Source organism: Cuculus canorus, chromosome 1, assembly GCF_017976375.1.
Source record: "Cuculus canorus isolate bCucCan1 chromosome 1, bCucCan1.pri, whole genome shotgun sequence".
NCBI classification, from domain to species: domain Eukaryota; kingdom Metazoa; phylum Chordata; class Aves; order Cuculiformes; family Cuculidae; genus Cuculus; species Cuculus canorus.
Window position 1 is genome coordinate 65,472,942 of NC_071401.1, and position 72,089 is coordinate 65,545,030.

Consider the following 72,089-nt stretch of genomic DNA (forward strand, 5'->3'; position numbering starts at 1 on the left):
TCTCAGTAGTCACACATGAGCTCTGGAAAGGAGCAGAAACTCAACAATTCCCCATGTCTGAACTCGGCACCATGAGAACTTCTTAATTGCAATGTTATTCTGAATTGTTCCAGTCTTTATTGCTATGACTTCCTTAAGGCATAATTGTAGCATGGTTATCAAATTAGGTCAAGAAATTTTTTTTTAATTAGAAAGAATAAACTGTCTTCCCCAGTTCTAATATATAAAATATGTGTGCATAATAGCAGAATGCATGCACACGCGCGCGCGCGCGCGTGTGTGTGTGTGTGTGTATGCATATAGTACACTGATGAAATACTGCTTTATTATTAAGTAGTAACGTCTGGTTGATCAGAATCTGTTTCCTACTTTTACTATGGCTAAAAGAAACTGATACTCTTGGGCAATGTAATATTTCACCAGTTATGTGAAATTAAAAGCTAAGGGAAAAAAAAAAAGCTATTCAGAATAGGGAAGAAAACTGTATATTGTAGAGATTGTGCACCTGTTTTTGTCTAGTCAGTGGCTGAAGGAATTCAATTAAAAATGTTTCAAGAAAAAAATACATTTTTAAATGCTTACCTACTAGGTGCACTTTGACCCTTTTTCTTTTTAAATATTTAAAAAGATACACTGAGATATAACAGACCAACACCGAGCACTATGTGCAATCATTATTCCTGTATCACAGCTCTGTCAAATCCCCATTAAGGAGGCTCTTGTTTTCCTGTGAATACAGCTCCTCCTTAGACACTGGCACCCTTCTCCTATCCCCCTAAAAAGAAAGATTATGTGCTTTTATAATCTCTCCGAGAGTCACTTCCATAGACTAATACCAGATCCAGTGTCCAGCACCAGTTTAAAGTAACCTTCGCTTTAAGACCATGGCACTGAGGCTTCTCCCTACTTAGAAGTGTTCTGTCACCTGGGGGAACACCCGTAGGGATCCAATGAGGGACCTTCAAAAGGCATGGCAAAGCTTGTAGCTCTCTCAAGGCATTAATTAATGTCACACCAAAAGGCGTAGTCACAGCTCCAAAGGTTTTGCCAGCTCTAGGATCCTCACCAGATCTTTTGGTGATAAACGTCAGAGAGTGGAAGAACCTCCTGATTTGGGACATTTCTATATCATAGGAGGAACAGGGATAAAGGAGGAACCTCCACCCTGTTCATTCTTCCCTGGACTGGCAGACCTGAAGAAGCCATGGGAAAAGCTCAACCTATAAACTGCACTGTGTCATATGCATCAGTGGGATTTCATAAAGAATAAAGGTCAGATCTTAAATCCTTAAAAAAACCTAAGGGCCTTAAGTACGGGACCACGAAGTCCATATGATTTCCACTGACTTTAGATCAGATCCTGGGTATATCACACAGCAGGACATTATCCTTGGGCAAGACCAGGACAAATGTCAGCTGGAAGAGTCAGGCTGTGGAAAGAGACACTTGCTTGATTTGAGCTGTGAAGTACAGTCGAAGATCCAACCTGCATCCTTTCTCGGTAGATAGGAGATAGAACATATTCAATCATATCCTTCAAAGCATTTCCCTAACTATTCAGCTTTGCAGTGACCTTTTCTCATGCGATGCTGATTACCCCTACCATTTCCATGACCATCTATTATAAATAATGGCCACGCACAGCACTGTGTAGGTGAAGCACATTAATGTCGGCAGCACTCCGCAATGTGGGCATGGTAAGCTGCTTCCATGGGAAGGTCCCTCCCCCCTCTTATTTTGATTTTTCTGCTGCTGTAGTTGATGACTAGCAATAAAAATGGGTAAACAGAGATCCAAGGGAAATGAAACTACATCTGCAGAACATTCAGAGCCAAAATACACAAGGTGGATAATTTGCATGCTGCATGTAAAAAGTAGTTATGCAGCTTTCTTCCTACTCTTTACATCTCCATAAAACATAATAATGGATTTCTAATTATACATCCAAATAATAGGCAAGCTGCAAGATGTTGGGAGAAAATTGGAAAGGGGGAAAGAAACTAACCAAAGGTACAGATGTAACGAGGGTAGTGACATTTCTATAAAGATGCTTTAATGATTGTTAAGTAGTCATTTTGAAACAGAATTTTTTTAAGTGTCCTAATAGGAGTTTTCATTTTCAGATAATTTGCTACGCAGTTAAGTGATGTCAGACTACAAGCTGTAATCTACCACAATGACCGAAGAGGAGCTGTTTTCACGCCCATTAGAATACATAATTGATTCCTAAATTGGCGTTCTACAAAAGAAACCAATCAGTTTTATGCCAAATTCAGGCAGCGGATGAAGTCTTGACTTTTGATGATAAATGTTTGATAAACTTTATGCTAAAGTAAAGTATTATATTTGTAAATTATAAACTCCTTAAGGTAAAAACAAATTCACAGTGGATTCTGAAACACTGACAGTGTCCCCTTCTGATTGGTAACTGACAGAATCTGAATTTGCTGTATGGAAGTGGCACCTCCTCCACCCACGCAAAGTGTGAAAGCAGTGGCCAAGGCTTCCTTCTTCCCTCAGCAAAGCCCTTCCCAGCTCTGTGCTGCCTTCCCGAGGACAGCCCAGGAGCCTACCTCCTACTCACTCGCTAGCAGGGCTGTTGGTGGGGGAGGATCTGGGACCTCAGTCCTCATGAATGAAGGGTGATATCCCAAATGATTGAAGTGCTAGTAACCATCACTGCAGTAGTTGGTGCCACGACTTCCACACTGAGCAGTGATTAACTGCCTGAGTTGGCTTCTCTCCTAGGACCTTCACAGCCTTCAGCAGCCAACAGGGTTGGCTTGGTGCTCTGGCAAGTTCACTTGCCCTTGATGCTCTGCTTGTGCTCTGAGCTGCTGTCTCCTAGTCTTTGTTTTATACCCTGGGATGCCCTTATGGGGCAACCATTTTGCACATTCCTCGCCCGAGGTATCTTATGAGTCTTCCAGAGGGTAACGTGTACGCTTTGCGTGCTCAGCCCATCAATACCAGTTCCATCAGCATACCTGATGCAATCAGCTATCCTAGATGAGTTAAGGCAGAGATTACCAAGTAATCTTTCTGTTATAGAAACAAAGAAGCAAATGTTTTTCTAATGAAATGCTCTAAACACCATTTTCCTTTTTCATTTTGCTTTAGTCAAACAAAATCATTAAGTGTTCTTCACAACTTGAGTATAAATGAGTCCTTCAGCCCTGGAAGCATGCACTTGGAGGAGAAAATAATCTGCCTGTTTGCTTAAACTTTGAAATTAAGTAGAGTTCAGAGGTAATGTTGGGGCTGATTTAGAATAGGTCTCAAAGTGACTTTTTCACAGATCAAAAAACTCTATGAAGGAAGCTGACTGTTAAACCTGTGTCTTATCAGTTCTCTTATCAGAAACAAAGCCACCAGAGAGCTGTTTTAGGTGAAAGATAGAGGAGGGACCCTTGTGGCCTTGGCTCGTGTCAAGGTCTCAGTGAAGAACAAGTTAAATTCTTAGGAATTTAATTGCAGCTGCGTGAGGAGAAAAATAAATTCTTCTCTACCTTGAAGGTGATATAATCTTTGGGTGAATTTATACTAATTAACGGGGGCAATAATTTGTGGGTGAATTTATACTGATTAACAGGGGCAAATAACGAGGGGTAGCCTTTGCTTTAGCACCTCTGGGTTCCATCCTTAAGAACGCCACAGCTTCAGGGAGTTCTTTCCAAGTCTCATTCCTCTCTTGCAGCAAACACAGCCAGCCTACACGCCAGCACCAAGCCTGGCACTGCAATGCCAGCAGTTGCTGGTGGCGATTTCCTCAGCTGTCCCAAAGCTGCTTACTGAGATGGAGGTGTTCAACTCAGGTCGAGCGTTGGAAGTTAGAAGATCCTGACAATCCAGCAGCCCTACGATTTTGTATGTGAGCTGAGCAGGAAGGATATCGTGTAACTGTGTGGTTGCATTCTCCCTTTTACAATGAAGTTGAATGATGTAGATGTTTTGCCTCACACACCACCTTCAGCAAGTATATCGTAGCCTTCTCAGGCATTGGTGTACCTGCGTAAGAGCCCTCAGTGGGGATTTTGCTGGCCAACTCCACACTTGCAGAGAAAGGTATATGGTGCTGAGCCAAAGTGTGAAAACATTATATAGGAGAAAGTCATAAGCAATGCCCTCTTCTTCCTCTGTTACGCAGTGTATAACAATATTACCTTTTTAGTGTTGACAGTGAATAATCTACACTGCTCTTGCTTTACACAATATTTTCCTCAAAGCCTCTGTTACATTATATGAACACAAGTTTATACAACAAAGAAATCCTGTTGATACCTGCACCAGCTAAAAAGCAACTGCTATTGCCTATATGTGATCAAGCACCCAAGATGTAACGTTTACGAGGTCAAAGTTCAAGAGGTGCCCACTGTCTGGTGAAAATCCTTTAACAGCACTCAGTCAGCGAGGATCGGATGCGAGAACACTCAGTTGTGTAGCCCAGCGCTATACTGAGGCGGACAAGAAGTCCTCAGAGCAAGGGAAGCCCCAGGAAGAACAGGGTAGGGGATTCCTGGATCTGGGAACCGGCAGTTCTCCCAAGAGTGGCTGACGCGGTGGGGGCATTTGCAGAAGCATCCACAAGAGTTATCCGTGGCCCTAGGGAGCACAGGCAAGCAGGAGCACAGCAGACAGGATGGGCAAACAGGGAATGGCACAGCAGTTTTGCATGGCCACAGGGAGGGCACGCAGGCAGGGTGCGGTGTCCTCCTGGCTCTAGGGAGTGACTTAACTCGTGGCCACCGCCCTCCCAGAAAAGGACTCGGCTATGGTTTCCGCTCACCCAAAATCCATCGTTAGAAAGAACGTGGTGACCCAGATGGAGCTCCCATGCAAACATGCAACCTTCCAGTACCTGAAAGGGGCCTACAACAAAGCTGGAGAGGGACTATTCATAAAGGCTTGTGGTGATAGGACAAGGGGGAATGGGTATAAACTGGAGAGGGGCAGATTTAGACTAGACATAAGGAAGAACTTCTTCACATTGAGAGTGGCGAGGCACTGGCACAGGCTGCCCAGGGAAGCTGTAGAAGCCCCATCCCTGGAGGTGTTCAAGGTCAGGTTGGATGGGGCCTTGGGCAGCCTGATCTGGTGGGAGGTCCCTGCCCATGGCAGGGGGGTTGGAACTGGATGATCTTTAAGGTTCCTTCCAACCCTAACTATTCTATGATTCTATGATTCGGGGCATGGCAGAGGGATGGCCTTTTCCTGACCTCAGAGGCAAAAGGGCACTTTCAGAAGGAAAGGTAGTGCATCATCTTCTACCTCATGCTAATCACCTGTTAGTCTGAAGTGGTTCCATGCTGTATTACTTCTGCTCAGGAGCTGTGGCCAGCACTACTATTCTGCTTACATCATTTGTTATGTCAGTGTGGTCAGCATCTGAATATGACATTTCTTCAAATGACGAAGAAATGGTCAGCAGTCATCTGGAATGCCTTAAAGATTTAGCAGGTTAAAATACAGATTTCCCCTGTGGAGCCTCTAGGCTTTTTTCTTTCAAAACAAGCAAGTTCCCAGCCCAACAGAGCAGCACCCATTACTGCTGACATGGCTGCTAGTTAGGAGAGAAATGGCAGGTGGGATTGGAATTGCCCACCAGAAAGATTTCAATATTCAGTTATTTAATACTGAAAGCTAACAATGAAGACGATTGTTGACATAGTGATTGAAGGTGGATGTGAAACAACGTAAGGTCTAAAACCATCACTGCCCATTCGTTTGTGTGTTTTGTTCTTGTCTCACACCGTTCTGTTTATGTGGGTGGGTACACAGGCAGTGACTTGTGTCCACGTGTCTTTGCAGGACATTCAGTAAGCTACTACAACTGACGCCCACTGGGTGTTAGCAGAGCATAAATAATACATCTGCTTCCAATTCCAGGCCATGAATCTTTATCTATATAAAGAATCACAAAATATGGTGAAAATTAATTTCTACATGCACAAGGATTTTACAAAACTATACAGAATAAAATCCAGTTTCAATAACAAATCCTCCTCCTCTCAGATGAAACCAATTTCTGGTATTTGGTCTAAGTACTTATAGTTACTAGTTATGTATATGATTAGTATAAGATTGCAAAGAGTAGGGTTAAGTTAGTCATAGGGCAGAAATCTTTTACTGTGAGGGTGCTGAGACACTGGCACAAGTTGCCCAGGGAAGCTGTGGATGCCCCCTCCCTGTAAGTGTTCAAGGCCAGATTGGATGGGGCTTTGAGCAACCTGATGTATTGGTAGGTGTCCTGCCCATGGCGGGGGGCTTGCACTAGGTGGTCTTTGATGACACCAAGCCGAGCTGTGTGGACGACACGCCTAAAGGATGGGATGCCATTCTGAGGGACCTGGAAAAGCTAGAGAAGTGGACCCATGTGAACCTCAAGAGGTTCAACAAGGCCAAGTGCAAGGTCCTGCACCTGGGTCAGGGCAACCCCCAGTATCAATACAGGCTCGGGGACGAGAGGATCAAGAGCAGCCTCACTGAGAGGGATTTGGGAATACTCATAGATGAAAAGTTGGACATGAGCTGGCAATGTGCGCTTACAGTCCAGAAAGTCAACCATATCTTGGGCTCTATTGAAAGAAGTACAGCCAGCAAGTTAAAGGAAGTGATTCTCCCCTTCTATTCCTCTCTGGTGAGACCCAACTCGGAGTACTGCATCCAGCTCTGGAGTCCTTAGCACAAGAAAGACATGGACCTGTTGGAGTGGGTCTAGAGGAGGGCCATAAAAACTATTAAGAGGGATGGAACACTTCTGTGAGGAAAGGCTGAGGGAGTTTGGGTTGTTCAGCCTGGAGAAGGGTCAGGGAGACCTTATCATAGCCTTTCATAATTAAAGAGAGCCTATAAGAAAGATGGAGATAGATTTTTTAGCAGGGCCTGTTGCAACAGGACAAGGAGTAAGGGTTTTAAACTAAAAGAGATTTAGATTAGATATCAGAAAGATTTTTTTATAATGAGAGTGGTGAAACACTGGAACAGGTTGCCCAGAGAGGTGGTAGATGCCTCATCCCCAGAAACATTCAAGATCAGGTTGGCTGGTGCTGTGAGCAACCTGATCAAGTTGAAGATGTCTCTGCTCACTGAAGGGAGGTGGTAATGGATGACCTTTAAAGGTCCTTCCCAACCCAAATCATTCTGTTATTCTGTGATTTTAACTTTGTGATGACAGGCACAGTGTTACTGCACCACTTCCAAGTTTCACATGTTCTGGTAATTCTTAATATAACATCTGAAATATTAATTTGAAGGTATTAATTGTACATTAAAATTGGATTGCTGAAAACTAGCACCCAAAATTTATTATTTCTCACTAAAATTTGTTCAATTTATCAGGAGTAAAAAAATTCTGAAAGACAATCCAAATCCACCCTTTAGAAACCCAATACATTTATTTCCATATTAATCTGTTGTTATAAAATCAATATTTATAAGGAAGATTGAGCATAATGTCTTTCCTATCTACATATCCCTTCTGTAAACACCTCATTTCATTATACTGCAAACTGCTCCATCTTGTGGTAACACAGCAGCATTAATGAAAACCAGAAACATCCTTACAGCTTTACGTTCTGACTGGTTTCCACACTAAAGAAAACTGAACTTTACCAGAAATCAACGGCATAGACATATTCCCTTTGTCTTTGAGACAATTTTGGTATCTGAACTCAAAGCAAAATATCAATGTGATTCTATTTTTATTTTTTTTTTAATTGGAAAAAAAAAAGCCCAGGTTAATCACTACATACATGGAGTGGAAAGCACAGGCAGCTTCTTTTCACCCACATTCAGAAAACATTTTCATGCTGTAAGTACAAGCCTCTGTCACAATCAGAACACTTTTCTGAAACCTTGTTGGCACGCTAAGTTGGTTACTCCACACTCCAAGTGGTTCAAAGTTGAGACCCGAGAAGCCTGGCTTGGACAGTTAGTCAGTAGCAGTACCACTTTTTTCAATAACCTTGGCAATAACCTTATCTTATCACAGAATAGCTTGGGTTGGAAGGAATTTGAAACATCATCCAGTTCCAACCCTGCTGCCATGGGCAGGGACAACTCCTACCAGATCGGGCCGCTCTTGAACACCTCCAGGGACAGGTCATCCACAATTTCCCTCAGCAACCTGTGCCAGTGCCTCACCACCCCCATTATAAAGAATTCCTCCCTAATGTCTAATCTAAATCTTCCCCTAAAGCCATTCCCCTCATCCTACCACTCCATGCCCTTGTAAAAAGCTCCTCCCCAGCTCTCCTGTAATCCCGCTGCAGGTACTGGAAGGTCGCTATAAGGTCTCCTCAGAGCCTTCTCTTCTCCAGGCTGAATACCCTCAACTTTCTCAGCCCGTCCTCGTATGGGAGGTGCTCCTGCCCTCTGATCATCTTCGCAGCCCTCCTCTGGACCCCTTCCAACAGTTCCATATCCTTCTTATGTTGAGGATTCCAGAACTGGACACAATACTCCAGGTGAGGTCTCATGAGAGAGGAATTAAGGGGACAGAATCACCACCTTTGACCTGCTGGCTACACTTCTTTTGATGCAGCCCAGGATAGGGTTGGCCTTTTGGGCTGCGAGTGCACATTGCCGACTCACGTCAAGCTTCTCACCAACCAGGACCCCCAAGTCCTTTTCTGGAGGAACATGGACTTCTCACTGTACAATCTGAGAGCAACACACACCTTCTGAAGAGCTTCCATCTTCAACTAGTGAGTAATTATGACTTGGAAACCAGGCTTGTTGAACTTGTGTTGATAAGAATTTAATGTGCCTTTGGAATAACATCCTGCTTTCCAGGTGCTAGTTCTGTAAGCACAGCTTTTCTCCAAGAGGAGGGATGTGACACCATTCACTTAAATGAAAGAGCCCTGAAAACAGGTTTTGACTTGCCCATGTGCAGACCATTGTCTATGCATGGGACATACACTCACACATCTTCCCATGAAACTCTAAGTCACAACCTCTACTTGCACAAAGCAGTAGCACAACGTTCAATTAGAAGAGTTGGGATCAAAACAGCTGTAATCACATGCAGAAAACAGGCAACAAGTGTCATACACACCCATGTTGGGCAGTTTGAAATGTGAAATTTTTGTCTTAAGGCAAAACTCCTATTATTTAATCTCCTCCTGTATCTCATTCAGCTCGCACCTTCATTATGTACATACATGTTTTGGTATGTAAACACCTCAAAAGAATTCTTAAACATCTGTTCCACCACAGATATTTACTGAATGCTTTTATTACAAGTCACAGCTTTTACTGAAACGTGGTATAGAGTTATTTTGCTACACACAAACAATTCAGAGTGAAATTAGAAGAAATGCTAATTAAGCTATTTTGTATTTGCCTTAGTGTAAAATATCTCTCACATAACCGCCATTTGTTTTTCAAAGACTTAAGTGAATTGCCTCAGCTGTTGAATTCAACTTAACAAATAACAGAATCGGAATTGTTTAGGTTGGAAAAAACCTTTAAGATCATCAAGTCCTATCATTAACCCAGCACTGCCAAGTTCACTGCTAAACTGTGTCCCTAAGCATCACATCTACATGTCTTTTAAATACCTGCAGGGACGGTGACTCAACCACTTCCCTGGACAGCCTGTTCCAATACTTGACAACCCTTTCAGTGAAGAAATTTTTCCTAATATCCAACCTAAACTTTCCCTGGTGCAACTTGAGGTCATTTCCTCTCGTCCTATCATTTGTTACTTAGGAAAAAGAGACTGACATACATATCACTACAACCTCCTTTCAGGTAGTTCTAGAGTCAAGTATTTTGATTGCAACAAACTACATTAGCAATGAGAAATCTTGCCTAAGTTTACTTGAGCATTCTCGTGAAACAAGAGGTAAAAAGCAGCACAGAGTGGTTTGGGGGAGTACGGAATTAAAAACACATCAGGCATGGATGCATACTCAGCTTCTGACCTTCTTTGTTTTACTCAGTTGAAGAGATCTATTTACTTGCTGCCCCCTCTTGAATGGTGCTTGGGAAAATAATGACGCATGCAGATCACTCATAGCTGTTTATCACCTGCACTGACTTACTAGCACCTTTTGTTGCCTCTGAGGTGTAATATTTATGATGTAATTCACAGCAAACAAGAAGCAGGGCAAGTACTCTAGCACTTAAAAAATCTGGCTGGGGTGGAAGAATACCAAGTACCAAAATCTTACGAATTCAAATAGAGTTGGAAGATGCCCTGTTGTTAAAACTACTGAGTTGAATTTTTTTTCCCCGCTTTCTCCTGGTGAGCTGAACCTTATGATTTTGATTTTTTTGCTGTAGCCCAGTTCCTACATGAAACATGAAGAATATGCTCTTCCTTAGAAGCTCTATGCATTTGACCGCTGTCCCAGGAAGGAAGTTTGGCAATAAACCAAAACCTTGTACTTTTGGGTGACTGCTATAACCACTAATCTATTTTTGAAGGCTATAATTATAGACAGGAGGTGGGTAGCACTGTCATCACCTCCTGCTTCTGACTTTAGAAAAGTTACAACTGTATTTGGCAAAGAGTCCAAAGTTATCTTCGTGCAACAGCCATATTGGGGAACACGCCTCCTTGATCAGGTCTCTTGAGATTTAAGGGGCGGAGAAGAGCATTCTAAAACATTAACTTCAGCCTATTCCCTCCAGCTCTTTCTACATTTGGGGGAAGAGGAGAAAAACTAACGCCTTCAGAGGGTGATTCAGAGTAAGTACCTAAATTTAGGTGCTCTGAATCACTCCCTACTTAACCTGGAGGGGCATCCTTGAGACTCAGATTCCATGGGCAAAGGTTACCCTCTGTGACTGTTCCTCTCTCAATAACCCCCCAATTGTCAGTAACATTCTCACCAGTTTCTCAACTCCACTCTAGCTTAGGTGGGAGCTGTCACTTATCCTTCAATACCTGTGAGGTAAAAAGGGAGGCATATCAAAATCGTCCAAATACCTATTTAGGAGTTATCTAATTCCGGAATTTAGATAGTCAAGTCACTAAACAAACAGACTGATTTTTAATAGTTATAAGCCACAAACAGCTTCATAAATTGTTACTGAGTCCAGTGGAGCAAAGATGCAAATCTGGCACTCAGGCTACTATTTTAGATATAGCATTCTGGCAAACCACACCACAATTTCCCCAATTTTAAATACATTTAAATAAAGTTGTTTGATCCTTTTTAAACAAAGAAAACAGTGTTTATAATGGAAAAAATCTTTATTCCTAAATATATTTATACAATAGTTTTAAATCATAACTAAGTATGGTTTGAAATTCTGGCAGTATTCTGTGGCTCTTTAAATACTCAGACTTATCGCTTTTTCCAGGTGAATTTCCGTCTGGCTCCCTCTTGACCAGGCTTTTTTCGTTCCTTCACACGTGGGTCAGGTGTTAGCAGTCCAGCTATAAAACACAGAAAAATACCCTCTGATTACTCTTATAAGTTACTGCTACAGATACGCTACATATGGGGTATTCAAGGCAGCCAATACCTTTGTATATATGAATTGTAACAACCAGAAGGATAAGGATTTGGCAAAAAACACACTGAAAGGAATTTCAACAGATCTTCCAACATTAACTTTTCTTTAGCATTTCAACTGTGTTTGTGTTTTACTTTACAAACTACTAAAAAAAGCCATGCCATTTTATATCTATATTGCTCAAGCCTTTGGAGCAGTAGTCTCCAAACTGTTTATTGTGCACTCCTATTAGTAAAATGTCTTCGAGCATGCACTCCAAATAAATGTATATTTACTCCTTTATGAATTATATATAATACTGAAAATCTATGATTTTCTTCCCATTGCCCAGTGGATTATCTTGCATAACACCAGGGTGCACATACGCCACTCTGGAGAACACTGCTTTCAAGTACATGTAGTGTTTCCAAAGTACAATTGCCAATGCCCAAAACGTGTTCAGAATTATGCTGATTTCACTACAGATACTCGACTCATTACAATGTCAGTTTACAGGGGTATTCCTACAGGTCATACTTGTCAGCATCAAAAAGCTGTAATCAAAGAAAGTTGTTGAAAAGATACTATCATGAAGATAGCTTTACTTCCTTGGATGGCAATAGGTGAAAAAACTATAGCTGTTGTGCAAGTAGTACAGGCAGGTATTCTCCCTACTGGTCCAGAAAGAGCACAGTTAACAGCTCGTTGTTCATGATTCTGTACATGCTGAAACAGTATGGCATCTAATCCTTAAGCAGCATCAAATACTGAGTTGTTAGAATAAATTCTAACTCATCCTAGGTTACTTGTAAACTCTACTAAAGCAAGAGATAAAAGAAGTTTCTTTAGTCCAACTAGTTACATGTAGCATGTTTATGCTCATTACTATCCCTTCAAAGCTAACCCTCTATGAACAAGATGTGACTAACCAAATACAGTCGTAATACCTCACAGCTCAACAATGCCTGATCCAGATTAGTTAGTGAATAGACATTCATGTTTTGTGATTCTACGTTGAAGCCCTATAAGCTTAAAAGGTTAAAAGACCTAAAAGAGGTCATAAACAGATGGAAAAATGCTCAAGAAGTCATTCAAAATGTACACAAAAGATGCTAGGAAACAAGTGAAAACAATTTATAAATAAATGCAGAACCCCTTCATAAAATATACAAGGTTTCATTGGGATTATTTACTCAAATTTGCACTATCTGATCCTTTATGATCCTTGCATTAATTCCATTAATTACCAGAAACACATTAAGAAACATTGAAATAATTTAATTCCTACCTTGCCGCATGAATTCCACCTCCTTTTCTGTCACGAAACTCCTCAAGGCTTTTGCAGTAGCTAAACGTATTGCTCCAGCCTGTGCAGATCTTCCTCCACCAGAGACTGTGCACACCGTATCATGTTTTCCAACTCTATCAAGAAACTGGAAAGGGAACAACAACTGTTCTCTAAAAATTAAAAAAATCCAAACATAATTATAAAAATTAAATATATACATGTATATAAAATTACATGCTATGCACATTTCTTATCATAGTATATACAAAAACATAGTTAACTTTCAGGGATCCAAAAAACATTCATACTGCTAATTTTCTACTGATATCAACTAAATAAATAAAACTAGGTAGCAAGAAGCATACTCAAGCTGCCAATGCTAAGCATTTTAAGTTCCATTTTACAATTACTTTTGTTTTCACTAATTATCTATAGACCCCAAGATTCATCAGCTCTGGGTATTCAAACTGAGCAATCTCTCACTCAGTTCTTGAGCTCTAGAAATCTATAAAATAAATAGGGACAGAAACTTTCTTATGTCAGCCTTACGAGAGGCCTTCTCTATATCAGACTCCACACATCCTCCAAAATCTGAAGCTTTACATTATCTCATCTTGTTTGCTTCCATTATGTTACTGTACGACAGAGTAATTAACATGCATACAATTTGCAAATCTCTAAGCAAACACTTAAAGATACTGTTTATTATTTATTTATTTTTAAATAAACTGCAAGCCCTTTCCAAGGGGATCAAAATTTGAGCTATCCAAATAGGCCTTGCTCTTGGTTTTTGCATCCCTTCAGAAAGGGAGAAAAAAGAAACACAGAGCAAGGCTTTCCTATCAGTTCTTACAGTACTGACTCCTGAAATCTAGGAGGAAAAGCAAGACTAATTTTCATAAAATAGATAGTAACATAGAAACAAGAACATAGCATCAACTGTGTGGAACGCAGCACCAAAATATAATTACATCACATGACTTTTGGTGGAATTATTTAAGTACAGTAAGAATACAGCATGACAGTGTTCTCACCTGTCCTGCAGCACTGAGAAATAATGTAAAATGTCTATTCCATTCACTGTAATTTTTCCAGTCCCATTGCCATAAACTACTGCAGTAGCTTTTGCTGTTTTCCTTGTACCTTAAAGGAATTAAAACCAGTCTGTTATCAGTCTTCAATATCCTACAGAACTTCAAGTCCCCAAGAAGTTAAGCAAGTCTCAACACTTTCATACAGTACCAGCTGTTTATTCTTGGAGGCTGAGATAACAATAAAAATTGAGAACAAACAAATACAAACAATGAACAAATAGCTTTCAACATATTTTAATCAGTCCATTAAGGGCAGGAGGAAATGTGCTTTGAGGAGGTAGAGTAACACTGCCTCCCATAACTTCAGTACATAAGGACGCTTAACCTTGTGAAGTCACAGTATATGAAAATAAACAGTTTGTTGAACACCTATGCTTCCCATAAACGTAATTTCTAAAAACATTAAAATACTTTATAAAAATTATACCAAGGGAAGAGAAGGTTAAGAATATTCATATGGAAAAGAGTAACACTTTAATTATTCTGGTAAAAGCAATGCCTAAGCATCATTTAGCATAGTTTCCACAAAAATTACAATTAGTTCTCTCTAAGTGCATTAGCTTCAAGTTAAAACATGACAGTCTTTGTGTGTTAAAGCATAAGACCAGTTTTCTGTAGCACAGAGCAAACAATCATTCAGCTAAAGGAATTATGAAACAAATTAGACATTTCTCTTAATTAGGGGGGGTCATGGGACACAAACCAGAACTTGTAAAATCTGATGCCTGTTCTTCAATAACACGGGCTGCATGCTTATCAGACTTCAATACTGTTCCGAAGACACAACTGAAAACCAATGTGGATTAAATCCCAGTTTGGTGCTCTCATCTCCTTGTCATGTCATCTTGAAGCCAAAGCCCTAGAACAGAGCACTCTAGCCATTCTGTCCCTCAAATTTTCTGCAACCTTTGTTCTTATTATCTTCTGCTGCCTGCTGCTTAAGAATACACATCATCTCTCACCAATTCCTCCTAAATGTACAGCACAAAGTGTGCGTGCACATACGCTTTGTCCACAAAGTCATCGGAGTTCCCTACCCACCTCGTTCCTACTTTATTTTTACTATGCAACCACTTACATCACACACCATACCATTCTTCCACGATGTGTGCCTGCACTGAAAATATAAGCAGCCTGTGTTTAGAAGATACAGAGACCTTCATGGCTTTCTCTAACATTCCCTCTGTCTTGGTACCAATCACCGATTCCTGTCTCTGTCCCATAAGGCTAGCTGTGGTTTGCCCACTTTTTAAAAAAAATCTAAGAATTACCACTTGGCATTTCCCGACGCTGTTTCTAAATATCCAAATGCCTTGCCGTTTATTCTTCGCTTCTCCAAAATCCTCTTTTGCTGGACTGCCTAAGGAAGTAACCATAGAGGTTACTTAGCAGTCTAAGCATGCCACTTTTATACTAAGTAACAACACTGTTACATCCATGGAATTCTCCACAGGTGTCTCCCAGTCCCCTGCCCTTTGTCTTCAACAGTCAGTTCTTCCCAGCAATGAAAGCCCTCTTGTACCCTACAAGGTGCAGCACAATGGGGTCCTCTCTACAGAGGTACTGCTGTATAGAAACACTAATAAAAGCTAACAGCTGATAGACTGTGTCAAAAAATTCCACTTTTAGCCACATCACAACTTAGCATGCCATTTCATAATTAACAATTATACACATAATGTACACAGAAGCACATAAAGTAGTGACACATTCAGCAGTGTTGTACATACTACAGAGTGTGAAGAGGACCAAATGCTCCATCGTTACCAACCAACTTGAAATTATTACCTTCACCAGTGCTGAAGGCCACTCCTTGCTCATCATACTTCAAGGGCTCAATAACCACCTTTTGTAACTGTGCAGGAACTTCTTTGGAAAACTTTTGTATATACTTCTCCTCGATGTCACCACATGGCATCATCATCAATTTTTGTAAGAGTTGAATAAATCTTAAATACTGTAGACAACAAAACTTCATTAAAGGACGCAAGTGTAATTGCATTTGCTAAAACTTACTATTTTTATATAATTGATCTTTTCTCCTTCACTATTATTGATGATTTCTGACAAGATGACACTTTTGCACCTACATGCTGATTTAAGAACAGCATACAGATGCATCATTTTCTGTGTGACTAAAGATACCTTGTTCTTTCTCCAAGCAACAATGAAACTTCAGTTCAAAGCATAACCAACTCCTTTGTAATACAGGCTTATTGTATTAAAATGAAGTTCATCTCACGTTAAAAAGAAAACATTGAGGGGAGTCTTCATTCTTTCATTATTGCTTTATTAAAACAGCAAAAGGAAAAGCTTTTTACCTCATTTTCAGTATGTCAGCATGTTCATTGACTTGGAAATATTTTATTTCACTAAACTAAACCTCTTAAATGATTATATTTCATAATACATACAGGAAATACCTATCTATCTATCTACGGCTGTTCAAGCTGAGTTACTTTAATGTTTATTATTTCCTTTAAAACCTAACAATCAAGCTTCTTAAAAATTCAAGAGATACTTGACTTAAAGGGCAACCTCTTGAAATAAATGATGCTTTGCTACTGTGTGGTTCTCCTTCCCCCTTACACCTCCATCCAAAGTTCTTCAACATGTGATTAAAGAGTAAACATCACTGCGTTAACCCATTTGTGTGGCATGTCCTGTTATGAAGTGCTACTGACAGGAGCACTAGATAGCTGGTCACTGTATATAGCAGTACGCTATCATCTAAAATCGATTTTTCATATAGATAGCATAAACTTATTTCTTAAGTTTTCTTTACTTACAGGCTGTTATTAGAAGTATTTTTCCTATTCTCCGTTACCAGAGTCTTCTGCACAAAATTAATACTTCTCTTGTAACCTAGCAATAGCCCCCAGAAGTGTGACATCACTTGGAAAACTACCGTCTAATGATATGACACAGGTATGTGGCAAAGCTTCTGAACAGCAGAAATATAAAAATACAATGATTTAAAAATTATAGAGGCTATAAGTGAAGAAAGCTTCCAACAGTTTTCCCTTGCAGAGTGCAAAGGAAAAAAAATACCAATCACTAATAGTGTTTAATAATGCAAACAGCACAGAAAATTTTGCTGCAATGGTAGAATGTAAGAATTTGAGCAGGTAAGACTGGTCATGTATAGCAAGACATTTCAAATACATTTAAAAAATGTTTGTTCCTATAGGCTGAGGCTTTGTGGTTTTACATGCAAGAGGGCGGTATGTAAAAGGTTCGGGGTGTTGGTTTGGTTTTTCCGGAGGTTTTTGTGCAGTTTGGGCTTTTTTTTGTTTTTTGGTTTTGGTTTTTTTAATTTACTGCAGTCTCCTTCTACAGATGTAAAGGGTACAAAAAACAAGCAGTAAGTGACACCAAACCATCTGATTGTACCACTAGATCAGTTCCTGGCACTGTGAGAGGAAAAACAACCATCCTGAACACAAGAGTTACTGAAAACACTGAAGTCATAACTGCTCCTACTGCACACAAGACAGAGGAAGTCTCCTAGATATGACAGGACTGAGAAAGTACAATAGCAATTTCTAACCTATGCTTACGGACCACAATCTATTTGAGACCATTTCACATCACCCATAGACAAGGAAGCCATCACACATTACTCTTCTGGATGACTAGTGATCAAAGGGCATGTTTGCTGCTGCTGCTATGCTATTTTTGCAATGATGTTGTCTACAGGACAGAAGAGATTGAAGAACACGGTTTCCAGGTGAGAAAATACTTGGGATGCTAAAATAAATGGTGTTGTATTCTCTGGTACTATCATATTCAAGCTTAAATTTCCAAAAGAAAGAAAAAAGAAGCTGGCCACACAGATTCCATTTGCTGTTACAAAATCTAATGCTATTTAGTGGACTGCAGAAAAAAGCTCCAAGTAAGAAAAACATGTACAACTACCAGGATGAATAGTCTTATTCCCAGAAATACAAGTAAAGACTGACTTCAAATCTAGACAATGATACAGTTTGCAGATACTGCAGGAACTGCAGAATCCTCCTCTCTCCCACCATATTTATTTCAAGGAGAATATAACAAGAGAGATCTACGTAGCTTTGTATCATGTTTCTGATACTTGATTCTGTAGCCAGTCACTAAGAAAAAGGACCTCTTATTTTGGATCAGCCTTCTCTATGATTTTTCTATCATTATCATGTCTTTAAGATTAAACAATCAGAAACTCTGTGCAGGTCTATCATTACACAAATCCATTGTGGTTTTTTATTTTGAACATTTATTCCTTCTATACATTAAGCAACAGAGGTTCTAGTCCTGTCCATTTTTCATCTGTAACTGGAATAAATGACTATTTATTTCTATTATAAAGTGTGACTGCACTCCATTCCTGACCACATAGACAACAAGGAACAAGTGCTCTAGACCTTACAATACTACCAGGAGAAAAAATAAACTATTAGTAAAAATGGAAACCCCTTAATAGTTCTGTACTGTGCTGGACAAAAAAGCGACACAAGTCACTTTTCAACTCAACATGAATGTGATAGTACTGTGAGCATATTCTGACTTCATGAGAAGGAAGAAAATTCTTTTGAAGAGCACCTGCTTCTACTTAGTACCTTCTCAGTATCCAAAAATGCACCCAGATTCCGTATTTTTAAGACACAAGCCTCCTTAAGATTAGAAAGATTAATTACTTACATCATTATCTGACAGTTTTTCTAACAACATTTCTTCCAATTCAATCTTAGTCAGCCATCTGCTGCCAGCCAGGTTTCTGTTTAAAATATCGCATATTTTTTCCTTTTAATTAACCATGCAATTAGAGTTACATCACGAAGGACCACACATACAGTCAGTCTTCATTCAGAAATACATCTTCCATTATAAATGATTACAGATCACATTCCTACAGTAAACATGAGAAGGCCTACGTTGATTTTAAAAGATATTTTGAAAGGGATGGTAACTTCACATATTGAATTAACCACATGAAAGTTATCAGTTTTGCATTATTCATATTATTGAAGTCTAAGACTGAGCTAGAGTAATATTGTAATAGCAACCCATGTTCCCCACAACTTAGGACTAGTTTTAAAAGTCTGCTGCTAGGAAAAGTTTAGTTTACAAGCAGCAAAGCCCAAAATCAAAAGCAGAATGTTAAAACAGATTTCTGAAGTAACAGAATTTTGTCTCTGGTCTTTACTTTTCAGATTAATACAAAAAACTCCACTAGCAGTAAGTATGATCAAAGTACTAATGCAGCAACGACACACTGTATTTTTTCTGCTGCGAAATCTTGACCTGCTCAGCACAGAAACTGCACCGATGATAGCAAAAGGAGAAATTTCTAAGGAAACATACGGAGATGTTAACACAAACTAAAAAACAATGCTTGAAATAAACCTTTCTGAAATATGCATGATACAAAGCAACCAACAAAGCAGAATGCCACTATACATATACATGCCAACATTATCAGGTGAATTTAAGGCAAAGCTGTAACTAGTTTCTTACCTCTTCAGGATTTTTAGAAAGAATCTTAAGGAATATTTTCAGCAGCATTAAGGAAGCTGTGATTTAGAAAAGCACTCCTTCTGAAGGTGATTTTAAACACTATTTCTTCTTAACTATGTATATTAATGCTTTTCTGAGTCAGGGCACGAGAAATGTTTATTTAGAAACAACACTGGTTTTAACAGTAATTTTAAAAAGTTTCTGATTCTGACAGACTCAAATATATACTCGCACTTATGTATTACTACTTCCAGTGAAGTCAAAGAAATTTTTAACATGTGAAAAACTATAAACTTAATGCAGTACAAGATCAGGTCCTAACCCTGCAGTTAATAATATTACACAATACATCCACAATAGATTATTTTCTGGGGAAGAAAAAAAAAAAAGCCCTTCCCATCCACCCACTTTCTACCTACACTTTGGAGATAAATTATCCAGGCTAATCTCAGAGGAAGTACCATATCCAGTGTGGAAAATAAGTCTCAAAAATCCTTTAGATCGTCTGAGCTTTTACAAACCTAACAGGCACAAAAACCTTTCAGCTCTGACCAGCTTTAGGTCATTTTTCACATCAGTAAATCCACTGGCTGAGCTCTATAAGGAGTTGGGTTATTTTTCAGCTGCAAGCGCCAAGAAACTAAATTCATTTGCTCTCTTTTCTGCTTAGAAGCTAACATGAATCTATGATAAAATATTCTGTGGGTCATAAGACTCTATTTAAATCATGAAGAAACATGAACTTCTGTTATTTAAGAAATTGAAATAATCTCAGCAAATTAATCCTTTCTCTTCCTAACATAAATAACAAATGGCTGAAATTAAGAAATGACAAACCAACATGATGTGCAACTGGAAGAGCACATAAATCTGACTAGAAAATACACAGAGAGAACAAAGATAAAAAACAACTTAGTGAAACAGAAAAGCAGTAAGTGCCAAAATGAAAATTTCCTAGCAGTATCAATTTCTGTAAAAGGATTTGCTTATTTTAGTATTCTAATATATAATAAAATCCTTGGGGGCGGGGGGTTAGTAATCTCAAAATAGAAAATCACAAATTCAGCCTAAGAGAAGCAAAGAGTTCTTAAAGCACATAAGCATTTTACAGACAATTCTGATCCTGTGTACTAACAAACAAAATATTTCCAATAGCTTCTTTTGGTTGACATGTATCTTTTCTAAAATTACTGTTGTTTTTAATGATTTATCTGTTCAAAACCATTAGAAGAAAAATAGTGAAACTGCAAGAGAAATATTGGTAAGTAAAAATATTCAAGAATTGTAATTAATTAAAAACCATTAAAATGCTCAGCTTTAGGCTATAGGATTTTCCAAAAGATAAGCAACTCATTCAGTATTTTAAAAAGCTTTGTTTACACCCTTTTTTAAAACCCTTTAAAAACCCTTAATAAAGAAATAAATAGAAAACTTCACATAAAGAAACACAGAATACTGGGTATTTTCTACTTATTTTCAAATCACACTTTAGAATTTTTATATAGGAGAGAATAATCTCTCCTTGCTCTTTTCAATAAAGAGCAAGAGAAATAGGTGGGATTTTCCTATTTTAGCAGAAAGAAATGAGCACTGCACACATATAAAGTAAGAATTTCCAGCCTGAAATTACCATACAAGTATAAGACAAGGAATTGGGAATAGGTTCAGAAAGTGTGTGGAATAAAAGGCAGGTAGGGTGGGAAACCAGAAGTGCCAAAACAACATACTGAAGCACTTTAAGAAAGCAAGTATCAATATTCATTCAAATTGGAAGCTTACCTTTTTTCCTTCTGAGGAAGGAGGTCTTGAGCTGTCAGTTGGTCTTGATGTTTCTGAACATTTAGCAATTTTTCATATGTTTCCTAAAATGCATATTGAAAAAGTATTTAAATGCATTTTCCAATAAATATTTAAATTTTGTTATTTAAAATATAAGTTTGTGTGAATTTATCTCCACTTAAAATTCAGAAGAGGACAGAAAAAAGCAGAGCTCTAACAATTTTTAGAAAAGTGTAGGAAGTTAAATCTAACCTAAACATTTAGATAGTATATATAATATTTTCACATGCAGTTCAAAGTAATTAATTTTGAATTCTGCTATTTTTCTTCAACAGTGTTTGTTGCCTTCTAACATATGCTTATTAAAAAATATCTTCTCAACTGTATACAGAAAAGCAACTACATTTGTGTAATGAATTTAAGTCCAAAACACACTGCACAACAATTCCACCAGTGCATCCACATTTTAATTTGACTTCCTCAATACAGTGACAAGGTTTAAGACTGTAAATGATTTTATTGAGTTAGAGCTTTGTACATTTAAAGCTTAAACTTTATTGGTGGTCGAATGGGTCAGAACTCCCTCTTAACCAGGCATGTCCATGGGGGGGACACATATAGTACATCTACCATTACCAGAATTTCTTTTCTTCTAAATGTTACAGATACCTTTATTCTGAATTTTCAGTATTTTTTTTTAAGTTTTCTTGAAATTCTTAGCTATGCTATGATTTTCAAACAATGCTGTGACAGTGATTCATCGCTTCAGAAAAACAGAAGGAAAAATACTCCAAAAAGTCACACTGAATATATTACAGAAGAAACACACCTTTAAATAAAAGTATTTTCAGTTCTTTTCAATCAAGAAACTTTCAGTTTCATTTGGTTCTAAAATATAACATCTAACACTGAATTACAACGGTGATTCAAATCACAAGTTAAACAGGAGTATTTGGATAATTATAAATGATACTGAAACAAAGTAATTGTATGCCAAATAATTTACCTCCATTAACAACTGAAAATAGAAAGCTTATAATGACTTTCATATACCTTATTAATATAATGAGTTTTAGGAGAAACTACAGTGTAAGCATTATGAGGACAAGGAACAATGGTTGAGGTTTTTTTCTTTGAATTACTTACAAAAAACAGTAAAAGAAGAACTGTGAGACAGCTCTGTATTGTCAGAAATTAACCAATTGAATACCAGTTCTTAACATAATACTGGGATTTGCAACAGGATGCAATGAAATTCCTGCAAGAGTTTACATTTTTAAAAGCCACAATAATCCCCCCTTGCTTAGTTATAAACATCTACTGTTCAAGCTGATTTATTTGCTACTATAAAAATACACCCACACATATACTAAAAATATTTGCACTTGAAAATGTATGAACTAAGAACAGATTGTTGTCCGAGCTGCATTCAAAGCATTTAAACAGGGACAATTCACTGAATTCTGATGCAGGTCATTGATGACATTCTTTGCAGCACAGTAGAAAAGTACTTTTGGAATAACTCTACAGTATAAAACCTTGAAGCATAAAATTTTTCGCTTTTCTTTGAGGCAGTATAAGAAATCATATATTACAGTAGAATACCTTTCAGAAATCCTTTATTTTTGATAGAGCTAACTGCATTAATTAGGAACTGGGAAAATTTTTCAACTTGAAAAAAGTCTATCTTCAAACACAGGAAACATTATATAAAAGAGCAAACAAATACTACTTTCAAGTATTTCCAAACCTCAGAAATAGATCTGTAGATCTCTAAGACAACACGATACAGTAGCACTACTTTGGGCAAGACTCAGGTCACAGCACTCTGATAATCGTAACAGCTCCATTCGCAAATGACTTATTAGACTGCAAAAATTGTTGACTATGCATTAGAAGCATAGACAAGATTTGAGTTAGAGGGCATGAGATGTGCCTGATACCAAGCAATTTTTACACATCTGTAGTTAGACATGAAAAACAGTCAGTGGAATCATGGAAGCTTCTGTTCTGGATTATAGAGGGAGAGAAGAGAAGGAGAAGGAGGGCTGTGGCTGTCACTCCTCCAGCTCTGCTGGAACAGGTTTGGAGAATCCTGTTCTCCAATCCATGAGCTCCTGCAGTTGGAAGAAGTGAAACTAGACATGAAGAAGTTATTTGGTCAGAAGAGCTACTGGGTTACTTATAAATGTATAAGGAGGTTTTCCACTTTACTGCTAGCCTCTTGGCTTCCCTCTTCTTCTCATAAGGCACAGGGTGCCACCTTCCTGCCTGGCAAAGGCAGTCTCCAACCTGCCTCCTCACAAATACCCATCACCTTCAACACACTCTGGCATAGAGATTTATCTTTCAAAGCGGTCAGCAAAAAGTACACAAGCCAGAAGCCCAACAAACCACAACTATACCATAGTCTTTAAAAAAATAAAAAAGGGGAGGGAGAGGGAACCCCAACCTTAGGACAGACTGACAACAGTCAGAATCGCTTTGAAATAGCAACTGAAATATTTTCAGGTAAAATGATACAAGTAAAAGATAGACTTGAGGATTTTGTCATATTCAGAAACTACTGATATACACAGGCAAATAAAATGAGATGCAGGCTGGCATGCAGTAATTTCTGGCGTCAGAAATTCATAACTACAACTACACAGAAAGCTTTACAACAGTTGAATGAAGACCCTCGCTAGCTACTCCCAAAGAACACCAATACTCAATAGCATATTTAAGTTCTAAGAACGTGTACTTCTAAGAATTAAAATGATCTCTTTAAACTGTTCTGGTTAAGTTACAGTAATCACGTCCATTTGTACAAAGAACCCTTTACACGGGAAATTAAGTCAAATGACATTAAAAAGCAGTATTTTCATTTCCAAGTGTAAAAGAAATGATAAATATAATTTCCTGCATATATCTGGCAACGAAAGTGGACTTGCATCTCTTATGAAATAAAATTTTGGTATTAAGTATTTTAAAAAAAAAAAATTAATGCATGTATTTAATCTCCATACAGAGATGAAGTCAACAGACTAAAAGAACCGCTCACGTGTGAAGTAAAGTACATGGATGAGCCTTTGGAAAAATCAGGGATCACATGTAATGCCCAATAATTTATCTGACAAATCTTCAATCCCCAAAGGCTAAAGAAAGCTTCTGAAGACAGACTTGCTTTTTCAAAGCTGGCAGGTGAAGATTTTACTAATCGCTTCAGAATTCAATAGTCCAACTCATGAATGTACACATCTGTGTGTCCTGTAAACTCAGCTATTACACAATCAAAATAGCTGCTTTTGCAAGATTGGCTACATACTGAAATGCTTCCATTTCCAACAGAGAGATCAAATTTCAGACCTCTACAAGGATGTTCTCTTTTAAAATAAAAATATAATATCTTCTTACTTTGCCCTCTATAAAAATTAGGTAAGAAATCAGCAAACGGAACCCTAAAATAAGATAATTGCTGTAAGAGCCCACATCATTTTACATCACACTTTGCATTTTTTGTTTCTTATGCAATTTCGATACAATACTACTCTGAAAAACTTTTAAGTTAAATGATAATAAAATATAGTATCAAACATTTGTGAAATGGTGTTTCATGCAGTAAACATTCTCTTGTTTATCAAAGAAAAATAAATTGTCCTTTTCCCTACAGCTGAACTTTATTCAACAGGCAGAACAAAGACAACAATGGAGTATAAAGCAAATATCCTTTATGAAAGTTCATTTAATATTCAAGCCATAACAACATACATATTGGCAGTTATAATACATGCAAATGCACACAATCTATTTTTAGCAAGGCGATAATATTCTTTATTAGCATTAAACAAACAAATAATGCCACAATGTTATATTACTAGCAATTAATAAAATTCAAGTTCCACAAGAATCCATGCAGTAATTAATGGCATAGAAGTATAAGCTAAATATTATGTTTATCCGATTTATTAGACTTAATGTAGCAAATTAAAGGACATCCTCAAATGGGATTGATTACTTACACTAGACTGTATTAACATATAACCCTTTGTTTTCCTAGCCAAATTAATTAGCTTTGAGACTTAAAAATACATTTTCTTAAACATACATTATTTTAATAAGAGGTTAAAACAAAGTTGGGAATTTCACGCAGATTTTGGCTTTCATTTGGCTGACTAAAAAAAATCCGCTAAACTGCACTTAAAGGATTTAGGCTTACAGAAGTCTATTGAATGAAAATATTTAGAAACAGGCAAAGAACACTCAAGTATCCTACACTGATGAAAAACGCATTTGTCAAACCAATTTGTTTGAAGGTGGTTGCCACACTGCTAGAAACAAGATTCACACTATTCTTTTAGAGATTTCCAAGGCAAGCTTGCATACTCTTTCTAACTGCTAGGAAGAGCTAAAAATAAACTGTGCTCCTTGTAAAATTTGTAATTTCTTCATTATGATGGAATGCAACAAAACATCTTGCCCTTGGGTTGCTCTGTTTCAGCCAAAACAAATGCAAATGGCTTGTCAGATGACAGCTGTTTGATAAGGCTCCTCTACAAGACCTGCATGCTTTACTTTTTTCCGTGAAACTTGGGATGAAAGGCAGAAGGCAGGAAGAGAATTAATGTAGCATACAGTCTAAAGGCAATGCTACAACCGTGATTAAGTAGAAAAGTTAAAAGGCACAGATTTTCCACAGCCTCGCTGCGTGCAACCCATCCGTGTAACAAGTTGACAGGCCTAGCGCGTCAGCTCCATCATCCTCTCCGACAGCTAAAACGCAGCATTGCATCCCTTTTCAGAGAAAATTTGCGTCTGCACCATGAAGCGTTGTACATTATTTCTTAGCACTGCAGGGGGCTCAAGTCCATATGGAACCTTCACAAATATTACCACAGATCAAACCAGCGGCGTTTCGAGGCAGATTTGACATACCTATTTAAATGAACAGCAGGGTTCCTCAGGCTGCCTCAGGCTGTGCAGGAGAAAACCTCTGTGGAAAGCCTATGCTGCAGCTCCATTACTCAGCAAAGACACACTCTACATTTATCATTCATTTCATTTCTGCCAGGGCAAGAAGCTCATTTGCCCAAGGTCAACAACAACAACAACAACAACAAAAAAATAGGGGGTCTGTTTTTTATTCTCCCAAAGAAATAAATGTACCTGACAAGTGGGGATTTTGTCCTTTGGGTAAGCAGAACACAAATAAATATCTGATAATTCCAATAAAATCACTACACTCAGTAAAGCTGTGCACTGAATTCAGTAACATAAAATTTATTTATTTGACAACAGACCAACCACAGAACTAACTTTTTAAGACTATCTAATGAGGAAAAGAAATCTGACATGATTGTCCAATTAAATATTTCCTGCATAAATTATTAATGGTTTTGCCTTCTATAAGTACACATCAGAAAAATGCACATATTTCTATAAACTCTTCTAAAGATGTAGATACTGCTTGTGCTGTTGATGGTCATGGATATGAAATGTCTGTTCATAATCCATGTTAAGATCTAGGGTCTTGTGATGCTGTATTAGATACAGCTTTTTTCATAAAGGTAAACAGATGCAGATCCTTTACTCCTGGAACCACACTAATCAAAAAAAGCCTTAAGTTTGCATGAATGGAACAGTCTTAGAAAAATCAATTAAGCAGTTTAAATGCAAATTTTCTTCTCACTAAATGTCAGCACAAATAACATTTCCTATAGCATCGCCCTTCAAGGGAAAAAAAAAAAGAAAAAACCCAGCTAATTTTTTATACTACAATGCATTTTCCTGTAACTACCCATTTTTGTTGTAAATGCATTCTACTACTAACCTTACACTACTAGCCAGATACAGCCTGCAAGAAAGTGCTTAGACTACTCAAACACAGTCCATAGCCAAAACTGCAGAAAAAACCAAAAATTAAAGCAAGAACCATTATGTAGTCTGTTCTCTTAAATGTGATATAAAAATACCCCTAATGGATATTGTGACATAAAAATATACATGGCATTTAGCTTCAGTGGTGATACTATGGCCTACTGTGAATACTCAGGAGCTCCTGATACACATCTGCAGAATAACATGTACTTGACCGGGAGCTAACATTATTTATTACAGATTATAACATACTTACATGCATTAATGAATAATACGACTGCTTGCCCGTATAAAAAAGAAAGTGAAATGGTCGGCCATCTTCTCCCCACTGGATTTCTAATGAAAAGCAAGATTAGACAAGAAAGCAATACACACTTACTGAAAAAAAAACCCACTTGTATTTAAATTGCAGTTATGAACTCTTTCATAATACTAATTACCTTTTTAAATATCAGAGAACAAAGACATTTTATGGGTTTTCAACCTGTCTGGAAATGTACTGATTTAAACTATCTTGTTAAAAAACAATCTCTGACTGCAATTATAACCAAATATCCAATATAATATTTCTAAATATATTTTAACACGAGAGAATTCCTCACATAGATCTTAAATACACTTTTAAAGACTGTATAGTTGGTATTATAGGTAGAAGAATCCACTTTAGAACAAGAAGTAGTACAAATTAAGAAATGCCTGAAATCTACATAATAATTGTGAAACATCAAAGATTAACAGCTCTGGAATACAGTGCTTTAAATCCAGAGCAAATTTTCTAATAGTATCATATGTCTAAACTAAACTAAGTATTTGTACAGTAGTTGTAAATATTGGTACAATTGTCTTTTGCAGGTAACACAGCTGTATTCAGAACTTGCGTGACTTTAGGACGTGGTTACATTGATGCCTTTAGGATACTTAAATACAAGACCTATGCTACAGTTTACATAATAAGTTCAGCAAGGAAACATACATTCTATATAATTCAGCACATCCGGTTTATTTTATTCATTAAAAAATATTATTTAAGGACAAATAAATTTCAACTTCAGAAAAAAGAAATATGAAAAAGGTCTTTTGCAAATAAAGAAGTGATAAAAATAAACACCTGAGAGGTTTTTACAAACTGAACTGTAGAAAAGCTCCCAGCCATTTTACAAAGTGAACTTCAAGTGTCGCTATCAACAAGCTAAAGAGAAAGATAAGACGCCAAGAACACCTTAGATAAGCATGATACTTAAGTGCATTGGAACATTAAGACATAATACAGTAGAAGTTGAAAGCAAAGGTACAAAACTTAAGTAGAACAAAACAACAAGGGTGGTCTTTCAACCACACATACTACTAGTGGAAACTATGAACTTCCATGAATGCAGCTGTGAAAGTGTATTCTGTTGAAATTACTGTTTAAGGAACGTTCTGAATTATAAATTTATATTTTTGTAATTTGAAGATATCAAAGACAATGCACAGAGAAGACAAAGCTGCCTTGAAAGACATCTAAAGTGTTATTTTTAGACGTAAATACAAAGATATGCATATATACTAGCTATTTTTCACACTCCTGAGGGAACAGATAGCATTTCAAAGAATTCTTTAGTTCTGAAAGCATACCGAATAGTAGCTCAGTTCTGCCACAGTATAGCGCTTCGATTTTAAAATTGCATAATGATTAACGTTCTCCTACCACCCTTTCCCTTGCTACTATTTACTTCACAATACTGTGAAGTTAGAAAATAATGCATCATACCATTTGAAAGTTGAAATTCCAAAGTTCCAGATAATTTAGACAGCTTTCTAAAAAGACACACAAAGTCCCAAAAACATAAGGAACAGGAAAAGGTAGGATGGAAAATGCTAAGATTTCACTCATAAATACCTTTAAATAATCTATGTAAAATCAGTTTGGTGATTTCAGTGACATTCTCACTGTGGCCACCTGATCAACACACTGGCATACCACTGATAACTAGGACTTCATACAGTATCTCATCAGCAAGACCAAAGAGAGCATGAACAGACTTTCAGGTCAAAACTGAGACATGACTGGGAAGTTTCCATTCTCCTTAATCTGGAGATTTCTGGTAATTTCAAAGCTGTAATTTCTGATCTTTTATAGCAATGAAGTTAGCAACAAAACTTTTGGTTAAAATTAATGAATATTTTAGGGGTATGACAGAGACCTCTAATGAAAAGCTACTGAATTCAACACAAGGTTTTCCTGTGACTTCAACAGATTCTGCACATCATCCTACCCACCATTTACTTTTTAATCACTGAGAAACATTTCTCTATAGTCAGTTGACAAGATGCCTAAAAAGACTGCTGGTATTCCAGAAGCCAGCAGTATTTTGTATCCGAAGAACTAGAACATAAGATCAGGCTTTTACTGTTCATCTCTTAGCAGTTATTTGAAAGATGAGGAAAGAAGTAAATCTCTGAAAATTAGGAATTCTACACATGAAAAAGTTCTAATACCTAGAAACAACAACAATAACAATAACTAAAACTACAAACACTTACTCCTCTGCTCTGGAAAAATCTCAGAAGGATGCTGTAAATAAACAAATAAACAACTATCAGCAAAAGGAAAAAGTTACTTAAAATATCTTGCTACAATTATACAGAAATACAATAACAACAACAAAAAAATCTTACCTTCATCATGGGCCTGGCTTGTTTGTCAAATAAGCCAGAGGGAAAGAGATAGGCAATAGCTTTCTGAAAACAAAAAGAGAAATCATATGTAATGTTTTCAATAAAAACATCATCAAGACATTTTTCACTTTCTTGCAGAGAAAAATAGCATGCTTTTGTACAGTAGGCAACCAAATCAGTAGGAAAGAGTGCCACATATGTGCTGTGCTGAAAACAAAGGCAGATTATTTCCTCAGGAATCATCAAGAAAAGTAAAACCTCATTCTGAAGGCTGTGCTCCATCTTAAAGAATGAACTTTCTTCTGCAAAGTTTAGTTTTTATGGTATGCATTTACCATAACTTACCAGAACTACTTAAGTGTCTAGACCACGTTTACACACAGTGACTTTCCCCTAAAATTTCAAGTGCTCTGTCTTCCAGAGGAAATCACAACATTTAATTTATCCTTCTGAAAATATCAGTCCTTGTTAACAATGCTTACTGCATAGAAATCTTATTTTAAGCAATTGGACAAAGCAAAGCTTTACACATTTAGGATGCCAGCTTCTACAGACACGGTTTCCTCAAGTCTAAAAGTAATGTTTGTTATGGCAGTAGAAGATATTTTACACACAGCCTAAATAAGCATTTCATTGAACACTTTATTTGGAAACAACTGTGAGTCACTACAATCTTTGCTGAACTTGAACTAATTGCTCAGAGAAGACAGACTCCTAAGTGCCATCTTTCTTCTCCTTGGATACTTATGACAGGGGTTTGATACTTACAGGTTTGCTAGAACAATCTAGAAAAATGTGACATTCAACACATACTCGTTCTTTTACTGCTATTTTCACTAAGTACAAGGTACATAATTTGTTCTTACTTAACCAATATGTATCACTATTCACCTAACATATGAATTTAGTATTATTTGCCCCAATAACTAAAAGTAGGTAAACCAACATTGCCAACGTTCTGGCAAAATGTAAGGCAAAGCACCTTACAAGGTTAAGCTCAATGACACACATTTCTATTCAATATCACTCTATTCTCCTCTTCAATGCATGTAATATAATTTAATAAAGTAAAAATATGGATTTACACTGTTTATTTCCATTTGTTTCTAAAAATAAATCAGAAAAATCTAGCCATCAAAACCCCACAGATGTAAGGGTCTGCCAAAAGTAGCCAATTTCAGACAGTGGGTAATAGAGCTTAAGATAAAAATCTTCTACCTATACAGTAACATGGACTAACTGAATAAACCCCTCTGGCATTGGTCTCATTTATATTTCCATCAGACAGAACAGAAAAGTAGATTTACAATAAAATCAGAGTTTAAAATCTTCTCTTAAGAAGAATGACTCTGTTAGCTAGGCTATCTTAGGGCTATTACTTGCTGATCATTTTTCCCATGGACATGGAGCGGTTTGTCAGTGCTTCAGCCGATTTAATATGCATGGAGTGTAGAAAGACCTAACCTATTACTTTCATTAATCCCCTACTGGCGTTCTGAACAGAAATTTTGAGAATTCTGAAGCAAACAAAAGGCTTAACTTGATTTTATGAAATGGTAATTTTGTTTCTCTTAGTGACTACTGTATTCCCATTTGTTAGTCAATGGGCATTTTATGCATACACACAGTAGGTGAACACCTATTTATGAACAAATGGGGATTAATTATGATGACAATAGAGAAATCTGCTGTGAGCCAAATGATGTTAAACAAACACTTTATATAATATATTAAAAGAATTTATTACAGGATACTGAGGCTGACTGTGTACTTAAGATGTAGTCTTTATACAAGCATTTCCAGAATCTCGGTCAAAGCAGTTACTGTAACTATGACACCTTAATAAATGCCAAATATAACAATTTAACCTTTATAATCAAGAGAGCGGTTGCCATCTGAGATGTTCTAGTTCCAGAAAGTTTATTTTATATTGCTTGAGTGTATATTCATGTCTTTCGTGCTAAACGATAAACAAGTCCCACACTAAGAAACCCTAACATCTACTTTCAGCTCTCCACAAAGCAGCTAGCCAAAGAATAATGGTTCATTTCGTAATTTTGTTTTTCTGTTGTTCCAAAACAGAAAGAAACAGTCTTCCTGCTTTCTCCCTTTTTATGGGAATGTAATCAAGGATGTTTGTCTTACATCCCCATAGGAACTATCCTGGAATGTGACCGGCTCCACTTCAGCTTTATTCAGAAGTTTCTTCTTAATTTTAAATAGCTGTGTCCTCAGACTGTACTTTTAGCAACTACATAGCAAGTCAGTCTGTCTCTTGTAAATTTAATTTATAGAAGCTGATTTTGTCTATGCAAAAGTTTCTGTTATGTAGAAATGGAATATTTTGGGAAAACTACTTACCACCACCCATGTGTACCAGCAATAGGTGGCTCAGCCTTAAAAATAACATCAGAATTAATCTCTCCAAACTGCAGCTGGAGCATATAAATAACCATAAAATATTTTCCTGAAATCTTTTGACAATGTTTTCAGATTTGGAACACAGGTCTCCTTTTAAGAAATTCTGTGTCTCAAGTGAAAATTCTGGAGAGAATTAACTGCAGATTCTGCATTTTTCTGAACATACAAATAGCAGGTGAACATCCCTCTTAAAACTTTATAATCAAAGTTTAAGTGCTAGCAGTAGAGTTCCCAAGAAATCTTTCAGATTTAACTGCATTTTTCCATTCCACAAGTGGTTTTCAGTTTAAGGGTCACAGACCATATTGTAGTGGTTAATTTGACTTGAACTTTAGATGAGAAAGGAAACGTGCTGAATATGACCAAGAACTACTTTCTTCAGGTGATCATTTCAGCTACACAAGATTCATTCACCCCACTCTAGCCTCCACAGGTTCTGGGCTGCCCTTTTACAGTTCTATTTGTTAAATCACACTGTTGCCATTGTCTTTGGAAATTACACACAACTTCCTAAAAAAAGAAACATCTATAATTACTTTAAGTAAAAAGAAAATTAAAAATCCTGATACGTAGAAACACAACCGTGTTTCAAAAACTCATTTCATGAACTACTGGAAAAAGGTTGAATGGTTTCAGCCTGCTTCTGTTATGAGTTACAAAAAAATTTAGCCATTTCCTTTCAGGATTTGAAAGTGTTTGCTTTTAAACTCTACTGATGAGCCATACAAGAAAAAAAAAAATCCAGCAGTCACACCTTTAAAAACCGCAGATCATAATGAATACATGTTAGTAACACTATGTTTCACATCAGATTTCTTAAGCTGCACCGGTAAACATAACATTCCTGTAACAAGCTGAAAGAAATCTTTTCACCCATCAGTTGACGAAGGACCAGATGTTTCCATACAGGACCACGATGTCTTTCACTTGCATTTGTAAGTTTGAATTCAGGTCAGTTGGGATAACAAGAAAAAGCTTCCATCCCTATAAAATAACTCTTTACTGTGCATGTTGCACATGCTGACTTCTGCTGCTCATTCCTATTTATCTACTAGCCAAAAAGTTTTGTTCGCTCACTTTCTTGAACATCAGAGACTAACTCTGAATCAAACAAGTTCAACTGGGCCAGTAAGGATTACTTTTTCTTTTATTTTTTTTTTCATGTCTTGAAAAATTAAGAATTCAATACTTGAATTCAAACAGAGTTGACTGAGTCATACTGGAATAAGGGGAAGGAGACTGAAGACAGGTCCTTAAAATAGCCCACCATAAGTAGGAGAAGTTTGGCAGGGCAAGCTGATCTTGCCCAAGTTTCTTCCCACAGCTGGAAGAAATCTTTGAATCTACAGCTCAAACACAAAACATTCCACTAGTTTTCATTGTTCGAATCACATGCAAAGATAGTTATCTAAGTAACATCCAGTGAGGAAAGGTATTTTATAGAAAACAAGCAAAGAAAAACAAAACAAAACAAAAAAAAAGAAAGAAAGAAAAAAAAAACCCTCCACCCTCGTTTCCCATGCAGCAGCTTCCTTTTCAGCAGAGGGCTCAAGAATCCAGCTCATTCATTTTCAAATATACATGAAACGTTAATCACCAAAACACCGAGGTGAGAAGTGACACTTTATGCCATAACGTTTTAGTAAAATGCCTGAGCGATGGCTGTTTAAGCTTCTTCTACTGCTCGACTTGATCACACCAGAGCCACTTTCCTTCTTAAACCTTGTCTCTCGAATTATTATTTTGCCTTTTGCCACCGTACTTCAGTATTTCTCAGACAAAGATGTTTGCTGGAACAGCTGTTTTTCCTTTCAACCACACCTGCAGAATTCTTTAAAAGTTTCCAGCATCAAAAATCCAGAATATTTGGGGTAGAACCAGGAATGAAACAAAAAAGGGCCATTAAATGTTAACTCTGAAATAACTTTTTTATTTAGCAAGACAGAAAAGGTTAACAAAAAAAAGTATCAGTGTCACAACTACATTTATCTTGTAAAACAAAATCCTTCTCTAACTACTAACTACTAATTTATTTAAAACACCACAATCATTTGTCACTGTTTACCTAAAGCTGAATTCTAGTTTGAACACAAAGAAATTTCAAGTTCACAGTGATATATCATTTTAAACCCACTTAGAAAAGCACAACCCACTAGCATTATATGAAAAAAAACCCCTTCTTTTAATATCACATTATTTTTATAGTAATCATTCTCAAAACAAAAAGTAATGTCTTTCCCAGAGCTTGCAGAAAAAAAAAAAGAAAAAGAAAAAAACTTGTTGAAAGAAACAGTCATTATTTCTACCTTCATTCTAACTTTTCAAAACACATCACAGAGTTAAGAAAAGTAAAAAAAAAAATAAATACAGCAGTCATCAGTTCGGATGGATTTTGATGCAGAAGTAACAAAATACTGATGCACAGTTTGGCACCACTAGAAAAACAAGTTGAAAAAAGTATTCTAGCTTCAACTATGTGAAAAAACAATACAAAATCCAATATTTCTTATAAGAAAAATGCTGGATAACATGTTCTTGCCGACTTCAGTTCAGAAAAATTTTGCTCTGAATAACATCTCACACATTTCACATATGCCAATATTCACTCATTCCTAATCCTTTGTGATGCTAAAATTTGAATGTTATTTAGAAATCAGATGTGCTGATTTTAAAAGGGCCGCTTTTAAAAGCAATTGAATACAACCTATTTTTTATTAAAGAAGTTTTACTTCATTGAAAGAAACTACTCTATGAGGAATTAAGTTTTCCCATGTTTAACATTTTCATGGTTAACAGTCTTACTGGTAGTTTTGCACAAATATATATCCTAGTGAAGATAAAACGTGTATTTTAGATTCAAATTATTCCATTCGCTTGACAACAAATTACTAGGTCATAAGGCAGACAACAAGAGAAAATTAACACAGATCTCTAGCTTTTGAGTTTTACTAACCCTAATGGGGAAAAAGTATAGCTTTATGATGAGCTCATGTCAAGGATAGCATTTAGTGACTGCATAAAAATGAATAATAAAAATACTGACATATAAATAGGTCATAAAGATTAAAACGCTTTCATTGTGTTAATCTTACTTAGATTTCTGTGCTTTAAAGTTGAATATCACAGAACTGACAGTGGAAAATAAAGGTGGGCTGTTTACTAGAACCACAAGATAAAGTTAAATCACAAAATAAAAGGATTACAGACTCAACCGGGGAAAAGTGCTAGGTCAGGACTGCAATCTCTATTAATTAGGTATCCCAGCTGGGCAGTGGGTATGCAGCTGTTAACTTGATCAATGACTTACCTAAATGTCATCTCTACTGATTCGCTTATAAATTACCAGCAAGTGAGACTAATGTACAGGTGCTAATTTATTTAAACTGTTCTCTGCAGTTCTACATAGCTTTATAAACTGCATCTGGCACCTAATGTTAGCTGTCAGTTGTACTTAGACATGCCTGTCCTAACGACTCTGTTCATTAGAAATGAGCACAAATTATGAAATATTGTGAAAAATGATACATCAAATGGAATGGGCAAAGCAAATCAATTAGAGAAACTTCATAGCACATATTCACACATAGGAGAATAAAACATCCTAGGTTCAGAGTGAGGTCTATAATACCAATTAAAAAGCAATTGGTAGACTTCTGCAGAGTTATATATCAATTTGCTGGATTTTTTTTTTCTCCTTCAGAAATATAGTCGTAATGCACAGCTTAACTTTTCATTCCTAAATAAAAGCATTAGTAAGAGGCAATTCTGCTTCCACAACATCCAGAAGGATTAGCAAGTAAGTCAATTTATTTTCCTGTTTAAAACTTCACAAGGTTTAGCTTTTATTAAACTATACCTAAAACTCCAGTGAAGTAACAGAATCCCATGATGTCTACTTTCAAAATACACTGCACAGACTGATTAACAGTAGAAGATATAGAGGTATATAAGCACTAATCAGGAAGAATTATTACTGTTCGAAATGTAAAGCTTGATAATTCTCCTGCCAGTGCTTAAGCAGCTTTTGTATTTTTATTACAGAAATTTAATTATGCATAGCAGACACTATTACACACTCAGTATTTTCCAACACCTGATGGAATAGGAAGAAATCAAACATATACCACATCTACTTCGTTTCACCAAACAAAACACTACTCTTTTGGCTCCAATTCTCCATCTTTTCAGAAATGGTCTGCAAAAGCAGTCCTGTACTTGTCACCTGCACTGGATTTGTAAAAGCTAATTTCCAGAATGAATCTGCTTTTACTAATGATGGAGCTCGGTTAATTTTGTGCAAACAATCATACTGCTGTGTATTTGTAAAGAAGAAACTACTACTTAGACAAGGTTATTTTCCATTTCTTGCAGTCTTGCTGTCTGCAAACCTTCCCCCTACACCCTATCAAGGCAGGGAGACAAATAGCAGATGAATGCATTTGCCTACCATTAACTTTTTGGGCAAACAAACACAACTATTAGCGTTGTCATCATACTATACTAACATGGTAGCTGTTCTGATGGCAGGTCCGTACACGACTACTTTACAAGAAAGTAACTGAAAGAGATAAAGGTCATTAAAGATAAGAAAAAATACCTGAAAAATACTGGAAAAGGAAATTCTATAGTCTGTACAGAAATAAGAAAGTCAATGTGAAGAAATAGGCTGCTATTCCTGCTGACCCACGTGCCTCAATGAATATTTTTAAAGTTGACAGGATCCACTTTACACTGAGACTGGAAAGGTCTCTCCATTGGCATTTGTCTGTAGAAGAAGAAAGTAATGTCTATGATTCTGAAAGAAAGTAGTCGCAGTATCAGTGCACAGCCTCGCACTCATAAAGTTTGATTTCCTACAGATTTGTAACTTCAAGTCAAGCTTCCCTTATGGATTTTCTGATAGGTGATAAGACTCAAGCCTCATTTCAGCCTTTTTCTCAGCAGGCCATTAACTGTGGTTCTCCTCTCTACTTTGCTGCCTATTTTCAGAGAAGTTTTCAGAACTTTATTTTGAAGCCGATCAAATGTGTTTGAAATCAGCCTGTATTACCACCTACGTATGTTGTTGTCTTTCTTGACATAAACACACTGTCAAGACCTCTTATGTGGACACAGAAATGTTGACAAAATTTTGCCCCTGAGAAAGGCAACAATCTTCTCCCTCTGAAAAAACTAAACCACACACGTCCCTCTTTCGGCACACAGCACATTACTACATCAACCCTAAGGGCTCTGCTGATATACTGTGCTGCCATGGCTATAGCGATAGTGTTGATGTGGCGCAGAGAAAGCTTCAGACATGAGACTTCACGCAGCTTCACCTAAGAGTGAATGTCACCAAATGACATTTCTTCTCCCTACCTCTGATCTGTGATAAAATAAGACAGAAATGACAGACGTGAAAACCAGGTGGGACATTAAAAAAAAAAAAAAAATCCATGCAAGGAACCATTTGTCTGAAAGGCAGCATATCTAATACAAGAGCCTAAATGACACAGTGGCAGAGAAGGCCACCCATCTGCTAGTTGTCAGAGGGAATGGCAATAAAATAGTATGTTTGGAGCTACCGATATGAGCTTAAATTCACATCTATATTAAAATCCCTAAGCTAAACCAGAGTGTTAGTTGCAAAACATCCTGTAAAATATAATTTGCATTACCAGCAACCACAGTATCACAGAAGAAAATCTAACCTAAATATACACAGCAGGTCAAATTGTAGGTAAACATTTCGAAGTGCTACATAAACCCTTACAGTGCCTCTTATAACCTCAGACCAAGGGGATTATCCATTAGGACTTTTTAAAAGAACCTACTATGCTTTATCAAGAGATGGTATACAGCTCTATACTGTGATGTCTGACCTCACACGGTAGCAGGGGTGGAATCTCTATTCACAGTCACAGTTGCAATGTTTGCAATGTATAGTAGCATTCTTTCTTATTCTGACAGTTTGATTAAAATTCACAGAGAGCTGAGGGGCTCATGCTGAACTAAAGTGCTTTCAATATCCAAAACTCTACAGTAAATTACTTCTCCAACAGAGCAACTGTACTTACATCAATATCCTCTTGGGTAAAAGTTTCTGGATCTTCTCCCATCATGTTGGCTAAATGTCTCTTTCCTAGGTTGAACTCTTCAATCTGTTTTTTAATAAATGCCTCCGTGTACTTTTCGGGTCCTGAGGCTCCTACATTTCTCCTCTGCACTGCTGTAGTGGTATAGATTAGCCTTAATGTCTTAAAAAAAAAAAGAAAAAAGAAAAGTGAGATTTATTTTATATTTTTGGCATAGTGAGGTCTAAACAAAATGAATATTATAACAAGCAATTCATAGCTATAACAAGATTCAACAAATTATTATAATAAGTTAGAAAAGGCAGAATTACTTCTGAAACCACCTTCTTCCAATTGTTTAATGCCCATAAACAGATAAACTCATTCTAAAAGTTGAATTTTTTATACATAATTAATTCAGAATTTTTTTCTGATAGAAAGAAATGTAGTAGTGCTTGTCAGGAACTTCCAGCAAAAACAAAACACAGCATTCATGAACAGACGCAGTCTTAAAGAAATTTAAAAAACCTATCAGCAAATAAGTAGGGTTTGCATTCTCCTAAGTGCATCCCATAATGAAGATAATGAAGTATGAGAAGAATCTGTGGGACAATCTCACTAATGGCTTTCAGAAGCATGTGGCTGCACAAACACTGCTAAAGGCTCTGAAGCACTCCTCCCTTGTTCACATTGCTGGAATGGTTCTTAAGCTATTTCACCATCTCAGGCAGAACAATTAGAAAACTTAGTAGGGAAGTTCTCATCAACAGATACTACTGAGCACTGTCCCAGCTCAGAACTCACAGCTCATAAAACAGTTATTGTTTGATGTTTGCAGGATACAGGTTTGGTTTTTCTTTCATCAAGACAATCAGTAGTTAAGATGACTAATTTCAGTCGAGCTCTCTGCCAGACTAACAGTAGCATGACTGACAGAGCAGTAGTGTCCCAGGTCTGGCCTACTGACAATATAATGCACTATTTTGTCCTTCCAGCATTAGTGTTAACAAAGTCCTCTGCAGCTTACTCATTCCACAGAATGAATGAGAACTGATTATTTGTATGGTCTTCTATGGGGAGGAGGAGGGACTCACAAGAAAAAGGGTATGTGGGACAGAAAAACAACGACAAATAATCACTTCTGAATCGGAAAAATGCCCAGTTCTGCTTTCCAGATAGTCCCCTGATACACTTGTCTCCAGCCTCTTCAATGTGCCACAGCTTGGTTTTATGAGCAGCCAGTGCAGTTTCACAACACAGAGCAAGTCCATCTCACAGTCCATCCATGGTAGCATTCTTTCCTTCACTTGCCTTGTGCTATCTCTGGCACCTGGGACTCTTCTGCAAGCCAGCTCAGCTCCCTAAATATTACATAACCCTAACACCTGCTTCCTCCCAACATGTGGGCAGTTCTCTCCTGAGCTGCCAAGTCCAAGAGATTCAGAGAATGACAGAATGGTTTGAGTTGGAAGGGACCTTAAAGATCATCTAATTCCAACCTCCCTGCCGTGGGCAGGGACACCACCCCTCTAGATCAGGCTGCCCAAGGCCCCATTCAACCTGGCCTTGAACACCGCCAGGCAGAGGGCATCCACAACTTCCCTAGGCAACCTGTGCCAGTGTCTCACCACTCTCACAGTGAAGAATTTCTTCCTTATGTCTAGTCAAAATCTGCCCCTCTCCAGTTTATACCCATTCCCCCTTGTCCTACCACTACAAGCCTTTGTAAACAGTCCCTCCCCAGCTTTCTTGTACGCCCCCTTCAGGTTCTGGAAGGTCACTATAAGGTCTTCTCAGAGCCTTATCTTCTACAGACTGAATAACCTCAACTCTCTCAGCCTGTCCTCGCAGCAGAGGTGCTCCAGCCCTCTGATCATCTTTGTATCCCTTCTCTGGACCTGTTCCAACGGCTCCATGTCCTTCTTACATTAAGGATTCCAGAACGAGACACAATACTCCAGGTGGGGTCTCACAAGAGCAGAGTAGGGGGGCAGAATCACCTCCCTGGACCTGCTGGCTACACTTCTCTTGATACAGCCCAGGATACGGTTGGCCTTCTGGGCTGTGAGTGCCAGCTCCTGTCGAGCTTCTCATCAATCAGCACTCCCAAGTCCTTCTCTGCGGGGCTGCTCTCAATCACATCACCCCCTATTATGTATTCAAACAGTGGATTGCCCCGACCCAAGTGTAGGACCTTGCACTTGGCCTTGTTGAACTTCATGAAGCTCACAGAGGCCCACTTCTCCAGCTTGTCCAGATCCCTCTGGATGATATCCTGTCCTTCTGGCATGCCAACTGTACCACTCAGCTTGGTGTCATCGGCAAACCTGCTGAAGTGCCCTCAATCTTGCTGTGTATATCACTGATGAAGATATTAAGCAGCACTGGTCCCTGTATGGACCCCTGAGGGATATAACTTGTCATACAAGACTCTGAAAAGAGACAAAGTCAACATGGGAAGGTGGCTGAACCATTCAACTGGGAGGAAGAAGGAAGAGGAGAAGTCACCTCTTTACCTTCATTTCTTTGAGCAAGTTATTAAATTGCCTCTGCTGTTCCTGAAGCTGCAGCCTCAGTTCAACTTTACCCCACCATTAAATCATAAAAACACACAACAGAGGGAACGAGTTAGGGTTCTTATTATGAGGAACAGAATAAAGCTAGTATTTGAAATCATTAAAAGTTTTGCGAGTCATGGGAATTGTCTCCTCCAGAACACAATTTAGACATGCTGAGTATTCTGATGGATTTTACCATTCTGAGTTAAGCTAATGTGAGTAGCATAAAATACTCACAATCATCCTGTAACTAATACAAAAGTAATCTTCAAACCCAGTTATGACCACAATGATAGAAACATACACATTTAATCAAAACAAGATTACATGGATATATTTGCAAGGCAAACACAAAAACGGATCGAATTTCCACTTTCTGTTATTAACATGAGTGAGGTTATACAAACTTCTCCTGTGACTAGAAGCTTTGTGTATTCTTTATCACAAGTTCAAGCCCTACATGAACAGGAAATGAAACACAGCTTTTCTATATACTTCACAAAGCCAGTTGATATTCTGGATGTCAGGCAGCCTAAGTTCAACTGGTCCAACACATCCAATTTTCTCCACATATGTAAAGCTGTTCACAATCAACTTATCCGTCCATAGCTGTCTCAGTCTTCAACATACAAAAATCTAACAACCCCACTTAAAATTTCCATTTGGAATAAAGACTACAATACCCTGGCTTAAACCTATGTACAACACACACATGGACATGAGAAGGCGGTTGAACCATTCAACTGGGAGCAAGAAAGGAGGAGTCACCTCTTTACCTTCATTTCTTTGAGCAAATTATTAAATTGCCCCTGCTGCTCCTGTGCTGTTTAATATCTCCACCAATGATACAGACAGCAAGAGCGAGTACACCCTTGGCAAGTCTGCATATGACACCATGCTGAGTGGTGCAGTTGGCATGCTGAAAGGACAGGATGCCATCCAGAAGTACCTGGACAAGCTGGAGAAGTGGGCCTGTGTGAACCTCATGATGTTCAACAAGGCCAAGTGCAAGGTCGTACACCTGGGTCAGGGCAATCCGCAGTTTGAATACATAATGGGGGATCATGTGAATGAGAGCTGCCCTGCAGAGAAGGTCTTGGGGGTGCTGGTTGATGAGAAGACGACATGAGCTGGCATGGGTCCAGAGAAGGGATACAAGGATGATCAGAGGGCTGGAGCACCTCTGCCACGAGGACAGGCTGAGAGTTGAACTTGTTCAGCCTGGAGAAGAGAAGGCTCAGAGGAGACCTCATAGTGACCTTCCAGTACCTGAAGGGGCTACAAGAAAGCTAGGGAGGGACTGTTTACAAAGGCTTGCAGTGATAGGACGAGGGGCAATGGATATAAATTGGAGAGGGGCAGATTTTGACTAGACATAAGGAAGAAATTCTTCACAATGAGCGTGGTGAGGCACTGGCACAAGTTGCCCAGGGAAGTTGTGGATGCCCCTTCCCTGGAGGTGTTTGAGGCCAGGTTGGATGGGACCTTAGGCAGCCTGATCTAGAAGGGAGGTGTCCCTGCTCACGGCGGGACGGGGTGGAACTATAGATAATCTTTGAGGCCCTCTTCCAACCCAACCCATTCTATGATTGAATACCAAAATTACATGACATAGAAAAAATGACCCCCTCTGCTCTTACAACCTGACACAGATAAAGATATGCCCCCGAAGGTTATGTACCTCAGAAAAGTAACCAATACCTCTGCCAGAAGAGGTTTAAAACAACGCCAAGGCAGAATTTGGTGCTGAAGAGCCTGTTGTTGCTTTGTTTTCTCCACAGTTTATATACATCACATGCAATGTTAGTGCTGTTTCCCCCCCATCCCTTTTTTTAGTGATGTTTTCTGTGAGGTTACACTAAAATATACAGAATTAAAAGAAAAAGTATCAAAATTTTAAATGTACACATTTTCCATGGGCAAGGCTCTGGTGATTTCCTCAGAAAGCATAAAGGAAAGCAGAGGTATCTCTGCATACTTCCTATTATTCTCTCCTAGTCGCTCCTTAGGAAGGAATTCAATTCATCTTCTGTTTTACTTGTATTAATAGTAACTAATTATTTGTAATTCTTGTTAATGAACATATGATTCCTTATTACTTGGCCCAAAATTGCTTTCTCTCTGCTATGTTTTAAACATGATACTTTAAAAAAGATTGCTCTCATCTTATTCCTGTCAATTTCTATTGTAATTTTCTCGTTTTCATCCTCCTTCCCTCAAGCTATTCACATTCTTCCCTAGTTTCAATTCGTCACTAATCAAAAGTCCCTGGACACACAAACTGTTCATAATTAGAAAACAGCCTCTTATGCAAATTAATATCTATTGTATTGGGTACCTCTTCTGGGATAAGAGTAGTATTTCACGGGTGGTACAGGCAAAAACTGCAAAGCGCAGCTAAATGCTTCTGGCATTTCAGTCAAACAAGAAAGCATGCTCCTCTACTTTTCAGAGGAAACCACAGCAGTTTGCATTCACTTCTTACACAGTTCATAAAGCATTACTGCAGACAGCAGCCTCACCATTTTTTAAATAATAATAATGGTTACTAACAGTACTTCTGAAATAAAAGACTCTTCCACTAGGACAGAAGAGAAGGGAAAGCTTTTACTTCTAGACACAGTTGCTGGGTATTAATCCTCCCTTCTCGAATCCTTCCCAATAAACCTAGCGTTAAAACAGTTCAACATCCTGATTTTCCAGGGAGATGGTAAATTTATAGAAAATCAGCTTATGTAAAAATTTTCCTTAGGAAAAAAAAAAGGCATTTTCAGACAACTTCAACTTCCTTGGCCTATTTTTTCCAAGAGAAATAACTAGGAGCTCTTTGTTTACTCTTGTCCCATTAATATTACTTCACTGGAGTTACATGCATATAAAATCAACATATCTCTAACATAAGAATCAGGCTTCCTGTACTTTTGGAACGGGAAGAAAGGGAAAGCAGAGACAGGCGGCTTGAATTAAAGAGAAAATATTGTCTATTTTACAATTTGATGACATAGTTGCAGAGGCAGAAGCAGATACTAAATGATGTGGCATACATGCAGTTGCACCACTTTCATGTCGCTTCCAGGCTTTAAGCTGGCAGACCTTAACCTCTTCCAAAATCACACAGCTCACAAAGAGAGTACTGAAAAGTTATCGTTGGGATACAACTTTACTAGCAGACTCGCAGCTGGAGCTGTAGAACCACATCAGCATGAGGGCTAAGGCTGCTCTGTGTCCATTGCTCCAACTGCTGGCATGGCAATTCAGTGCTCCTGAACCCAGAAAACATGCAAGATATCAAAGGCAGTCCTGTGGTCACCCATTGTACAAGAAAAAGCATATATCATATAGCGATTATGGACAATGTAAGTGCTCGGACCCATCCAGAGTTTCTAAAGAATAACTTTTTTTGTTCAATAGGTGAGTTCTAGCTTCCTAGTGTGCTGTTTTACAAAAATGTGTTTTAATTGATTTACTTTAATATTTACATACTCTGATTTCAGTTGGCCTAAGAACAATTTAGGTGAACCAGTATCAGGTTTATGTTTCAATAGCATTTTATAAAACACATCAAAGGTATCATAAGGTGTCAGCAAATACGCATAAGTGATTTTGTATTACCTTTTATACCTGATTTGACAAAACATTTAATCAGAAGAAACTTTTTCTCAAAATGAAGTTTTGTAACAGGGAACTGTAAAACTGCATCTCCCTCTCCCAGAAAATCTACGTTCTGAAGGTATTCAACCAAATCTACATATTAAGTTTTGCTTATACTGTATACTGTGGAAATAAAGGATAGCTCTAAATATATAGACCCATGGCCAGGTAAGTGCTTGATGTAAGAAATGGTTACAGCAAGTCATAGCAAGGGAACACCAACTTACTACCCTGTCCTGAACAACAGCCCATATCAGAGACACAAGCAGTGGACAAACATTGATAACTTTCCCAGGACAACCCCTCACTTTCCAGCAAACTGCACTTCAAAGACATACTGATATCTTGCTTTTAACAGTTCTCAGTAGAATTCCCTTCCAAGTTTCTTAACTTTCTGTATTCACGTAAACACTTAGTATCCTGAACATCCTCATCCAAAAGTTCCACAGATTAACCACATCTAGTGGAAAGAATACTCTCTTAAGTCTCCTGGGCCCTGTCTCCCATCAGTTTCCTTCAAACACTTTGGCTCACAGACAGTTAGAAACCGGATGATTAGTATATAGCTATAGGCTATCTTTAGGGGTGAGAGGAGTAGAAATGACCTCTCAAGGGCTCTACAAGCCCTACCTTCTACAGTGACCTCACCTTTGAGATCACTTCCTCATTTACAATACAAATAGTTTTCAGCTCAAGCAGGTTCCTGGCCAAGAAAACTAAGTTACTGTCATAATCCTTTGATATAGGATAACCAAAACAACACAAATTATTCTGAGAACTGTATCCAGTGTTAGAACATTTTCAGCCTTACTCTTTTTCTCATTCCTGGGGCAACTTATGCATGTGTATTTCTGACTGCTGTGTAAAGTTATTCTAGAAGTAATCAATATAAACAGTTCAAATTGCTCCTCCTAGTATTAACTTTCACTTCTCTACTGCATCCATCTTCTATTACCTCAAGGTTTGGTTTAGTTCAGTCACCAAACAGTTCTTCAGACCTTATTATCCTAAATTACTTTGTAACTCTGAAAATGTTACTAGCATGCCTTTTTATCCATTTGTTGGTCACTGATTATATATACACACAGAAAGCTGTCTCAAATATCACACAGTGGCAGTCCTCAACACTGACAGCAACTAAACTTTTTAATTAATCAGCAATCTGCTGGACAACAGCATCTCTCAAAACAAGCTGGTAATTCTGTATAATCAGAAGTTACCACACTGGTAGAGTGCACTTCCCTCACCCTTGCAGGAATCTGAAGACTTCATTACATCCTCAATTGCTGACCAAGCACAATTCAAGATGATGGACCTAAAAAATTGACACCTCAAAATACTTCCCTTCTGTGTTGTCTTTGGTTTATACATGGCTCTGTTAATCCTAGTGAACCATAGATTTGGAAAGAACCCACAAGGACCACAAAGTCCAACTTCTACCCCTCCATAGGACTACCCCAACATTCACATCATGCGTCCGTGGGCCTCATCCAAATGATTCTTGAATATTGTCAGGCTTCGTGCCATGACTGTCGCCTGGGTGGTGGGGGCTGTGCCAGTGCTCCACTGTCGTCTGGGTGAAGAATCTTTTCCTAATGTCCAACCTAAATCTCCCCTGGCACATCTTCCTGCCATTCCCTTGAGTACTATGATAGGTTGCCAGAGAGATCAGCAGTTGGTCATCCTCCTTCCCTTGTGAGAAAGCAGTAAACTGTGATGAGGTCCCCTCTCAATCTCCTCTTTTTCAGGCTGAGCAGACCAAGAGACTTTAGCTGCTCCTCATACAGCTTCCCCTCTAAAAGCTTCACCAACTTTGTGGCCTCTTCTGGAACAGGTCCAGAGGAAGGCTGGAAAGATGATCAGGGGGCTGGAGCACCTCTGCTTTGAGGACAGGCTGAGAGAACTGAGGTTGTTCAGCCTGGAAAAGACTCCACAGAGACCTTATAGTCGTCTTCCAGAACCTGAGGGAGACCTACAGGAAAGCTGGGGAGGAACTTTTTACAACAGCATGGTGCGACAGGATGAGGGCAATAGCCTTACATTGGAAGGGGGAAGATTTAAATTAGACATTAGGGAGGAATTCTTTATAATGGTGCTGGTGAGGTACTGGAACAGGTTGCCCAGGGAAGCTGTGGATGCCCCCTCCCTGGAAGTGGTCTGGTGTGAGGCATCAAAGAATGGTTTGGGTTGGAAGGGACCTTAAACATCACCTAATTCTAACCCCCTGCCACAGGCATGGACACGTTCAGCTGAAAGGGAGCTGGAACTGGATGATTTTCAAGTTCCTTTCCAACCCAGAATCATAGAATAGTTTGAGTTGGAAGGGACCTTAAAGATTATCTAGTTCCAACCTCCCTGCCATGGGCAGGGACATCCCACTAGATGAGGCTGCCCAAGGTTCTATCCAACCTGGCCTTGAACACTTCCAGGGAGGGGGCACCAACAGCTTCCCTGGGCAACCTGTACCAGTGCCTCACCATTCCCCTGGTGAAGAAATTTTTCCTTATATCTAGGCTAAATCTGCCCCTCTCCAGTTTCTACCCATTGCCCCTCGTCCTATCACCACAAGCCTTTGTAAACAGTCCCTCCCCAGCTTTCCTCTAGGCCCCCTGCAAGTACTGGGAGGTCGCTATAAGGTCTCCTCAGAGCCTTCTCTTCTCTAGTCTGAACAAGCCAACTCTCTCAGCCTGTCCTCGCAGGGAAGATGCTCCAGCCCTCTGATCATCTTTGTAGCCCTCCTCTGGACCTGTTCCAACAGCTCCATATCCTTTTTACGTTGAGGATTCCAGAACTGGACACAGTACTCCAGATAAGATCGCACAAAAGAGGAACAGAGGGGCAGAATCCCCTTCCTCGCCCTGCTGGCCACGCTTCTTTTGATGCGGCCCAGGACACGGTTGGCCGCCTGGGCTGAGAGAACCTGAACCATTCCACGATCACAGCAGCTCTGAATCCTTTTCACATCGGGGCGCCCAAACCCGCGCGGCTCTCCGGGGCTTTCACCACCCGCCACGGCATCATCCCCCCACACACATACCCACACCCCGCTCGCCCCCCCAGAGCCCGGCGGAGAAAGGGCCCGAACCGGCCCTGCGCTCACCTGGGCTCGCGGCCCCCCCAGCCGCAGAGCGCGCCCCACGGCCGCCGCCATGCTCCGCGCCGCCCGCCCTGCCCCCGCCCCGGACCGCCTGCAGAGGGCACAGCGCAGCGCGGCTTCTCCCCGGAGTCACCCATTGGCTGGGGCGGGAGGGGGCGGGGACAAGGCTGCGCATGCGCGCTGCGCCGCGCGTGGCCTAAGAGGCGGCGAATGCGGAATGGGGTGGGTGTTCTAAATGTATGTGGAATCATAGATTCGTTAGGTTGGAAGAGATCATTGAGATCATCAGCTCTAAACCTACCTGTCCACTGCTAAATCATATCCCCAAGCATCTCATCTACCCGCCTTTTAAATTCCTCCAGGGATGGGGACTCAGCCATCTCCCTGGGCAGCCTCTGCCAGTGCCTGAGAACCCTTTCCGTGAAAGAAATTTTAGTAATGTCCAATCTAAACTTCCCCTGACGCAGCTTGAGGCCATTCCCCCTTGTCCTGTCCTCTGTCACTTGGGAGAAGAGGCCAGCTGTCTCCTCTCTACAACCTCCTTTCAGGTAGTTGTAGAGAGCAATAAGGTCTCCCTTCAGCCTCCTCTTCTCCAGGCTAAACAACCCCAGTGCCCTCAGACGCTGCTCGTAAGACTTGTTCTCCAGCCCCCTCACCAGCTTTGTTGCTCTTCTCTGGACACGCTCCAGAGCCTCAACATCCTTCTTGTAGTGAGGGCCCCAGAATTGAACACAGTATTCGAGGTGTGGCCTCACGAGTGCTGAGTACAGGAGTAGAGTAACCTCCCCGGACCTGCTGGTCACACCATTTCTGATACAAGCCAAGATGCCATTGGCCTTCTTGGCCGTCTGGGCGCACTGCTGGCTCGTGTTCAGTAGGCTGTCAATCAACACCCCTAGGTCCTTTTCCACAAGGCAGCTTTCCAGCCACTCTTCCCCTAGTTTGTAGCACTGCACAGGGTTTTTATGCCCCAAGTCCAGGTCTCTGCACTAGGCCTTGTTAAACCTATCCAATTGGTCATAGCCCATTGATCCAGTTCAGATCCTTCTATAGAGCCTCCGTACCCTCCAACAGATCCACACTTCCTCCCAGTTTATTGTCATCCACAAACTTGCTAAGGGTGCTTTCGATCCCCTCATCTAGGTCGTTAATTAAAATATTGAACAGGACTGGACCCAGCACTGAGCCTTGGTGAACACCACTTGTGGCTGGGACAGCACTTGTGTCCGGAACACCACTTGTCACTGGAACGATACACAAAGTAGATACTCTTAAAAGAAGTGGAATATTTTTTTTTTTAAAACTAAAGTAAAGTTTCATCTAAGGATATGCATTTTTTGAAAGTTAGACATAATATCTGTCTGATTGCAGTAGTTTTCTTTCAAACTACTATTTTTCCAGACACTGTTCATTCTTTGGAGATGATAACGTCATGTGTGAAGTGTGATCTGTGCTGAACAGATGTGTCTGCTTCTGTAATTACCTCTGTTTGGAGCCTTTCCCTATCTCAAATGCAAGGTCAGGCAGAGAGCTGGAGCCACCTCCAAATTACCAAAAGATTTGACTGTTATGAAGTTCATAATAACGTTAAAATTAGTCTTTGGAAAGTAATAGAATATGCATAAGTTTTCTAGGAAAATTTATCCATATGCATGTAATTAGATTGAAATAATATAGAAATAGATACAGAAATATATTCTGTAGCCAGCTCTTGTGTCACTGCACATGATCAGTAGAGATCACTCCCTCGCGTTGCCCAGGCCTGATGAAGGATGCTCGCTTCCTAAAACTCCAAAACAAGTCTCAGAGAGTGTCTTGCCAGCATTTTCAGTATCAGAAAGACAAAACACACCAGCATTATTAAAATAGCCAGCAATGTGCACTTGCAGCCCAGAAAGCCATCAAAAGAAGTGCTGCCAGTAGGTCCAGGGCGGTGATTCTGCCCCTCTCCTCTGATCTCGTGAGACCCCACCTGGAGTCCTGCATTCAGTTCTGGAATCCTCAGCACAGGAGACACGGATGTGTTAGAGCGAGTCCAGAGGAGGAACATGGAGTTGATCGGAGGGCTGGAGCATCTCCCATACAAGGACAGGCTGAGAGAGTTGGTCTTGTGCAGCCTAGAGAAGAGAAGGCTCTGGGAAGACCTTATAGCAGCCTTCCAGTACTTAAAGGGGAACTACAGGAAAGCTGGATAGTTGTAGCAAAAAGCATATTTCACCCTAGTTTGGTTTTTTTTCCCCGCACTAAAAAAATGCAATTTTTTTAGAGATACCATACTTGTCTCTTGCTGAGGGGGAGTTCACCTCCCAAGGTGACATTAACTCAAATGCTGAACTTTGAGGGCATTTGTCATTTCCCCAAGTTACATAGTGTATGCACTTAGAGGTGATTGGATTTTGGCAATACTGTTTGGCACCACAGGAGCAGTGGAAATCAATTCAAAATTGAATTAAAAAAACCCCTCCTTCTACCTTAGATTTACTGAGGCTTTCTCTTTGTGAACACTTACTTGAGACGAAATTCTGGAAGTAAATCTCAGCTTTTCTAGGTTAATTTTCCTTTTCATTTTTTCACAAGTGTCTTTGCTTCCCTCTTGCAGATGTAAGTATGATTTCCTCTCCAGGATATAAAAGAGAGTATAAGAAAACTGGCCATGTGTAAGGGAAGTCACCCATGTGGCAAGGTCAGGGAGAAGCTGTTTGGCAAGGTGCATTTATTCTTTTGGTTAGCAACTGTGAAAATGAAAGCATCAGTAATTTTGTTGAGAATACGTGCAAGAGAGTGTTATCAAAGCTGCACCAAAGAAGAGGAGTGGGGTGTCTCTCCTGTGCACACCCAGGCAATCGCTGGAAAGTGCAGCTGTACTTTCCTTCACAGGGTGCATGGGGATAACATTTGGTTACCAGCTGTTTCTCCAAAAGAGAAAGAGGGTATTGGGTTAGGGTGACAGTCCCACTGACCCACCTCCTGGAGCAGCTAGTGGATCTGAAGGGATGGAGAAAGCTGGAAATGGAACAGCCTTTTCGAGACCAGTGGTGAATCTTTCCTGCTATCTGTTGTTCCACGGCATGGCTTTTTTCAGCACCAGAGGAGTTCATTGGTCCTCACCAAGCTGAGGAATTGTTACTTGTCACCCCTGTCAGGCACACAGAAACTCCCTGCTGGAGTGGACAGTTTTCATTCCCCATGTATAATTAATTGTCAATTAAATTCAAGAAGCATATACACATGTACAATACGTATGCAATGTATATACATATACAATACATGTATAATATCGGCTATTTATACTTGGAAACTGGTTGATGTGAATCCAACTCCCTCGACTTCTTAAATCTGTTGACTCCTATGCCCACTGTGAAATGAAACTGAATGCTTTTACAGTCTGGAGTGTGTTTTCAATGACATAGGAGACTGTACATGGTCTATAGTTTAAGTCTGAGGTTCCAAAATTGCCGATTGCAGACCTCTGTGTATGTGGAGTTGAGCGTTTAAAAACAAGGGCCATGTTCTGTCTCTCTTGGATCTTCAGAGCAGCCAGCTCTTAGAAACCAAGGACTCCCCCTTCAAGGTGGAATATTTTTGCACAAGTTTCTTTGAAATCCTTGGATTCGGGTATGTTTCGCAAACATGCTGCTGTTGCCAAGGAGTTTTCCTGGGCTTGCTTGCCCCTGGAAGACACTTCTACAAAGATGCTTGGGTGACTGGTTGCTAGACCAATCATGTAGCTAAGTGCAAGTGCATGCAGTTTTTACTTGGGATGGTTTGAAGAAAATGTACCTGTGGTGGGAGTAGCTAATGTATCCCAGGTTTCCTTCATATGGAAGGTTTGCTGCTTTTGCTTGAATGGCAGGAGTCTGGTCTTGCCAGTTCAAAATCAGTTTTTAGCACAAGCCAAGATAAAAATGAGTGGAAGTTATTTACATGCTCAAGCCCCTGCATCCCCATCTCTTAGTCAAAAGTTTAAGACGGAGGTGGAGGGAAATGCAAGAAAACCATGTTTAATCTACTTATCCCAAGATTAACTCCAAAAGACTTCTCTTTCTGTCTCTGCATTTATTTGACAGACTGTAGATGCTTACCTAATGCATGCAAACTACCCTAATGCTTCACTATGTCCTCTGCAGATCTTTAGTCTCTTGTGCAGCAGGAATGTCCTTTTTGAATCTGGCTGGGCAGTGTTCACCTCTGGGAACTTGTTCAAACTGTGAACCCGATTACCCATATACTTACGTAACTTCCTGGTCATGCGTGCTCTACGCAATCACAGAACTGGGCTGGGCACTGTTGCCTGCAGTGCGTTACCTGCTTTTGTTTTGAGACTACATAATAAGGGCAAGCATATAATTTAGGATGATAAAAGCTTTGGAGTTCTGTCTTTCGAGGACAGCCACTGAGAAAATTAAGACAACCATTATGAAATTAGTTCTATGTGGGCCTTGAGGTGTCTGAAATGAAAAATCACTGAATATAAAATAAGGAAAGCAGGCTTGAGCCTGCCACATGCATGGGTCAGGGGGCACCCTGAGGGGCACATCTGCATCTGTAACTCCTTGAGCACAAACCTAAGGCTGAGCTCCAGGCCAAATTTGCTGATTACTTACATTACCAGCCTACAGGCAGACAGTCCTGCAGTGAGATTTGGGGTGTCCTTTTGTCATCAGAGTTGGGATTTGTAGATAGCATGAGTTCAGGTTACTGACATAGATAGCCTGAAAATCAGTTGATTGAGGAACAGGTATCCCAGCGGCAGCAGTGGAGATGTATGGATCTCCAGCTCACTGACTTATACATGCAGATGAAAAGGTGGCAAGGATGGCACTACTGGGTCAGATCAAAGGACCATAGAGCCTGATGGCTTCATGCTAGCAGTGGCCAATGATAGATGCTTACAGGAGAGTAGAAAGACAGGCCAAATACACAGAGATACTTCCCTGATAAAGTCTCATGACTTGCTGTGAGCTGAAGGCAAGGTATAGAAGTATCTTAGGTATATCTTAAGTATAGAAGTAGAAGAAACTTATGCAGAAGAAGAGGGCACAACTTCATGGAAGATGTAGTAGGATCTGATGCCATGCAACAGAATGAGCTAACCTGCAGCAGGGAGGGTGGGACCCATGATTCAGAAGACAAAGCAAACAGTTGTAGGAGAGTTAAAATTTCTCAGGATGCTATAATCTAAATCCATTTCTGAAGAGATACCTAAGTTGTTTTAGGGTTTTCCCTAAACAGAAATAAAAGAGTAGATTTGTTTTTGAATTCTGAACCAAAGCTATGCATCTTATAAATTATTTTCTGTTCTCTTTCCCCTATGCCTTTCTTCCTTAAGCTGGAAGTATTTTGGCTGAAGTTCTGAAGCACCTGTGCCAAAACAGACACCAATCACCATTGCTCATCCAGGGAATGCATGGTTGGGTGGCAGAGCCTAGGGATGATAGACAGGGCATCTACATGCCTAGAACATTCCTCAGAGCCTATCCAGCAGCAGTTTCTAGATTCTCTTTAGATCAGGGAAGTTTAGGAACACCCAAGTCCAGTCAATTGCAACTCAACAGTAACTTGAGTTTTTGGCTAGGGAGAGCACTGGAGAAGGATGGCTCAACAGAAGAATTTGTATTTCAGAAGCTGATCAGTATGTGTTTGAAAACAATAAAAAGCATGTTTAAAATGCAGAGAATTCAGCAGTATTTTAACTCTGTTCCAGTTAAGTAATTTCTAGATATTTTATGACATGTGTGTGCTTTTTGACATAGAAATTGGTTTGGATTGATCTTTTTCATCACTATTGAAAGGCTTGAGGCTGATATACCCAGAAGTCATGCTTTATTAAATGCAAACACATACATTTTATTTTAAAAAGCCCGTAATAAGAACAACTATTTCATTCCACCTACTTTTCTGCAAATATGGAATGAGCACACTCCATTTCATAGCCTGAATACTCTAGCTACCTAAGGGTTGTCAATTATGTTATGCTATAAAAGGCACAGCACTTAGGGGGCTGTCAATCAAGTCTGTTGTGAGAGAGGTTTCAAGAATCATTATTCCAACAGTATTTATCAAATAGAAAAATAAAACAAATTTACATGACAACAGCCAATACAGAGGGATCATATTTCATTTTATAGTGAAAGTGGTTTGGATTGATCATGGAATCAGTAAAGGTGAATCAAAAATAGGAGATCTTTGGCTATAAAGCAATACTGCCTGTTTTGTTCCTCCCTACAGCTTTCCTTCTCCGTGAAAGAAGGTGTTAACCAAATCTTTATTGCACTTTGTATCTGAGCCCTGCGTCTGTTTCATCTTTTCTTCACTGAGTTGTTGGTTTGGGGTTTTTTTCCACAGCTTATGGGTATCGTGGAATACTGCAAGGCATTTTGGGGAGCATTCTTTTCTGCAGTATTATGTTCCAGCTCTACCATAATTTATGTGCTTGAGTAGCCCCCATTGAATTTGCAAACAGTTCTCAAAAAGAAAGAGAACTTGTATGGATGTAATTTGGAGGCATCTGAAGATAGTTTTATTCCACTTGCATGCCAAAGTCAGCCCAAAGAGATCCAAATGCAGTGTCTGGGCCGGTTTTCAGTTGGCAAGTGCTTTAAACTATGTAATGTGTCTTTGTCATTTGTCTACCATACGCTTTGCCTCCATATGTTTATCACTGTTGCTATTGCTGATTCAGTATTTCAATAATAGAATCATTTGGAGCTGTTTTTTAGACTAGGGTTTGCATCAGACTTTTTTGTCTCTATGTAATTAGACTAATGTTATTACTGATTCTAGCAGCAACTTTGAGTCAGAGCTGACATTACATACAGAAGCTGTGTGTATGCTGTTAAATAAAAGTGGCCTCAGGACTGGCCTAGAGACAAAATGACCTTGATTGAATCACATCAGCACTGATTAGAGCCACCTTCCCTGTACAGCAGAACTGCTTGGAACAGCCCCAAAAAAGAACTAGAAATACAAATAATCTCCCCCATATGTAGACACAGAGCAGTGGTAGTTTTATCTCTTCATCACACGGAAGGAAATTTATTGCTGTTCCCATTACTGAACCTGTTCAGATTTATAAATTTTCCATTACTGATTTTTCTAAATACTGGAGACTTACATATATTCAGAATAAATAGAAGAAAACAGTAGTTTTTCAAATTGTATATGCTTCCCAAGATTCATTTATAGATAGGGAGTAGACGCTCTAAATCCTGTCTACCTCACCAGATAAACAGAAAATACATCTCAGAGCTTCCCGTCCTGGGACAATACAAGGGTTTTGCCAGTAGACACTTTATGGATGCTGTTGTGAACTCTGTCTGTATCTTTGTCAGACTGCAAGCTCAGTTTTGGTTTTAAGGCTAGGGTGGACCTTCCTTTGGCCTCATGTCTTTCCTGCTACATTAAAATTTATGGAGGGCACAGGATGGTCAGTGACCAAGTGCTATCCCCATGGAGTGCTGCAGTCCCAGACACTAAGTTACTCCTACTGAGGAGGCTAAGTTGTTGTGGACGTGGTCACCTTGGCCACAAACTAATCTGTCGGGAGTCTGCATTCACCTGCTGACAGCCAGATGGGAGCTGAAAAGTTACAGAATAAAAGTGGTCCTCTCGGTGTGTTTGAAGCTCAGGAAATGGCAGATCCAGCAGCTAACACTTTTCCACACTTCTTGGAGATACTCTAAAGAGGAGAAAGAGGTTATTCAGAAGTGAATTTCTTCTCCCTTCAAAATGAAAATGATGACCAAAATACCAGCCAGTTCAGAGCTGAAAATTTATTTTAATAAGCGTTGGACCGGTCTCTGAAGTAATGAAGCACTAGAAAGTATGATTTAAAGATTTCAAGTTTTACAACAGCAGTAGCAACAGAACCTTCTGAGTCATCAGAGCTTCCACAGGAAGTCTCAAGAAATACATATGGTGCATCTTTCCCAGAAATAACAAGGAAAGAGAATGACAAATTGGATTAAGAGAAAAAGCACAAAGTACTGCTGTTACTTTCTGACCATTATATTAAAATAATAAAGAAAATAATCTGCAGTTTTCTGCTCTGGAACTCTTTACAGAAACAAGCCATTCATATGCCTGCATCAAAGCTATTTAAAACACTTTGGGAGTATTTTCTTTCCTTTTTGCTAAGATTAGTAAATAAGAAAGTAAGTAATGGTTTTGCACTAGCTATCATGTTTTAGGAATTTTATGTAATGATATCAGGGCTATAAAGTGTCCAGCAAAACCAAGTATATCACAGAATCACAGATATCCTCCTCAGATGTTCTGAAAAATGAACTGACCATTCTTTTTGGCTTCTCTTTTGTTGCAGCAACGAGGCACTACCTACAGTCTATCTTGCTGGTGCCCAGTACCTGACAAACCAGTCAGCATGATAGCTGGGAAAGATCCCTTCCTGTCATTCTGCTGCACAGGAAGAGTTTAGTCCACAATAATCCTGTGTGGATTTGGAGGGAGAGGTGAGCACTGGAAGCTTCTTTAGCATCTAAACATCTGTGCCAGAGCTAATCTGAATGCAGGAGTGGTACTTGGCTCTCCAAGAGCTAAGCTGGATAATATTTTTGGCTCCAGGCATTTTATGCTAGTCTTGAGAACCTGTCACTCATTGACCACTTTGGACCAAATTCCAACTATGGAAAATAATCATGAGGAGACGAGTAGGAAGCTCTGTTGAATGCTTTGTTTTCTGAGCCATCCGACCTGCAGGCAGAAAGGCAGTCTCTGCTTTAACATCTCTTGCTCTGCTGTCTTCAACCATCAAAGAAGGGACTTAAGAAGGCAAATGATGCGGTATGGAGCTAACTCATGAAACAGCGTTCATGATTGAGATTATAAGTACCAGTAGAAACTGCCTGAATCATCACCTCCTTACATGTAAGAATCTAATAGTGCATGTCAGCCTAAATCTGAACATCTGCAGCAAGCAACTGTATTCATGGTAGTTCTGTTTCAAAATAGGAAGCAAAACAGGGGAGAGAGGGTGTGTGGGGATTGAAGGGAAAGGGAGAAGTCACAAACTGACTGATTTCCTTATTAATTGATGACACAAGTCGTGTCATCTATAATGTGCTTCCACAATCCAGCCGAACGTGGTTGGCTGGCAGCAAATTATCCTGAACCTTGTGGAGGTAAGTAGGCTCCAGCTTATTTTAAAGGATGCCAGACATTTTGTCTCTTTGGCTAAGCCTTCCCAGTCATTTATAAAGTTACAGGAAAAGGTCAATCTGCACTTAGATATACGATATGATTAAAACAGATCACATTAAATTATTTTAGTTTACTTAAATAAAAGCAAAGCAAAATGAAAAAGCTTACTAAATAGCTCCTGGGAGAGGACATCACTGTCTCATGGGATGTGATTGCTAGTTTTCCACTCTTCTGGATATGTTAAAAAAAAAAAGAAAATAAAACAGGAGCTTCATTAGGAGTTTCTGTTGGAATGTAGAGGTTCTGAGCAAATATGGAGAGAAATATACTTTTTTTTTAATGCAAGGAACCTTCAGAAAACAATCTTTCTAGAGTGGATTTGTCAAGGAAAATGTGATACAATTCAAAAGAAACAACTACGCTTTCAAACACTGAAAATATAAGGGGAAAGGAGTCACCTACATGTAACTCTTGTGAAATCAATAGGGTAGACATTTTTTTCTCCTTGCTTCTCTTCTATATTTCTATGTGACTCCTATCAGCTTTCTTTCCTCTACATTCCAATGAATCTGAACCAGAACTTGAAGGCAAGTCTAACTTACTTGTCCACAATAGATCACATCATTTGGTATTTTGTTCTTTCATATTCTTCAGGGACGGCTCCATGTTTTACTGATCCCACCCGTACAGGCTTGACCTTACTGATCTGATTTGCATAAGTTTATCAAAATTATGAGACTGGTCTTGTGACTACTGCATCAGATCCTGTCTACATAGCTTTTATATGCTCATTTATCTTGGGGTTTCATTCTGCTAAAATAGAACAAAATATGACCATGTGTTTAGTGGTTCTGGAATCAACAATTGTTACTAGCGGGGTTTCAATCCCACAGGCATGTGTGAGGACTAAACAGTAGAATAATTAAGAAAGATTACCTTTAAAAGTGCTTTCCTGCCAAACTGCCAGTGTTGTTCCTCTTCAGGGGAAAAATATTTGTCCCAGTGCAATTTCATCCAATGGACAAGACACTGAAGAATGTGAAATTAAATGAGGAGTTGTTTGGTAAGGTACACTAATGATAGTGCTCATTTGAATATTTAAATACCTAGGGGAGCCTGCAAACAGTTGGCTTTGCAGTGAGGACCAGGCTTAGGGAAACAAAGTTTGGGTTGCCTTTTTCTGTTTTAAATTTTATGTAATTTAATTGTTACTTTAAGTTGTGTACTTGGGTTTTTTGAAATAGAGTTTTGCACTCTGCCAGTGTATGATAACCAAGCATGTTCTAATTGCTTTGAGAATATTCACAAACACACGTTGGTCTTCAGATTCTTTCTCTGAATAATGCAAATACTGGAATTGTTTGAAATTTGTAAGTGAAAGCAAATTGTTGCCTTCTCATCTTCATGCTGGAAATGAGATGATAAATATTTTGGTCTTCACTCTGACAGTAGATCAAATTCAGCAAAATGTATCAATATATCTGAGTGAACCTTCTCTTTTCAAATATTAGAAGACCCTCGTGGATTCTCAAACCTTTTACAATATTTGGAAAATGCCTCGGTTAAGGTTTAATGCTGTATGTGTTTTGACTGTTAGAATACAGAGAACAGCTTGTCACTATCACTAAGTGATTGTACTGCCGTTATTGGTAGAGAATGTGGTATTCAGAAAAATGTAAAATTTAGGAATCTTCTGAAGTCAAGTCTAAGATCAATAAAACAAATTAACAGAAATATAGATGAGAAGATTACAATAAAACTGGACACAAACACGACTACATTTTTTGAGCCTGAAGAGTCTGAGTTGGGAACAGAAGCTGAAGAGCAGTTCTCTCCTCTCAGAAAAAAAAAAAAAATGCCATCAATGAAGACAGAGGGTAATTGAATATAGTTGCAAATTTATTTTTTTTTCTTTTCTCTTGAAATTCTTTTTAGAACTGAGCCAAGGCCAAGATCCTGCTACCACATTCATTTAAAGAGATTCTTACCTGCTGAATAAAGCTGTTGCCACTAATGGCGCACTATTGAATGCCATTTACCCCAAGAAGTGATTTCAAAACTGAGTCCTATGCATTTCTGGGACATGGAATTTTTTCAGGCCGGGGACTTTCAGATTGTGGTGGAAGACAGAAGTTCTGCCCCACTGAGGGACCACCCTCAGGAGCCCTGGAGATCAGCCTCTGCACCTGCAACTGATGCATGCCTGGCCAGCTGAGAGTCATCAGGAGCCTCCTCAGGGTGGTGTGCACACTAATGCTTAAACGTTAAGTCCTAGCCTTAGATTTGAAGTTATATATATATGCAACTTGGAACCCTACTAAAGATGTCTGAACAAGGTGACCGAAAAGAGAAGCTATAAAAAGGACTGGGCAGCAAAGTATCTTCTTTCTCCTTAAAAATATGTTGTTTACACCAACATACATAGTGTTAGTTTATGCTAACACAAATAAGATCATATCCAAAAATCAAAGACAAGAATAAAAAGCATAATTAATATTCTCTCTTTTGTACCTATTTTGTGCTTGTTTTATAACTTGTAGCAGATGGAAGCCAAATGTTTTCAAAGATTCAAACCCAATTTTATAAGATGGTTCATCTTCCCTAAATAACTTCTCCTTAAACTGCCAGTTATACTTATGATTTTAATCTATAAAAACAGTACTGTTGGAATATGATAATATTTTGGGTAGCTCCAAGTGAATCCACATTCTTGAACCTCCTCCATATTCCATGTCTGAATATTCTTCCTTTTAAAAACCACTATCTCATTGTTTCACTTGTATTTGGAAAAATCTAGAAACCTTTGTGCCACAGCAATATTCTCACTCTCTCCCAACAAGCTGTTATGGTTCTATTTATGGTAGATTTTCTTGCTTTAGATAAAATCTGTTTTTTAAACTTATTTTATTGCAGTAGCACATATAGTACATTATGAGTAATTCTAACACAAACCATAAAGATGGCTGCCTTTATTTTTAGTTATGATATAAAGAATTTCTATGTCAATATTTAAAAGAAATTAAGGTGAAGATATAGAAATAAAAGAAAATTATCTGAATGAAGTAGAACAGAGAGGGACATTGACAAAATAGGCTTTCTCTTAAGTGACAATTCCAAATAGTGTTTAGAAGTAAAAATAATCAGGTGATGGTGGGAAAGAAGCCTATGGCAGAAAGGAAGATATAGTCTGTGTCCAAAACAGCTAAATAAACAAGATAGAGAATAACTGCTCTTGTTCATAAATACATAGAAACAATTTCTTGAATACCTCCTTAGGTTTCTTAATGAGAACTTCAAAGCATCTAATATTAAAGGGACGAAATACAGCTTCATTTAGTTAAAAAATTCAATCCAGTGTTTCAAGTGGCAAGATTATCTTTACATTTCCAAAAAATTATCTATTCTGATCTTTCCTCAAGTAAATATCTGGAAAAGCTTCTGAAGAAAACCCAGGAGAATAAGTGTATTCAGAAAGTTAATTTCTTGAATTACTCAGTTGTGAAGTAGGCTACCACTTAGAGGCTGCAGAGAAACCATTCTTTCGTGGAAAGCTTTTAAAACACTATCATTGCTCAGAGTAGTCCTGATATGTCAATGCCATCATAAAAGAGGTAGCTCCCACCTTTTCAAAATAAATGAGAAGTAAGTCAGACAAGTTGAATGAATGAATCTATAGACAGAAGATTTCTGTTTTAAAAGTTTGTATGCAAGTCGGCCCCGAAAGAAGAGTTCACAAAGTAACCTGTTATGATGAGTTTAGGAATTTCATTGGGAGTTTTTCAAGAAATAGAGTATACAGTTTTTGAATGATTACCATAATGGAGGAATAATTTACAGCAAGTGTTTTTGAAGCAAACAAATGCTTTCTCTTACCTTGGTAGCAAAGGAGAATGGCTAGTGTTTGTGTAATTCCATCTCAGAAGTACAAAAAGTGTGCAAAGCTAGCAATCAGGTGATGCTGCTGTTAAGGTGTGCAGGAAGGCACATCATGTGTACTTTACAGTTCACATTTTATGATGCCAAAAGTTAAATGCCTAGTATAAAATCTGCAGAAGCTGAACTATTAATTATGATAATTGGGGGTATTTCTCTCCAGAGAGCAAGCTCTAATAGTTAAGGAGTGACTTGATGTTAAAAGAAAAACCTCCCTATGCTTTAATTAATTAAATAAAAAGAATCCAGGAAGTTTATTGCGTAGTGGTAAGGCACATGACTTCTACTTTCTGTGAGCCACAGTAGTATTTATTAACAACCATATCTGTGTTTACTGGAAATTAGTACTGCAGCAAGACATACCCTCTCATCTGAAAATTACAGTTATGGAAATGATCACCTAAGTGGGAAGATGTATAATCCTTTTCATTTTCATATTGTCTATAACAGCAGCAAAACCATGGGGCTTCCGTTTCCCTTTCTGTTAGCCACCAAAAGCAATAATTACCCCACTTTCATCAAGAAACATAACTCAGGCTAACTGCACACATGGACAAGGTATTGCTCTCCAGAGGCATGTCAGAGATTGCCCCGGAGTTCTGAGGATGAGTGAGGTGGTCTGGCTCGTCATCCACCCTTGTCAGTGGCTCCTTTGGGGAACAACATCTTGCATCTGGTCCTGAATTTCTGCAGAGGCTGACTATGTCTTCAGTTGGCAGGCACTTAGGCTACATTTGGTGATAGGCAAAACATCCTGGGGCCCTGTGCTGGCACTGAGGCCAACTGTCATGAAGTGACTTGCAACTGTATTGATAAAGCTCTTACCCTTCAGCAAAGGGCAGCCACATCCAAACCACCTGCTGGAAGTGGTGCCAAGGCTGTACTAATTCTTGAGCTATGCTTGGCAAAGTCCTATTTGGCATAGGGTAGGGCTGTGCCAGGAATTATTCTGACAGTGTGATTTTACAGTATAGCAGATGAACTTCCCCTGCCCAGGAACTTTCCCTGACACTATTTAGTTTATTCGTATACAGCCCTAGAGACTGGCTCAATAACAGAGTCCTGAGAATTACTTGCATCACTGAAGCCAGCAGCAGCTTGCAGAATGGCATAGCAAGCCTCAAGTGAACCCTTCTCTCAGGATTGCATGCAGTGTGACATAACCTGACATTGCTTGAGCCCCAAGATGCAGCTGAGATTTAAGTTGCCTGCTGCTCTGCTAGAAGATGAGTACTGGCAGAACCAAACCCACCAACTGCGGTCTTGTAGTCTGCATGGCAAAGAATGGTGCTTCCTTATCTGGTTCCCCCAGGCACTCTCCTTTCTTCTCCATCTCAGTCCAGACCTTCCTTGCCTTCTGCCTGCTTCTCTCCAGACTTCTGCTGAAGTAGACATAGGCCAAAGAGTGTGATCTTCTATGCCCTGTCTTCAGGCATATTTAGGAGAAAACCTTTTCTGACTTTAAGATTCCCTTTCACAATGACACTGGGGTCCCTTTGCACAGGTATTGCCTCTGCTGAGAGATTTCTCCTTATGCTACAGGCTGGGTGGCCTGGGCTTAGAAGGGGTTGGCTGTCTCTCTTGAGGTGCAAGGGTGGCTAATGCCAGGTGAGGTGACATTGCCTGGATCCATAGGGAGCTGGGTGGCAGCACACACTTCCAGAGCTCATCCTACCCAGATGAGATTTGAGTTATTTCCTCAGGATACAACTACTAGGAACTTTGGCTCTTGAGCTTAATCTTTTAATCTGTTTATTTTAGTAGAATATTGTAGATTTAGAATTAGATTAATTAAGCTGTTTCTCCTCAGGAGCCAATGGTATTTTGATCAGTGCTGAGCCACCTTAGGTACCAAGTCATAGTAGTTTCCTTATGACCCTTAAACTAAGGACATTGCTTGAGTTTTTAGGTTCTGGATGTATTAGATGATGTTTAGAGTTAAAAGGAGCTTTTTTCAGACCATTGTTGTCAGGCCCAGTAGAACAATGAGCTGAAATCTGTAACAACAGACTCAAACAAATAAAGCCTGGCTAAACTAGTTGGTACAGGGAATACTATTCAAACTTTTGGAAATTCCTCTAAAATTCACCCCCTGCCAGACTCCTCCTCTTTAAAGAAGAAACTTCTAGCACGTTTCAATTAATGCAGTGTAACACAAGAGAAGCAGTTTAAAGGCTGAGACAGTTGATCCGGTGTTCATAGAATGATACTGAAAAAGAAGACTCAAGTGTTTTGATTCTGAAATCGTGTTCTTAACTGACTCATCAGAGTTTCATTATATTAAGTTAGAGTAACACAATGACAGCATAGTGATAAAGTCCGTTTCTCCTAGGCAACCTACCCATGATATTTGTTTGTTGTCTTTGTAAGTACATTCTATTAATGACATATATTTTTACTATGTAGATGATGAAATGTTAGAAGCCACTTTCCACACAATTTATTCTGAGATTGTGTGCCATAACATTGCTTATACTGATATGAATATTACTTGAGCTTACAGTAGCACAGAGATAGCTATCTCAACAGGATAGTAAAACAGCTGATTACTTCCTGAAGCACATCTTTAAATCAGGAATCCTCCCAATAAAATGCCTTTTAAAAAGCCTTTTAATATTAAAGCATACAACAGTTAATCACCTTCAGAAGCTGTAGGAATGGCGGTAAAAGGAGGAAAATGTGCTTCCTCTTTCCACTGATACTTCATCCTTGTTTGAGTTTAAAGTGCAGCATAGGTTTAGTTTTTTTCAATGCTTTAATTTAATAATGAATTAAAAAATAATTTTTTTGCAAAATTCAGAAGACAACAAAGATGTTGAAAGTCTCCTCTCAGTCTAGACAGCAATTTTTTGTGTATGGAGGCAAAATATTTCATGTCATTCCTGAATAATGTTGAACAATGTTTTATCTGTCACACTTATCCAAATACAAGCAAAGGTCAACTCCATATTTCAGTGACCTTACTGGTCCTTTTACTGGGTGGCCAGCTCCACTTAGCTGCAGATGGTTGTATGATATAAAAGTATAAGACAGCACAAAAATAGGTGCTGTAAGCTCTGGAATCTGGTTTGTTTTTTTTTTCTTTTGCAGTCTGTGCTCATATTTGATAGTGCACTTGATCTTGTCCTTGCTAGAAAAGTTCCAAAAGTTTACAATAATTAATTTTATTTGATCTATGTAAACTAAAAGAAAATCCCTAAGGCTGACAGTTTGAATCCAGTTCAAACTTGGTTAGATTAACTTCTCTTAATTAGCGACCTAAGTGAAAACAAAGCAAGAATAAAATCACTTCCTGTGCATCACTGATGGATGTTTCTTCACTGAAAAGTTAACATGTATTATCCATGCTTGAATTACTCTGTTTGTATTAGCTTTGTTTGCATGAAAGCAACCACACTGTGAAATAACACTTGAGTTTGTTTTGTCCATGCTATGGTTGTATGTAATACAGAGAGCTGTGAATGGGCATCCTATGGATTTCTTTACTGGAGTAAGCTGGAAAACAAAACAAAACAAAACATCCCTAGTTAATTGCTTATAAGAAAAGGCTGACCTCTTTAGATGAGCAGTAGACACTGAAGGACTGCAGATCCTTGAAGTTTTCCCATGGAGCAAACATACATCCCTACTACAGGGAGATCAGTTGTTAGGCTGCATCCATTAGTGAGCCAGCCTGTTAGTGCTACAGGCTTCACCACGCTCAAGTTACGATCCACCACGAGTTAAACGTGGAAAACATTTAAGCTAAAGTTAGCTTTGCAGAGATGCTCCTGCATTTGGGGTTTGCAGTCCTGCACAATAAGACGCAGATCTTCTAGTACAGCAAGACTCCTTGAATTGCTCCGATCTGCTTAGTGACAATATGTCAGATTCAGGATGAGCTCACCTGGATGCACTGAGTCTCTGCATGCTTTTGAGATCAGGTGTCTGCTCAGAGTGGCAGTCTGCATCTAAAGTTATTCTCCTGAGCCTTATTCCATGATGTACCCCATTCTACCCGTCTTCTGACATATGTATTAAACTTATTAATTATGTTAAAGATGTATCTTCCCTCCCCCAAAGTTAAAAAAAGGGAAGGAAGGTAACAGTTTGCAGGAGAAGTTAGTAAGCATGGCAGTTCATTGTTGAAGGAAATAAAAAATACTAGTCAGCCTTTCCAAACAGGAAACCCTGTTTGGGAATCCAAATGCATATTTGCTCACTTAAATTAATGGCCTGAGTTTTGCAGGTGCTGAGTTGATACAAACTCTGAATGTTTTTTATCCTTAAAACTCTGGCCGATTGCTTTCATGTTTCTATGTGGAATGCAGTCACCCAAGTTTGACAGTTTTGGCTCTAAGGTTTAGCTTGACTGAAAACAAACTGGCTTCAAAATTGTAGGGGAGGTTAGCAGCAGCTGCTCAAACCTATGTATCCAAGAAAGTAAATCTTAAAATGTCAAATGGATTTCTTCTCATGAAGTCAACCAGCGATGTACATGAACAGAGACATACCTAGGAGAGTAAAACCGAGTTTCTGAGCAACCCTGCCCTGGGTCAGGGGCTCAGGTGGACTGCCCCACAGGAATCTGAGGCTTGTCATGTTCATGAGAACATCTATGATTTAGTTACTACTCTCTTCGGTTCTCAGTGGAGGAGCTGTAAACTGGCACAATGATAACTTCTATATCATCCCTCTTCAAGATAAATGAATAATCCCACAGGAAATGAAAGCTGCCCGGTCTGTGGCAGACTGGTGGAGAACTGCTGTAAGATATTCACAGTGCTTTGTGCATCTGCAAATAAAGTGAAGTTCAAGGTAAAATATAAAGGAAGTTTCCAAGCTTTCCAATTGAATTTAGTACTTCTGAAACTCAAAAGCTGAGAGCAGAATTAGTGAACCTTTTTGAATTTAAGTATTTGAAATTCTAGCACAAAATTATCTTTCAGTAATGGAAAAAACAGAAATTAATATTGGAATGATTCTGCATTCAAGAAGTGCAAATCTGTCTTCAAGTTCATTTAGCAAAGTGACATTTAAATTACTATGAAGAATTGTGTGAGCTATATGTTATTTGTAATTTCATAAAATGTTGGGGTGAGACTGTCCTGGGATCAGCATGTGATTAAACTGATTATATACCTTATATACATGGTATGTTTCTTATTCAGTCCCAATCAAAATACAATCTACTTTTATTAATATAACAATTTAGATGTCAGAAATGAAACCTCAGTTAAATTTTTTTAATTTCTATTCACAGCCTTTTATTCTCTACTAACAAACTCATTCCTCTCACCTAAAAAAAGATTCTGCTTTTCCCGTCACCACGATGGCTGACATCTGCTAGGGTGAAACCTTGCCCCTAGCAGCAAAGCACCACTATGCAGAAATGGACGACAGACAGATGCTCTTCTCCTGATTCTAAAGAACTTTAAAAATATGGATGGTTGCAGAAGAGGGCACCAAATACTAACTGTCAAAGCAGATACTGTTTTTCTCTAACATCCATACTGAGTATTTTTCTTTTCCTCACTCCCATCCCCCATGTATGCATATGTGTCTTAATAGTCAAAATAAGACTTATTTTATTTTTAGTCCGGGAACACTTACACCCAGTTTCCTTCAGGCCTGTTGATCTTCCCTTTCTGTTGTGAAAATAAGGGTGTGAGTAGCAGACAACAAAAGAATAAGCCACCCTAACTCATGCTGGCGTTCTCTCTCTTCTGACTGGTATCTTCAAAGTTAGGCAACAGAGATTAAAGTCACTAAGCCCAGAAGCCCATGCTACACTTGCTGACCCCACCCTGAGGATTATACAAAGAGGACTTTTAATGTAATGTGAAGATAGTACGGCTAAAATTACCTCAGGAAATTCCAAAATTAAGGTTTCTGATGTGATATGTTAATAGGACTATATTGTACAACTAGCATCTTCTGTGGTTTTTATTGCTTTTGTAGTTACGGTTTGATATCTGTTACATATGTATTCTGACCCACTTCTTCAAACCTAATTGAAGTAAAAATAGTTGAGGGTTCACAGTAGCTCTGGGATAACTGAAGAATTACACACTAACAATGAAGTGCAGGGGCAGTGCAGAAGGCAGAAGTGACAACTTTACCTGGTCATGGGATCCCTGTTGTCCCTGGACCACAGAACCAAACTCCTCCACTATTGTTCTCTTCCTAGACCTATATATGTTGACTACACTTTTTCTACGCTGTGCCTGAATATCTATAGTCTAGTCCATACATAACTCCCATGGGAAAAAAAAGGAGTCCCGAATTAGAATCCCTTTGGGCTTGAGCAAGTGCAGTTTTCTTCTGGACTAATACAGTGCTGAACTATGTGGGAACCAACTGCCTAGCTTGTGATATAGGAGAGCAAAGCTCCTGAGCATGTGTGGAAGAAGGCTTTGTTTTGGTGTCTTGGAAGCTTCATGACTGAAAGCAAAGGCAATGGTAGATGTTGGGCATGTGAAAGGCAGCTATGCTGTGCTGGTTCAAAGACTCAAGAAACAAGCAGAAGTTCATGTGAGAGAACTGAAAAAGTTATGAATCAGCAAATAAAATAAACGTTATTATGGGAATACAGATAACTAACTACTGACAGTGGAACATTCTCAACATACAATATGTGAAATTATTTATTTTCATATATTTGTCTCAGTCTATCTGTTTAATAATACATATGCCCAAAGAGACATGGAAAAATGTATACACACTTTTCCATACATGGGATAAAAATCTGTATAATATCCCTTCATCAGATCAACAGTTATTATGGCTATGTATACTCATAACTTGAGCTGTGGAAGAGCTTGGGAAACAACATGAATGGCTAGTAGCTTAAAGTCAAGGTCTCAAAATCTAGAAAGAGTACATAATATAAACTTCTCTGTAGACTAATGATGATGCTCAGCAACCACTGATGCTAGAAACTTCAACTTTGGGTGTTAATTCCAGGTACTCCTCTATCAGATGAGGGGGCTCTTAGCGTCTGTTCCAGGTTTGAGAAGGGAAAGGGGTCTTGGATAACACTTGTACAAGCATCACAGTCAAATCATGGAAAGCTAAGTGCCAAATCTGTTTTGACTCCTACTGAAGACATAATTAGTTCAGACTGCAGCTTGACTGTATCTTTTTGATTCTCTCTTCTGGTTCCCATCTTATTTACTGTATTGCAACTGATATAAACTGCTTGTTTCCGTTTTCCTGAATCTTCAGTCTTTATGCCTGCTTGGCCTACCACCACTGCTATTATTTTGACTCTTGCATCTAACTGTCCCATGAAACCGCAGTTACTGCCCACTTACCACACTTTCAAATAAGCACTTTCAAGCCCTCAAGCTTTCTTCTGGGAGGAACTGCCAGCAGATATCTGTAAACTTACCTCATTCCCTTCATGGAAAGCATCATGATGCCTGCAACATGTGTAACAGCAATCAGGCAACTGGCTCATTACCATGATGCTGAACAACATCAGCTCACTCTTTGTTTCCCTGTTAATGTCTGTGTTCCCACTGACGTCTCTAGTTTAATGCTTAGACTGTCTCTTTTTTAAGGCAAAAGCATCTTGCTGGAGTGATTTGCTGGAGCACCACCCCATCTTGCAGTATAATGTGGGCTCCGGGTGAGAGTATAAGATAGGATACTGGGGCTAAGTGGCAGTTGCTGTACTTCCCTGTGCAGGAAGATGGCCTGCCAATTCCTCTACTGGATCTCCAGGCTGCTGACAGAGGAGGGCTGGTTTAGGTGGCCCTTCTGACCCAAACTGCAGTATGAAGAATTTTCCGGAGCAGATGGAAGTGAGGGCCCAGTAGGGTCAGGTCCCACTTTCTCACCATTATAATGGCCCTTTGGTTTGCAAGGAAAGTTAAAGCTGCCCTCCGCAACTTTTATTTGAAAGCTGCTGCCTGACGGTCTGCCCCATCTGCTTCATCCAGGCAGTGAATCAAGCCTGTTGTACTTAAACCATTGACCCCTACTCTGAGAAATACCAGAGAAGAATAGACTTTGACTAAATCTTTCAGTAGCACCCTCTCCTCTTATTTTTTTCCCTCGCTCCCATTGTTTTGAAGCCAAGTGACCTTTTGTTTTCTGGAGAAAGATTAAACAAAGGAATCCACCATCGGCGCCGGCATTTTTTGATGCACGTGTTGGCTGTATCACTCGGGCAGCCTTCCAGCAGGTATGCCCGTACAGCTGCAGAACCATTCACTGCCGAGCTGTAAAACTGCTGGCAGGTCTCACCATCTGTGAGGATGGCTGTGTAAGAACTTCCTTCCTTTAGTGGATAGCTTTCAAGACAAATGTCGCAGCTAACCCCATTAAAATAGCCAATGTTCAAGAAACAGAGTAAAGCATTGCAAGGCTGTTCTCTTTTCTGTCCTGACTGAGTGACTCATGCAGATTTGTAGATGTTCCCGCATCAAAAATACTCCCATGCTTGTGACATTTTAACATTGCAGAACACTGAGTGATTGTGATACACTTCCCATCAAGTGCCTGAGATGCGGTGGCAAAGATTAAGGTGGGAAATTGTGGAATTTTAAAGCTATGCTGCTACTGTTACAGGAAAGAAAATGGGAGGGGGAAGAAAAGCAAAGCCAACCCAACAGCTAGCACTCAGAATATTATTTGGTCACCTAGCACAATCTGTCAAGAGAAATAACAGTGTCCTCTGTGAGTCTGTACCTAGTCCATCACTCACAGATTTTGGTCTTGCTTGTCGCAAAAATCAAAATACTTTCTTCTTCAAAGCCCTTGCAAACAACTCTCCCATTCAACAGTGTATGAATTTCATTTCAGTCTGATTCTGAAAGATACTAAATTAAAAGTAATTTGAACTTATATCTGACTGCTGCAATACTGGTATCTGTAGATAAGCCCAGGGACTCCCTATACATTATTGCTTCAAGTATCTCATAACCGTACAAATTGAGAAGATGTATTTCTTCTGTCATTTCAGTATTCAGATTACATAGCTTCCTAGACATTGTCACCCAAACATCTTTGCTTTCAAGCGAAAAGTACATTTAAGAATGAGAAGCCCAGCCATTTTGTCCAGAGACAAGTTGTCTTGTCTGTTCTTTTCCTTAACCAGTATAAGTTTCACCTGCAGCCATAATAGATGCGGACAAGGCAAAATAACCACTAGGCTCCTAGTTCAAAGGCCACAGAAATCAGTGGGACATCTTCCATTGTGTCCAGTGGATCTTGGATCATATCGCAAAAGCTGACCTCTGACTTGACAAAGATAGTTGCTAGCCTTTTGTTCAGTTTAATGGTGCTTAATGAACATGTCTAAGGCATGTTTGAAGAGTCCTAGGATGGCGTGAGGAGGAAATACACTAAGCAGTAACATGATTTAAAGAGATAGAAGTTATCTGGCATTTTTTAAAGATTAACTCACACTATCCAAACTTTTTAATCCAGATGCAGCTAGCTGTTATGGTTGTGCTAGCCATCTGGTACTATAGTCTTTGGCTGAAAACAGAAGCAATACGTATCACCACTGTTTTTTGTTTCCAGGAAAAAGGAATGCTGTTTTTATGATCATCCATTCATTTGGTATCAAGCACATTTCACACATGAGTTAGCTGGAGACCTGCAGTTGATATATTCTGTGGTAAGAAGAAGGGCTTTGTATGGCTGATGGTAGAAGCAGAGATGCAGAGGGAAAGGTTGCAGTTTCAGTGTAACTGAATATAATTTAATTGGGGTTTTTATCTTTCCCTTCGTAAAAAGATCCTTTATTCAGTGACATATTGTCTCATCTAACAAAAGGGTTTGTAGTACTTTCTGGGTTTGCAGTTCAAAGCAGATAACATCTTCAGACATATTTTGTTAAGCGTAAAAGCATTTGTAATTTCTTTCCACTGACCTGCCCAGCAAACTACCAGTAACATATTTTTATATATTTACACACTTGAAAACATTTTATTCTGTTCAATAATGGATGCATACAAAAAATTACCAACAACAGAAAGCAAAATGAAACCATGCAGGCAAAGGACATGGTGGCTGCTTATAAATGGCATTTATGGTACATGGCAACACCAAATAACACCACCCAAGGGAACTTCCTTGCTTCTTACTGCAGGGGTTTGGATTAGTTGACCTCTTAATGTCTCTTCCAACCCAAATCATTCTGTGATTCTCTCCAGGGAGATACAAAGTCCTTTCAAGAAGAAAAAGAGTGCTGCTGCCTTACCATGCAGTAAGGGACTCCAAAGTCTACTATATTTTTCTGTGTCCTAGAGACAGGAGTAGAGTTGGCACAGGTCTGTAATCTCAGGTTTCTCTGTCCCCCGGGAAAAAAAGCTAGTACCGAAAACAATGGAAGAAGAAAACAAATCCTAGGTTTGCAGTCAGTAGCTTTGTTTGAGCGGAACAAAGATGTTTGGCTATTGCCTACCTGGCAGCAATTGTATCAGGTTTTTAGAAGATAGAGCCCAGCTTCTTCAGAAGTTGCCATTAAAAATGCCCCTACTCTTTATTTCAATGAAACAAACTTGTATTTCTGTCAAGCTGGTGTGTGGGTCCCTTTCTTTTTTGTGGCGATTTTCACTGTGCAATCCTTCTGTGTCAGCATAAGAAATTTCACACCCTCAATGCAATGTTAGCATTTGTTGCCTGACAATTTTACTCCAAGGATATTGGTTTTCTAGAGAGGCCTAGGAGGGCCACACAGCCTTTTCCTGAACTGTCACTCAGCTACGGATGATCCTGCATCCCACAGCACTCAAACACCCATCTTTACCTTATGCATGTCATCCAGCTATTGTGTATCATGGGTACCTGTCACCTCAGTATCTAAATCCCAAAGGAACAACTTAAGCAACTGTGGCAAAGCTGAAACTGGGGGCAGATTTCAGTGGGAGCTATACATCTAGCCCGCTGAGGTGTCTGAAACACTTCCACTGAGGTATATATATCTAAGTACTTGAATAGCTTAAAGGATCTGGGCTTAAGTGCTGATGAGAGTGTCGGAAATGGCTCCTACGTCACTTAAGCTTTATTGAAAAAAATTAAGTGTTAAATACAGAAAAGCTTCAGAAATGCTGCAAATATATATAGCTGCACAAGCTTCTCTGAGCAACAGCGTGTTATACCAGCTAGTACAGCTGCCCACATGCCTAAAAGAATGATCAGATCAAGTAATCAGATCAAATAATCCAGTTTTTAAAAACTCGCTGGAAAACTATTCTAAGTGATAGGATCCAATCTAACGGCAGTGGGATTTTATTTCTGGGATTAGAGAAGTTCACTACATTGCAGGTAGATTAGTGGGAGGCTGGATTCATCCTGTCCATTAAAATCTAATAGGGCATTCTGCTTAACTAATAGGTCAGACTACATAAACCTGGCCTTTAAAAATTGAATGTAGGAATGTGTCTCTGCTTCTTGGAAACAGTACACTCTGGTTTTGTCATTTGTCAACTTCCCATTCGTGGTCCAGCTGACTGCTGCACAGGCAGGCTTTCCAGTACACCCGGGCATCCCCAGGAATGTGGCTTTCCTCTGAAGTGCCATGCAGAAGCCATGCCTGCAAGCCTGCAGTTGGCACAGTGGGAAAGGCTGATCTTGAGGACAGACTTTGTCAGGCAGGAGAGA

At 39.1% G+C, this 72,089-nt stretch overlaps 1 protein-coding gene across 2 annotated transcripts; it reads right to left on the minus strand.

Moving 5' to 3' along the window:
* Positions 1-10,984: 10,984 nt before the first annotated feature.
* MRPS9 (mitochondrial ribosomal protein S9) lies at positions 10,985-47,538 on the minus strand. 2 transcript variants are annotated; one of them, XR_008451353.1, is made up of 11 exons: positions 47,406-47,538; positions 38,100-38,279; positions 29,620-29,682; positions 29,485-29,515; positions 27,218-27,297; positions 21,106-21,188; positions 18,511-18,586; positions 15,622-15,790; positions 13,774-13,882; positions 12,740-12,884; positions 10,985-11,392 (listed from the first exon to the last, which is right to left on the minus strand). XR_008451353.1 is itself a non-coding variant. In XM_054075107.1 (11 exons), the coding sequence occupies exons 1-11, from the start codon at positions 47,454-47,456 to the stop codon at positions 11,301-11,303; spliced, it is 1,104 nt and encodes a 367-aa protein (XP_053931082.1). In that variant the 5' UTR covers positions 47,457-47,538; the 3' UTR covers positions 10,985-11,300. The 2 variants fall into 2 exon arrangements, 1 of the variants encoding a protein (XP_053931082.1); XM_054075107.1 differs by having other exon boundaries at positions 12,740-12,909.
* Positions 47,539-72,089: the final 24,551 nt, after the last annotated feature.

Excerpts from the sequence above, each read along its gene's own strand:
- MRPS9 (XM_054075107.1), bottom strand. The coding sequence starts at position 47,456 with ATGGCGGCGGCCGTGGGGCGCGCTCTGCGGCTGGGGGGGCCGCGAGCC. Across the intron at positions 29,683-38,099 it reads TTACCCAAGAGGATATTGAT|AAAGCTATTGCCTATCTCTT; the intron begins GTAAGTACAGTT and ends TTTTGTTTTCAG. Across the intron at positions 12,910-13,773 it reads TTCTCAGTGCTGCAGGACAG|AGAACAGTTGTTGTTCCCTT; the intron begins GTGAGAACACTG and ends TTTAATTTTTAG.